This window comes from Adiantum capillus-veneris, chromosome 3, assembly GCF_014529385.1.
Source record: "Adiantum capillus-veneris isolate H3 chromosome 3, ASM1452938v2, whole genome shotgun sequence".
Taxonomy (NCBI): Eukaryota; Viridiplantae; Streptophyta; class Polypodiopsida; order Polypodiales; family Pteridaceae; genus Adiantum; species Adiantum capillus-veneris.
The window spans coordinates 112,641,365-112,713,453 of NC_140933.1; the positions used below are offsets into that span (position 1 = coordinate 112,641,365).

Consider the following 72,089-nt stretch of genomic DNA (forward strand, 5'->3'; position numbering starts at 1 on the left):
ACCCCAAAACAATATGTCCATAGACACTCTGTAGTGCTATAGAGAGAGCAGGAAATCCACACAAGTGAACTGCCTAGCTCGTGTGGACAGCCATGCTGCACCACTGATTGCTGCATCTATACTTCCTTATAGAGATCAACTGTTGTGAGTTGAAGATTATCAAAAACTCAGCTTGAGTGTCGCACTGAAAACATGTAGTGCAAAAATGACACCCTAAACATCCGTAATGACAAGACTCTTGCTTGTGCATTAACGTTGATGTATACTTCCCTGGGTAGATTTGTTCAATCTTGAAAACAATCACCCCAAAGAATGCCAATAGTTGGGTCTTACCATTGGCCTGACAATGGCTCTTAGCCGGTGTGGCTCATAGCCCTTATGCAAATTAGTGTTCAATGGACGAACCGATGAAGACTAATTTGAGTAGCATCGTAGCCACGTGGTAGCTGAGAGTTAGAGCACCTTGGCTCAGGCTGACTCACGAGAAAAACACATATCAAAAGCTTCTTAGAAGATTTTTCATTTTTCCCTTAAAGAGAGGGAGAGAGAGAAGAAGAACATGCTGGGACACAACCACATTTTGACCTACCTGCCTTGCAGGGTCGTGATTGTATGAAAATGACTTAGCATTGGCACTTTGCCTATGAAATAAGTTCTAGATTTAGGTTCCTTTTAGTGTTGTTGGGTGTTGATAGCAACCAACTAGCATGTTCAATAATCCATCACTTAGTCTGTCCTTGACAGAGTTGCGAGGGTGATAACGGAAGCATAATGCATAAAGTGGTGGAATCCATGCCACCTGCGTAGCATGCCTTGCATGCAAAAACTTAAGCCCTTGGCTACTATAACGGTCTCAAGCGTGAGAACCAAAACCATAAGTGCCTTGCACAATCTAAACTGGTCGGAATTCTGTGAGGTGATATTCCCTATTTTGCCAGTTTTTGCAAACTTGTGTGCCACGGCCCTTGATGACAAGTCATTGGGCAGTTCCTTGGCACAAGGGAGAATCCGTGCTTCATGTAAAATTGCCAAATCACTTTGCTTTGCACAATGACAGTAATTGCCAAGTAAAGTGTAAACATGGAAAAATAATAAGAATATAAAATTGGCTAACATGGTCGTTGCGGTCACCCGTTGACTCAAAAGTCCGTGGGACAAAACTCGCTTAAAATGGCTCATAGCCATATCTGCTGCACGGATAGGAGCTGTTGGATGTAAATATACATCTCTTGTATGATATACGCTCGTCTGTCACGTAATGAAATAAGCTGGAAGCATTTTGCCAAATCCTTCCCAAGTTTGTATGCTCATAGCATAAGCCGAACGTGAGAATTTTCCATGCAATATACCTGGCTTGAAGCCTTGCTTTGCATAAAGAATGTTGTGATACTAGACGATGAAGTGGGCTGTTGAGACACAGATATCATGACAAAAAGCATCGACCTTGTCGAGTGATTTCAACTGAAAATAACCAGTCTTGTGTGGCAAACATCCCCTGTCTGCTTCGAGAAACAGTGACACGAAGTCGGCCATGCCGAGCAACATGCCCCCCCCGCATCAAGTCTAGCAGTAGGATGTGCCAATCTCCTTGAGATTCTAAAGCATCGCGAATTTGCTATGCTTTTGCATCAAAGTCAACCGTTGAGAAGCCGTGCTTCTGAGCCAAGTGGTTGGGATTCAAGCCGTGCTTGATTCGAGTGTCCTAAGCAATACACAGCCTTGCTGTTAGAAACATCATAAGCATGTCATACTCAAGCCAATATGAGAAGGAAGCCTTGCTGCACATGAGTTCTTATGTAGTTCTGATGCGGGAAGCCACCAGTTACGCTTGCCAGTTGACAATGGCATTCACAGCTTACGCGACCATGTCGAATTGTATTATGTAGTGAAAAAACAAAAGAAAAAACTCATGCAAAGTATGTACCTTGTATCTGCTTGGTTGGACTATGGTAGTCCCGATAATTTGTAAATGGAGTTCTGCTCCCAGGATTGCTTAGAAAACTCGTCTAAGCACGTTGATTGAGAATGGGAAGATCCTGTTGTTGCCTAATTTCAACAATAAACAACAACTAGCTGAGGAGCCATGTCCTAGCAAACTTGGTTTACAACTTCGTGAAAGTGTAATCAGCGGTTGGCCTTGCCAAATATTTGCATCTTAAATGCCACAGGCCTTGCCTGTACCAATATGGCATAAGCCTTGCCTGACCCGGAGGAGCAAACATGGCCGAGGATCAAAAATTTCCAAACCAAAACTGGGAATTTGATATCTATAACTGTAGACCCGAACATGCTCAAATTGCTCCATGCTTTGCTTGTGGTGCGTATAATGCAGATAAATCTGCGAGATTCAAAGAAGTTATCATTGAATATATTAAAGTCAACTTGCTTACCAACTCGTAGAAATCCAGGTTGAACAGCGTAAATCCTTTGTTGTCAACATCTGACATGTATGTTGGCTCGTAACCCTTGTGCATGTCTCGATGACAACTTCCATGCCTTGCATAAATCTTGTGGGAGTTCGAAGAAAAGCTACTGCTTACCTTGTGATGTACTCACCGTGACCTTGATCCGATCTCAATGAGTGGCTTTATGTCTTGCGGGGTTCGTGTATGTGGTCCTGAGAAAATTTTGAAGTCTGTTTCTTGCTGCATGCAAGCTAGCCCACGCATGTCATCTTTGTTCAAAAACGCACCAGCCTGTCGAGAGGTCATATGCCCATGCGACGAGGGGGGGACCTTGGCCCGTGGGCAGCATCCCCTAATTCAATTTAATTGCCCAAGGCCTTTGGCCTTAGGGCATCTTAATGTGAAACCAGCGAACTCGCTGGGTGATGGAGTTCTCCACAGAGCCGCCGCCAGAGAGAAAGGGAGGTCGGGCTCCGCGCGTTGCTCGGATGCACCCTCAGCTGAGTCGGGTTTGCTCCGGCTCCGCCTCGCCCTCCCAACTAGGCTGACCGTAAGCAATTTGGAGCCTGTCGATGAGCCATCTCCTCCCGCCTCAAGAGGCCTTGCACACGCCGCTTGCGTCTCGGCCCAGCCTTCCCCGCCTGTGGAGCAGCCCTTCCCACGGCCATGCACTGTCGGCTTGTCCACGACCGGAGAGAGAGAGAGAGAGAGAGAGAGAGAGAGAGAGAGAGAGAGAGAGAGAGAGAGAGAGAGAGAGAGAGAGAGAGAGAGAGAGAGAGAGAGAGAGAGAGAGAGAGAGAGAGAGAGAGAGAGAGAGAGAGAGAGAGAGAGAGAGAGAGAGAGAGAACGCCATGCTTCCAGAGAGAACGCCATGCTTCCCCCCTCCATAGCTCCCTGCTGCCTCCTCCTCTCCCCTGAGCTCTGATACCAGTGTAAGACTGCGGGGGACTGGACCATGCAACTCTGCACCCAACCGTGCCATATATAGACTCCTAGCCCCTAAATATAGCGCCACTTGATCGCATGTCCGTCCTGGCCCTTGGCCCTGCCCTTGGCCTGACATTCCCATGGACATGCGTTTGCTTGGCGCAACAATTCAACGCTACAGGGCAGGCCTCTCTTCTGTTTCTTATAATTTTTTGGAGAGACCAGAGTGCCAGCTCTCCACCATAATTTTGTATGGCACCTCTATATGAAGTGCACTATATACTTTGCACTTTCAGTCTTTCGTTGCAAGACGATTTGTTGGATTGCTGTAGAGTTGTCAATGTGTGCCAATTTTACCACTTTGACGGACAGACGGAGATGGTCGTCGACCTCAAGACTCAACTACTCCAATGGTCAACGGAGTTGCTGCAGCTTCCAGCTCCTGATCAGTCTCTGGCTCTTCATCAGGCTATTTGCAGAAGCCAGAACGGTACGTTTTAAAAGATTATGCCTTTTAAGGCAGCAGGTCACACCGAACAAGCTGCAACCCGAGTCCTGTTATTACAGTCGTGACGCATACAAACTTCGAAGGTCTCTCTCTCTCTCTCTCTCTCTCTCTCTCTCTCTCTCTCTCTCTCTCTCTCTCTCTCTCTCTCTCTCTCTCTCCTTCCTTCAGAACCACAGTCGTGACCAACAGGCCCATAAAAACTACCTCCTTTAGAAATGTTTCCCGATTCGTTTAAAATATTAGTGCAGATTATTATTATATGATAAATGTGCAGGTCGGTCGATGCCTGCAGGGACTTCTTCGCACCTCCCCCTCCGCCTCCGCCTCCGCAAGAGTCCGCATGCATGCGCATTATTGTTGACACTTGTAGCCTGCGCAATGCACACCTTTTCAAAGAAGGTGAGCTAAGTTTGCCCCTTTAGGATGTCTTGCCCGTTTTTGGAATTTAATTTAATTCGTTAGTCCAGCGCTGCCAACAGGTGCGTGTGCCCATGGATAAAGCTTGCTGATGATGACAAACATCCTTTTTAACCTTTTTTGTAGGCCCTTATGAGAGGTTGTTAACATATGTGCACACAAAATGGAAAGTGCTATGGGGAGCCATTGCATCTGGGGTGAAGGTTCTTGCGAGGGGTACTGGCCAAGATAGATGCCCACAATGCAGAACGGTTCGCCTCACCTTTGCAAGGAAGATTTGCAAATGGGTTTAAAAGACCTGGAAAATAGGATTCTTCAAGAATGATCTCTTCTTGGGCGGGAAGGTGTTCAAGAGCCAAGCGCTGCTCATCGTAACACAAATTGTGAGATTTTGTTACTTCAAACATATTTGGAAGGTAAGGAATTGTTGGATCTTCGAGAACTCCATGGAAATAGTTAAGTTCACAGAGATAATCCAATAAATCAGGGAGATGATCATCGCCATTGGAAAATTAATGAACTCTAAGGAGTGGAACACGACCATGGGTGCCGTTTTCATGGACTTGCATGGGCAAAAGGGTGGGCTTATCCATTGTCGTGGGGTTGCTCCCCTGTTAGCCGATGTATCTATGATCCTTTGCAGATGTTTGCACAGTAGTGCATCTGCTCGCATGGATGACAGCAAGCAGCGATATATAGATTGGCCTCGCTGGTCACTAAGTGGACAAGCACTTGGGCAACGAAGACTTCCTGCCCATTTGTGCACACCGAATCTGATTCGTTAGCAGAAGCCACAATCAATAAACTTGGATGTTGGTAGCGACAGCGGTCCAACTTTAAGAGCTTGGTGTATATAGGCACCCATGCCCAAAAGCAGATAGGCAAGCACATTTTAGTGTGTAATCAGCCTTAGTAAAGGGTTGCATTTTGGGAGATAAATCTTGCATATTTTAGTACCAGGGAAGCGAATGATGGAAAGCTTCTTTTTAAGATACTTTTTGATAGACCCTTACAAGAGGATGTTAAACATTTGTTCACAAAGAATCTTTCCCACCATGTTTCAGTTTGTTTTCTCCTCAATTTCTTACGATGCTTTCGGGTATTTTTCCAATCATTATTTTCTTTGTTTTTTTCAATATATTATAATTTAAATATTTCATTGTTACAATTGCTTTCAAGAAACATAATACGTTATTGTGACAACAACTGTTTTAAATTGCTGGTGTCACTTTTTTATTTTTCCTTTCACAACTAGTATGGGAGAGTTAGCTATTGGAGGCTATAATTTTGTAAAATCAACACTTTCTGTTTATCATAAGTATTTTGATTGTGTATCTTTAGGGCATCTCTTAGAGTACCTGAGAGAGAGAGAGAGAGAGAGAGAGAGAGAGAGAGAGAGAGAGAGAGAGAGAGAGAGAGAGAGAGAGAGAGAACAATCCTTTAAATTAAATAAGATCTTTTAAAAAAAAAGATAATTTGTCAAAAGAAGGAGGATTTTAAAAAAAAAACATTGTATCCATTTGGAGTAATTGATTTGAATTTCTTAATATAAAGTATTTTCTTTTTCCTTTATTGTTGTTGAATCTATAATTTTGATTGTGCACTTTTCGCGGAACGTTTTTTATCTGTTAATATCAGTTATTATCAATTTATCGGGTTGTTTTTTATGTTGCAAGATCCTTCTTTTTATATTATTTGTTTTTTCAATATATATTTTTTAATTACTATACATTATAGTTTATAAATAAAAATCTTATTTTTATTTTCTAGAATTGTTGGATTTCAAGGAGACTTTGTTTCTGCAAAAAACTTAACAACTAGACTATTAAAATGATTCTGTAGGAACTTTTATGAGTTTTTCTATGTGTTTAAGCTCTTCTAGATGTATTATTGGATCATATTGATTCTCTCCTGGAGTTTCAATATTGGTATGTTTTTCTATAGATTCGTTTGATGTTAAATGTTCTTCTAAATTATGTATGGCCCGATGCATTTGAAGTATTTGATTTGTAGTTTGTTGTTCATCAACTAATAGAGGTAATTAAGAATAATTTTCAACTAAATTCTCTATGTCTTCTTCATTCTTTATTGTTATTTGTCGTAATTGACATTTTAAAAAGCAAGATTTTCTATGTTGTTAATTGAGATTAATTGAGACAAAAATATATATGTTCTAGTAGAATAGTAAAAAAAAAACCTTCCATTTGATGGACAATGTGAAAATCGATAAATCTTACTAATTGTTTATGCTCTTCTATTCTATTTCCAACTAAATCATGCATTTTACATATCTTTTTTGTTGTATGCTTGAGTATTTTGTTGATTTTATAGTGACAAAAGTATGTATAAAATGTTAAGCTCTCAAATTCTAGTGGTCTTGTTGTATATAGATCAACTGGATGTAGTATAGAGGTAAAAAAAAATTGCATATATTTTTGCCTTTTTTTAAGGAGGTGAACAATCTATATAAGTTACCTTTTGTGATTTTTTTATGATTGGTATCTCTAAACACATCATGGTTGCTTCGGTTGCTGATATTGGTTTTGATAATACATAAGAAGATATTAATTTGAGTTTCGTATCATCAATATTGTATGTCCTAATGTTCTTGTTGTGTCTAAGTTGATATCTATTTTTCTTGTAGGTTTTGATCTCATTGCGTATTTTAGTAAGTAATATGATAATCCTGTATTGGTTACTTTTTGAATATTTATATGGGCTTGCCATAACAATCATACTCCTGCATGATAAGGGATCACATTTCTGTGTTGTAATGTTGGTCTATAATAAAGCCATTGTTGAGTTTGTTCATGATTAATTGGCTTAGGATTACTTTGGATATCGTATGGAAATCCATATTTACATCTAAATTTTTACTCTATAATTCTATTTTACAAGATTCTCTATAATTATGTATTTGTTTTTTGAAAACTAAGCTATGTTATTTGTATTCAATTGATGTTGGATCAAATTTATTTATTGTGTGTAAATAAGGTATATGGCTATCTATTTCTAAATATATTCAATCGATATTGTTTGAATCTATCCATAGCATTTTATGTGCATGTGGTGAACCTATATTCTGTATCTCATATCGTATTAGATAGTGATTGATGCTACCTAATAATCCATTAGGAATAAATATATATTTATTCAAAAATATATGTCATCATTTGTGAAAAATCATCATACACTCGACTAGACAATCTGTCCAATTGAGTTTTAAGTTTATCTTGTGTATAATGTTTTCTAAATCTTCTATTTATACCCATCTACTGGAGAATAATTTATCACATGTTAGGGTTAAGAAGAAGTTAGGTAAACCAAGTGACTCTACCATGCATAATAAATCTGCTACATTTTTATGATACCATGATGGAGAGCCTGAAATTGAATAAGGGATATTGTGTTTTGTGATATAATGTATGGTATCTAGATCATATGCATGTCGATTTTTAAGTTTGAATAATCTATATCTAGTTGTAGAATTGTTAAATTTGTTGAATTTGCTATTATCAAAGCTTGTAATGGAATTGGCTTATTTAACTTGAGAGTAGCGGAAATTATTGAAAGTACTTTTGAGAAATTATGACTTTGTGAGCATAGCGGGTGAACATAGTTGAAGATAGCAACATAATCATAGCAATTAGTTAACTTGGCATGAACAATAATTTTGCAAGAGAGAGAATTTAGAGAACATGACAACAGTTGAGGACCGGATTTATGTGGAGCCGGTCCCCCCTCCAATAGGCATTTGTATTATGATTTCTCCCATTAAGAGAGACTTGTTACAATACAATCTTTGTGTTCCTTGTGACCTAGGTGATGCAATGAAGATGGAAAGCTTCATGCATCACAAACATAACATAAACTTGAAGAAAGCTTTAACTATCCCAAGCCTTAGTCCCAAGACCTCAAACACCTTCGAAGGTGGAGAGAGCTAGTAGGGAATGAGGGTAGGGAAGAGAAACAAGAAATATTTCGTAGGAGAAAGAATTAGTTCCTCACTTATCATAACTCTTGTTGATAGCATACATAATAGCATAGTAATGAAGAAGAAGGAGATGGCAAGCTTAAGCATTGAAGCATGGCTCTTGGTTGGATTTGCACTCCATATCCAAGAGTGTTGTTGTAGGCTCTCAACCTCTACTTGCTTGGAGAAGGAGAGGGAGCTCTTGCACTTTGCATAGCACACCATGAGAGTGTTTGTGAGTGTGCGTGGGTGAGTATACTTCCTAAGCAACCCCCTAGCTTGCTGGGGTCGACCCCCCCTTGTAGCTCATGCTTGAAGCTCATTGGACCCCTCCAGGCCTAGCCAATCACAAGCAGGAGGCATTACAAGCAGCAAGGGTATCCTTGAGACAAGTGTCCCCCTTTCCCCTTTGAGAGAGAGGGCTAGATAAATGCTAAATCAATTAATTAAATCTCCTAAATTATTATTCGACCCCTTGGGTGGCCAACCAATAGGCTTCAGGCCCATGAGGGCAACATGAGGAGGAACTTGACAAGTGTCCCTTTTGCTTTCTTTGTACCATGCATGCCTTGTATGAGTGTGTGGCTGTTCTCTCTTATCCTCCCTCATGTAGGGCTCGCCCCCTCCTTGTAGGGATTGAATCTTTGACTTTTTGACACCTCAAGCCCCTCATACATAGGCCCAGTTCCCACCACAAGCTTGGCTCATAAGCACTTTAAAGCTTGGGCTGGGTTCTCACCTCAAGTGCAACCCTAGCATCTCAAGCATGTCAAGCACCTCAAGCATCTCAATAATTAAGCACCTCAAGCATCTCAAGCACCTCAATCATCAAGCACCTCAAGCACCTTAGTCATCAAGCATGACAAGCACGACAAGCACCTCGAGCTGGGTCGGGTTCCCGCGCCTCAAGCTCAGCCCTAGCTTACCTAAGGTCAAAGGCCTTTTACACACATTATTGGAGGTCTTCAATGAAGCTAACCCTAAGGTCTTATGCTCCATTGTTAGCCTTGATCTTCGATAGACCATTTCTCATTTGGGCCTCTTTACCATTGGCCCCGTGTTGAGATAGATCTATAAGCACATGTCTATATCTTAACACTTGTTCCCATTTATTCTCCCACATTAAGTGATCAATTTAATATGAGAAAATCATTTGGGTTGGTTAGATATTAGATATTAGATTTTATGACAAATCTTGACGTAATTAGGACATCATCAATAAGTATGGCTTGCATAAAGTGAATATTGAGAAGAATGAGATTGTTCTTTTTTCTAGATATGTATGAAATATTAAAGCTCCATCATCAGCTCCATATCCTAATGGAAATAGCGATTTCTCTATTGTTATATCTTCTAAATTAGATACTCCATTTAAACTTTCATATTAGGTAATGATTTTTGTGTTATTTAATCTTTCATACATAACCCCACCATGAGATAACTTATGTGTTTTGTATTGTGAGTTTAGTTGTGTATTGTTTATTTGATCTAGGATACATAAATAATTTAATTTGTATTGTGTCCTACTATAATTAAGTCATTAGAAGGAGTTATAGGAATTGGTAAAGTTTTTTGTGGTTGTTCATATATAATATATAATTTTTTTACTAATCGAATATTTTTTTACTAAAAAGAGCAATAATGTGTTTATATCAAGCGAGTTTTTTATTTGAATATTTGATAAATCATTACTATCTTGATATGAAATTAGAGGATTATCTAATAATGATCTTTGTTGTATATTACCTATTGCTATAGATGTTATCTTTTTATTGATACTTAAAGAGATATCTAAAGTAGATAGCATTTGTATTTTATGTACATTCATTGTTAATATATATTTTATATAAGTCGGGTCATAAACTACCCAATATTTTTCTCTAATGTTGTTTTGAAAACATTTGAAGTAGTTATAAATTTCTATATTGTCTTGTTTGTTATTTTGAAATGACGTTATATAGGGATTAGATGATTCATATCCTCGTAAATAGGTATTTTATATATATATATATTATTTTCTTTTCATACTTAAAAAATAAGTTTCCACAATTCAAAGAATATGTAAATGATTTGAATGAATTAGAACAAATATTTATCCATGAATCAAAATCTAAATTAGAAATTTTAAACGTTAGAAGCAAGTTTGTTTTCCTAAGTAGATGTTTTATCATTTTAGTATGTTTTACTTTTTGTTTTAGTCTGGATACTTTGTTTGTAGATAATAATTTATTTTTTCATCTTCATTTACGGATTGTTTATTATTATTTTGTATATTTGGTGATTTCAAGGTTTCATTATACTTATATTGATATGTATATTATTTTTATTGAGCTTAGACTAATATTCTAATTTGAAAATAAATTCTCTTTGATCTAATTGTGGTTATCAAAACATTAATATTAAAATCTAATTTTTTATAGGTCTTTAAAATATTCTTAAATATGACATACCTTGTGTTATAGTCAAATCTTAAGTTGCTTTGCAGATGTTGAAGAGCTTCTTGTAAAGTAGAAAATGGTAAAACTTAAGAAGCTAGAATACAAAGTTATATATAATTTGATTCTAATTAACAACGAGTTTATAATGATATTTTTTAATGATTGTTTTGATTATAAGGACGTAACATGTCTCTACATAGAAGATAGCATCTTGGTAAGCAATCTCGTAGGATGTGTTTTTTTTGCCATATCAGGCTGTTGCATTATGTCACACCCTTCAAGTTCCAAGCATTTCTAATTACACATGGAGTGAGGCCCTCACATAACATTTGCTAAATTGTAGAACCTTATTGCCCTACCCTTGCTAGGCCACGTGGGCCAATCCCATCATTGTAGAAACCTACCTTGTCATGTCCTTGAAAAGATTCACTAATGAGCCATTGTCTCTTGCACCCTATTTGCAGCACGTTTTTATGCTCTATCTTGGGGCTTCTCGACTTTAGCCAGCAAGTACTATTAGATCAGTCCTCTAAGGATCTCCTCAACCCTATTCTGGGCTGTTTTTAAATCCATTTTCAACCTATTGCACATGGTATTTGGGCCACACATCACTCTCGAATACACTTATTGCTAAACTATAGAGCCTTATTTCCCTACCCTTGTTAGGGCACATGGGCTGATCCCATCATTGCAACAACCTATCTATCATGGCCCTGATAAGATTGAGTAATGAGACTCTGTCTCTTGCGCCCTAGTTGCAACAGGTTTTTATGCTCTATCTTAGGGCTTCTCGACTTTAGCCAGCAAGCCCTATTGGATCATCCCTCTAAGGCTCTAATCGGCCTTATTCTGGGTTGTTTTTACATCCACTTTCAGCCTATTGCGTAGGGTATTTGGCACCATGTATCAGCCCCTTTTTACCATCAGCAGTTGGGGCATTTGGATCAGTCCTTTTTGGCTCTTTGTGGCTTTGTTGGGGCTCAATTTTGATTTAGCACGCTTGGCTTTTTTGTGCAACTCTGAGTGAAGTAGGATTTTGAGGCGAGGCATTTGGGATTTATGCATTGTCATGACAAGGATAAGAGAAGAGTATCGAATCAATTGGACTAGTTTGAGGCACATGCAATGGATCAATAAAAGTACTATGAGAAGCATAAGTGTTGAAGTTGGGCTGATGTCGGCCACGATGGTCGATGGATACCACCACGACTAAGGATGTCATAAAAACTAATATCTAACCAACCCAAATGATTTTCTCATATAAAACTGATCACTTAATGTGGGAGAATAAACGGAAAGAAGGGTTAAGATATAGATATGTGCTTATAGATCTATCTCAACACGGGGCCAATGGTAAAGGAGCCCAAATGAGAGATGGTCTATCAAAGAGCAAGACTAACCAATGGAGCATAAGACCTCAGGGTTAGCTTCATTGAAGACCTCCAATAATGTGTGTAAAAGTTATTTGACCTTAGGTAAGCTAGGGCTGAGCTTGAGGCACGGGAACCCGACCCAGCTCGAGGTGCTTGTCCTGCTTGTCATGCTTGATGACTAAGGTGCTTGAGGAGCTTGATGATTGAGGTTCTTTCCTTGAGATGCTTGAGGTGCTTAATGATTGAGATGCTTGAGGTGCTTGACATGCTTGAGATGTTAGGGTTGCACTTGAGGTGAGAACCCAACCCAAGCTTAAAGTGCTTAAGGTCCAAGCTTGTGGTGGAAATTGGGCCTATGCATGAGGGGTTGAGGTGTCAAAAAGTCAAAGATTCAATCCCTACAAGGAGGGGGCGAGCCCTACATGAGGGGGGATGAGAGAGAACACCCACACACTCACACAAGGCATGCATGGTACAAAGAAATCAAAAGGGACACTTGTCAAGTTCCTCCTCATTTTTCCCTCATGGTGTGCCTAAAGCCTATTGGTTGGCCACCCAAGGGGTCCAATGATAATTTAGGGGATTTAATTAATTGATTTTGCACTTATCAAGTCCTCTCTCTCAAAGGGGAAAGGGGGACACTTGTCTCAAGGCTACCCTTGCTTCTTGTAATGCCTCCCGCTTATGATTGGCTAGGCCTAGAGGGGTCCAATGAGCTTCAAGCATGAGCTACAAGGGGGGGTCGACCCAAGAAAGCTAGGGGCTTTCTTAGGGGGTATACTCACCCACACACACTCACAAACACTCTCATTGTGTGCTAGGCAAGGTGCAAGAGCTCCATCTCCTTCTCCAAGCTCCTTGAGAAGTTGAGAGCCTACACCAACACTCTTGGCTATGGAATGCAAATCCAACTAAGAGCTATGCTTCAATGCTTAAGATTTCCATCTTCTCCATATTCATTACTATGCTATTATGTATGCTAAGCAAGAAGAGTGATGATAAGCAAGGAATTATTTCTTTCTCCTATGGAATACTTCTTCTTCCTCTTCCCTACCCTCATTCCCTGCTAGCTCTCTCCACCTTGGAAGGTGTTTGAGGTCTTGGGACTGAGGCTTGGGATAGTTAATGCTTTCCACAAAGTGCATGTTATGCTTATTGCAATAAGGCTAATGGTTTATTGCAAGTAGATTAGTTACTTAATGCAAGTAGATTAATTGTATTACAAGGTCGATTAATTGTTGCTTTAGGCACAAGTTGATGCATAAAAGTATACATCCTCATGCACTCAAATGATTTAGGGAACACAAAGACTAATGATGTTCAGGAGTTCTTGATTGTTTTCAAGCTAAGATTGATTGTTGATATTATGCAAAAGCTTGGTGTATGTAGCTTTCATCTCCATACTGCCAAATAGGTCTCAAGGAACACAAAGATCGTATTGTATCAAGTCTCTCTTAATGAGAGAATCTATAATACAAATTCCTTTCGGAGGGGGGACCGGCTCCACATAAAGCGGGTCCTCAACTGTTGTCATATGCTCTAAAATTTCTCTCTCTCTCTCTCTCTCTCTCTCTCTCTCTCTCTTGCAAAGGTATTGCTCATGCCTAGTTAATTAAGTGTATGATTAAGTTGCTACTACCAATTAAGTTCACCATCTATGCTCTCAAAGTTGCTCACTCTAATTCTCTTAATTCCGCTATTCTCTAAGTTCATAGACTTGCCTACGGATTTACCATTATTGAGCCATAAGAAGTCCGAAAGGAGCTATCCCTCGGCAACTCTTCTATGTTAGACCTACTCCTCTACTCTCTATAATTAACCACTTTGAGCCATGGGTGTAGATACTTAAGAGCCGATTTTCAAAGGCTAAGAGGAGTGGCAACTAAGGTTTTGAATTGCCAAATCATACACTAAGTACATACATAAATTTTGTTAACATGGCTGACAATAATCAAGAGAGTAGAACGAGTATTGATAACTTTGATTTTGCACATGAAGGTGCTAATGATGATGCTCCCATGTTTATCAAGTGTCTTGTTTCTAAGCTACAACAAGCTATGGGAAACCTAGCCCTACAAGGTGAAGTTTCCAACAACTTCATAGTTATGGGATTCTCCAAACTCCCCCAAAAGAGAGAGCACGTGAGAAGTCTCTTCAAGATATTTTCAAGAGAGGGCTCTCTATGGTGAGAGAAGAGGAGAACCCATATGAAGCGCTTAAACGATTACTAGCGGGCTTACCTCCATCCAAGAAGAAAGGTAAAGTCTCTACTATAGAGCCTTCCCCAAGAGAAGGAGAAAGAAGTGAGTCTCCCAATACTTCTGAAGATGTGGCTCCAAGAAGTCGGCAGCCTCAATGATCTCCAACTCCCCCCAAGAGAGAAAGACTGCCGGAAATTCCTCCTCCTCGTTATCACAAAAAGGAAGAGAGGTACCAAAAGAAGGAAAAGGAGAGAAAGAGGTCACCCTCTTCACCATCTTCATCACCTTCCTCATATTCCAATGAAGGTAGAAGATCTTCTCTCAAAGAGCCCAAAAGGAAAGGCCATCGCAAGTCCTATCCGGTATGGAGAAGGTCCAAGAAGCTGAAGAAGTTCAAGGAGGGAGGAAAGGACACCACTTTTCTTACCTATGATGGAACCTTTGGTGCTACGGACAAGATCTTGGCCTTCATCCAACAGTTTGATGTGGCCTTTGGTGATGATGACTTTATGGAGTCCTCTAAACTCCGTCAGGTATCTATGCATTTTCAGAGCTCCGCTCGTCAATGGTGGGCTAGCCTACGAGTCCAAAGGAAAGCTCCAAGGACATGGAAGGCTTTAAGAGCCTCCATCATGAAACAATTTCTGGCAAGCAACACTAAAGACAATGTCCTCACAGAATTGAAAAGCTTGAAACTCTCTCCCTACGAGTCCATCTAGAAGTATGTAGATAAGTTTTGGGATTTACTTCTCAAAGCCAATGTCTACAAAAAGATAGGCTTTGAGGAGCAAAAGCAACAATTTTGTGCGGGTCTTTTTGACGAGATGGCCAAGTATATTAACTCACAAAGGCCTAATGCCATATCGGCGGTCATACACCATACTTTGATCGCCTCTCAAATCAATTTCCAACAAGGGATTAAGAGAAACTCTAAGCCCATGGAAGTGAAGGATCAAAATGAGCCTAGAGGAAGGAATAATGCTCAAACTTCCTCCAAAGGCAACTCTAGCAACATCGATAACAACGCTAAGAAGAAAGGAGTCTACAAAGGTAAGAATAGACTCTCTCCAACAGAGCTAGAGTGTTATCGTAAGGATAAAAAATGCTACAAGTGTGGACAACAAGGGCATGTCTATCATGCTTGTCCCCAAAGAAATGCATGCAACAAGCTGCCTTGAGTTTCTATGCTGGAAACTCCAAAAGAGGATGCTCATAGCAAAAGGCTTTTGTTTTTCCTAAGCTAGGAGATATGTACATACATGTTTATGAGTTGGGTAGCATCCTATACCATGTAAATATGCATGCTTTTCGTAAGTTAATGAAAATCTAGATATTCATATACATGATTTTTGTTGAAAAGTCTGTAAATGAATTCAATGTTTCAACCAATAACAATAAAACAAAAAGACGGGAATCAAGAGGAATTAGAATTTTCTACATTCCTAAATGGATTCCAAAATGTTTTTATTGATGATACCCCCATGAGCTATCTCCACAATGAGGGGACAATGACCATGCAATGGAGCTTTACCATGAAGCTCACTGCCTAATAAGCCTCCTTATTGAGCTTTATAAGCTCCACAAGAGGACTTCAAAAGGCAATAGCATGAACTGGTAAGTTTTGAGAGAGATAAGTCTTTCCTCTAACCAAAAGAAAAGTGGATTTTTTTTTAAAGAGATTCAATAATTAGGTCACATTATCTCTAAAGGTGGTATTTGTATGGAACCACAAAAGGTAGAGGTAATAAAAAGATGGCCTAATCCAAGGAGTCTACATGAGTTGTTGCGAAGCTCTAAAGGTATGAGTGCATACTAAAGATGCTTCATAGGAAAAATTCATGCTTATAGCAGGTCCAATACATGACTTAACAAAAAAGAACGTTAAGTGTACATGGACTACAAAGAGAGAAAAATACTTTTGAAAAGTTCAAAGAGAAACTTAACTCTCTCAACTTATGCTTACACTACGGGATCTCTCAAAGCTATTTGAGGTCCAATGTAATGCCTGGATGCAGGCCTTCAAGCAAAAATTTTCTTCAAGAAGGGAATACCATAGAATACAAGATTCAAAGACTCAAATCCAATGAGCGAATGCTGGACATATACAAAAGGAACTACGAGCTGTTTTACATGCCGTTGACACATGGAAGTACTTCTTGCGGACTCCATCCATGATACAAACCAAGCTCTTCAACAATCAAATGAGGTGGGAAAATTTCTTTTTGCAATTTAAATTTTACATTGCTCACATTGCTGGCTAGCACAAACATGTAGCCGATGCACTTTCGCGATGGCCAAGGGTAGATAGGATATCAATAGCAACTTACAATGAACTATATTTTATGATAGTTAAATATGCTTCTAACCCAGGCTTTAGGGATATAATAATAGCCTTTACAAATGGACAAAAAAGAACCACTCACGTTAGAGGATGGTTATCTTCCATACCTCAATAGGCTATATCTTCCTCACTTCCCATGCTCCTCCCATATGCGGGGCAGAGGAATTCTATTTTATTCTTTTAGGAATAAAAGCATACTTGTATTGGCTTACCAAGAAACAAGAACATACAAGAGTATGTTTCAAAATGTATGGTATACCAAAAGATGAAGTATGATAGAAGGACCATGGCATGCCAACATCTAATTGTGTCGGATAGAAATTCTACCATGACCACTAATTTCTGATAGAGTCTCTATCAGAACTAGAGTAACCCTCTTATGTTGGCCTACTATTCCAACGGATGGCCAAAAGGAAAATTACAAAACTAATGATCCTTGATCTACTAAAAGCTTTTGATTTGAGGTAGATCAATGCTCAAAATGGGAGAAGTACTTACCCTAACAACAATATGTCTCTAATAACATGAACATACTTCTAAGGGGAAAGTACCTTTCGAGGCTAAAGACGGAAGATCCAAACGTCCCTTGTAGCTTAAGGTACCTGGGAAGATCTTCATTGAAAAGGAGTATAGCCGAGATCAAAACGAATCCTTTTAGAAGATTAAATAGGCTATATCCATCTTTTAGCTAGGCAAAAGAGGCTCCTTCCATTAGGCATAAAAGAGCCTTATCCTTTCAAGAAAAAGAAATATTTCTTTGGGTCTTACTAAACAATTAAAGTTGCCCAACTATTGGCTCATATATATCATTTTTCATGAGAGCCTATTCGAGCCTTATTAAGAAGAGCCTTTTTTATGAGAGCCTATTCGAGCCTTATTAAGGAGAGCCACCAATAGAGGCTATAAATGTAGACCCATTAGAGATCGAAGATGAAGAAAACGAGCTCCAACCCAAGTTCATCCTTCGATAGGAACACAAGGTATTAAGAAATGGTAAGATTACTGACAGTATCTTATTTAAGTTAAGAATAATCCTTTCAAAGATGATAAATGCATGCAAAGAACATAGCTTAAGGATAATATGAACCTTGTTAATGATGCTTACAATGACACAAAAGAGTAAGCAAATGTAAAAGAAATGCATTTTAAATGATCCATGTTTTTGTTTTATAAGACTCTCTTTTTATGTTTCGTGCACAAATTTTAAGAAGTATGCATACTTAGGATCATGTTTGTGGTGACTACGTCTCCCAAACACCAAGTAGAACTTGTCACTCTACTTCGGAAGTATGATATGGACTAAAAAGAGCAGACATGATTGCGGCAGATAATGTCTCTCAAGCACCAAGTGGATTAGTCATCCACTCTGGAATGATGTCATAGGGTAAAAATGGATCCTCTACCCGCTAAGACCAATGGACTAACGGGTCAGACATTACCATCTGTACCTCATAGTCGAGGACGACTATGATTTCAAGAGAGAGGTAATGTCATAAAAACTGATATCTAACCAACCCAAATGATTTTCTCATATTAAACTGATCACTTAATGTGGGAGAATAAACGGAAACAAGGGTTAAGATATAGACATATGCTTATAGATCTATCTCAACACGGGCCCAATGGTAAAGCAGCCCAAATGAGAGATGGTCTATCAAAGAGCAAGACTAACCAATGGAGCATAAGACCTTAGGGTTAGCTTCATTGAAGACCTCCAATAATGTGTGTAAAAGTTATTTGACCTTAGGTAAGCTAGGGTTGAGCATGAGGCGCGGGAACCCGACCCAGCTCGAGGTGCTTGTCCTGCTTGTCATGCTTGATGACTGAGGTGCTTGATGATTGAGGTTCTTGAGATGCTTGAGGTGCTTAATGTTTGAGATGCTTGAGGTGCTTGACATGCTTCAGATGTTAGGGTTGCACTTGAGGTGAGAACCCAACCCAAGCTTAAAGTGCTTAAGGGCCAAGCTTGTGGTGGGAACTGGGCCTATGCATGAGGGGTTGAGGTGTCAAAAAGTCAAAGATTCAATCCCTACAAGGAGGGGTCTAGCCCTACATGAGGGGGGATGAGAGAGAACACCCACACACTCACACAAGGCATGCATGGTACAAAGAAAGCAAAAGTGACACTTGTCAAGCTCCTCCTCATGTTGCCCTCATGGTGTGCCTAAAGCCTATTGGTTGGCCACCCAAGGGGTCCAATGATAATTTAGGGGATTTAATTAATTGATTTTTCACTTATCAAGTCCTCTCTCTCAAAGGAGAAAGGGGGACACTTGTCTCAAGGCTACCCTTGCTGCTTGTAATGCCTCCTGCTTATGATTGGCTACGCCTGGAGGGGTCCAATGAGCTTCAAGCATGAGCTACAAGGGGGGGTCAACCCAAGCAAGCTAGGGGTTTCTTAGGGGGTAAACTCACCCACACACACTCACAAACACTCTCATTGTGTGCTAGGCAAGGTGCAAGAGCTCCATCTCCTTCTCCAAGCTCCTTGAGAAGTTGGGATCCTACACCAACACTCTTGGCTATGGAATGCAAATCCAACCAAGAGCTATGCTTCAATGCTTAAGATTTCCATCTTCTCCATATTCATTACTATGCTATTATGTATGCTAAGCAAGAAGAGTGATGATAAGCGAGGAATTATTTCTTTCTCCTATGGAATACTTCTTCTTCCTCTTCCCTACCCTCATTCCCTACTAGCTCTCTCCACCTTCAAAGGTGTTTGAGGTCTTGGGACTGAGGCTTGGGTTAGTTAATGCTTTCCACAAAGTGCATGTTATGCTTATTGCAAGAAGGCTAATGGTTTATTGCAAGTAGATTAGTTACTTAATGCAAGAAGATTAATTGTATTTCAAGGTAGATTAATTGTTGCTTTAGGCACAAGTTGATGCATAAAAGTATACATCCTCATGCACTCAAATGATTTAGTGAACACAAAGACTGATGATGTTCACGAGTTCTTGATTGTTTTCAAGCTAAGATTGATTGTTGATATTATGCAAAAGCTTGGTGTATGAATCTTCCATCTCCATACTGCCAAAGAGGTCTCAAGGAACACAAAGATTGTATTGTATCAAGTCTCTCTTAATGAGAGAATCTATAATACAAATGCCTTTTGGAGGGGGGAGCGGCTCCACATAAATCCGGTCCTCAACTGTTGTCATATTCTCTAAAATCTCTCTCTCTCTCTCTCTCTCTCTATCTCGCAAAGGTATTGCTCATGCCTAGTTAATTAAGTGTATGATTAAGTTGCTACTACCAATTAAGTTCACCATCTATGCTCTCAATGTTGCTCACTCTAATTCTCTTAATTCCGCTATTCTCTAAGTTCATAGGCCATTTCCATTACAAAGGAAAGTTGGAGACACAAAGCTATGCAAGATATGCCTCCTAATGATCGTGTTTTTTGGGGAGTATTCTAACATGCAGAGGTTCTAGGATATGCGATTGAAGTGAATGCATTGCTTGCTCGGCATGAAACACACAGGTTTATGTGGTTGATTGTTTGCTCCTGAGGATAGCGAATTGACAAATGCCACCGCATGTGGTACTATTTATGTTTCCCACGATGAGGGACTCGAGCCTTGCCAGCCCCTTCTGTTGTTTGAGGATTAGTCAAGTGAGAGTTGGAGTGAAGAGTATCAAATGGGCATCGTTGCTTTTTTTTTCCCTTGTGATAAGGAAGTGCTAACCTCATGAATAAGTGACATGGAGCATTTAAGAGGGGAGGGGGGGTAAGGGGATCAATGGATGGGAACTCCACGCGCAGCCGCTAGGTGATCTGCACCATAGATCGCTTGTTAAAACTAAATCCGACCAAGAAATAAACCCGGATAGGGGGCATGTTCGGGTTTAGTTGTAGGTCAGTCCAGGTTTATCGTTTATAACACCATGTAAAATGGCATTCCTTTCACATGCACGTGGATGGGCGATGTGGTTAGGTCAAGCCTCAAAAGGCATTCGGGCATGAGGTCGTCGGTTCCAATCTGAGCTCCTCAACAATGCCCCCATTTTTTGGGTGGGCGTGTCCACCTCGAGATGCACATGGGTCCTCCCTCGTCGTCGATCTCCTTACCCGCCCCCACATGCATTCTCATGTCACTTAGTGTTGTGGAAATGCTAAGATATGAGGGAATGCCCAACTTGAGAGCTAATGATGTCCTTACACTAATGCGATGGTAACCTCTTCGGAGGAAGAAATGGCTTGGAAAATAGATGAAAAACCTGGTGGATTTCCACTCGACAAGGTGGGTTGCATGGTGATGTGATGCGTGCAATGAATGGTTGATATAGGGCTAGATGATTAAATTGTCTAATGCATCAGATGTTGGAGACAATGACTCAACCGGCTATACCCAACCAATACAAGGTTCAGCAGAGGATTAAAACTACCTTCAATAATCCAAAACATATCGCACCTGGTCGTAATTGATGTTGCAACATATTCTAGTCATCCATAAAAATGAGCACCTTTCGACTCGAAAAAACAAATATCGTTCGCTCATCAGGCTTTCAATAGGGTCGTCATCGACCATCGAGCACCTTTTCTCATACACAAGTGTCTGCTCTTTCTCGATGGGTCGGCACAAAGGATCTCCTTATCACACACATTAACTGGCAACTTAGATTCTTGCATAGAAAAGGTCCAGTGGTGAATAATTTTCTTGTCCTTTACTTATAAAATATGATAACAAGGGGGGTTCATCCCAAACTCTTTTGGATCATCCCACACAATCGGCGTATCGCCATGCACTTCCTCAATCTCTTAGAGGCTTCTAATATGGTCATGTAGGTCAACCCCGACATCCTTTTTCTTATTCATTTTTGGCCATACATTTGGTCTAGCCACTGCTCCCAAAAAACCAGGTCCTTCATCAAGATGAGACCGAGAGATCTTTGGGTCGCACAAAGGTATCTCCCTAACTTGCATACAAAAAGGTTTCTGTGACCCGCACAAAAGAGGACCTGTAAAACTGCTCAATGGAAAAACACGCTCTAGCTCTATGAAGACCAGACGGATTCACATACATAAACCCGTTGTGGGCGATGGCACCATGCCTTGCTAGCGCATAGACTGCTCAAAGCCTGATGGCGTAACCCTGCAATGATCAAACCTTCTAGGCAGCCAAGTGTGACCAAGAACAGCCTACACAACCTCCGACTAGAGGATCAAATTCACAACCCACTACGAGCAACAATGAGCAATACAAATAGGGATGAGAGAGCACTCCTCAATCCCCTCAAACTTGATCTCAAAGACCTAGAAATTCTCAGTGACCAATGCAAACGGGGTGAGAGAGCACTCCTCAATACCCTCAACCTTGCTCTTGAAGCCCCACAAATAACCAATCCAAAAGGCATAAAAACCTGAGGTGAAACAACCAGCTGCACATAAACTTCACCGCCCGCTAAAAACCTCAATCCCCAATGATAATGATCGGAATCACAATTGACTGTGGGCCTTGCAATTGAAAGCAAATGAAGAAAAGGGAATAGCACCTTACAAAGCAGTCCATAACACAACATTCCTAGCCGGAACTCTTTTGAACACATTAAAGGTATTTGGAAGCTTTTCAGAGTGAACATACATGTCCACAAGACTGCACATCACAAAAAATTCTACTTCAAGCCCACTCTCAATAATATGCTCATCAACAAATTTTCATGTTTGCATGAGAATGTCCCATTTGACATACATTTTGACCAAGGAACCACGTAGGAAAATAATCTTACCCATCAGCATTTTGCAAACATGGACACAAATGCAACAACCTTGGTGTTATTGATTTGAATTATTCAAACATATGAAAGCCATTGGCAGAAGGCAGAATGAGATAGCTCAAAGCTCTAAGGCTGCTTCATCAAGACCAAAATAAATCTTTGTACATAATATAAATGTGTACAACCTTCTCAGACCTGCGTCCATTGAAGGTAACATCTTGCGAGGTGCAAGGATCTACATGTCTATCAACAAGTGGCCACTCAGAGCACTCAAGCTCGCGGCCAAGCCAACCCAAAATAGATGATAAGCCCAAGCTCAAAAATGACTCAAGCTCTGAAAAGACTACATGGAGCCTGGCCCGCTCATTCAAAACAATAAGGTGATCCTCACCCAAGTCATAAAGCAATCTCAAATACTCTCCTCATCAACAAGCAGAAAGTTGTGATTCTCAACAACAGGAGTTACCTCATGCATAATGTCCAATATACTATCATGGACTACAGTTTGTGCATGCTCATCCATAAGCACATGTGGGCAACCACATGTGCCGCACACCATCTCCCACTCAAAGTCATGCATATGATCCTCACGCTGCCAAAGTCCAATCATACCCAGATCAAGGGTCTCCCTTAGTCTCTACCTAGCTCCCATTGAGCTCACCCAACTCGCACATAGACACAAGCTAATCATAGCCTACCGCATTTGGCATAACATTGAACCAAATCTCCTCATCTACATAATTGTCTAAGTCATGCTCACAAACTGCATAGGACTCCCCAAAATGTACATCAAGCTCTGCTAGATCATACAAAACTAGGGGAGACTCATGGCACTAATGCTCATGCATGTCCTTGCAGGTCATCTCTACTGCATAAGCCTCATAGGTGTTCAGAGGAGCATCATGTTGATCCTCCTCAATAAGAGGCAATAACTCATCCTTAGCCATGTCCACATCTCTGTGCATCATCTAACTAGTAATGCGCTCATCTGTCCACAAACTCCTAAGCATCCCCATCATCATGCGCATAGGACTCTATCAAGCCTTTATCAAGCTCTACCGACTCATCAATGTCCGTAGCTGTATCATACTGAGTATCAGCCACACAAGGCATAGTGTTCTCCATGAAAGGAGGGAAGTGTCTAAACTCATAATAGGCCATCTAGAAATGCTATAAAGTGTCTACAGATCTTGCTCATGATGGTCAATGTCATCGTGTCTTTGTTTGCTGCTAAGCACCCAATCTATGTCCTTTCAATTTCTTCCCTTTGTGTATTTCCTGCTCCTCCTCAGTAAATTGAGATGTCATCTCTAAGTGTATCCCTCAATGTATTAGCCACTTCTCACGTGAAGTACTCCATGCCTTCTCGAACAACTAATAGATCCTCTCTAAAGTTAGTTGGTCCGCACATCTATCCTCATATACTTGTTCTACTAATTCCACCATAACCAAGAGGAAATTACATGTTCTGCAAAGTTGTTTCTCAAAATGACTATCGGTTGATCCGTCATCCAACTACACACAACCATACCCACCCATCATAGAGACACCCACAACTCCCAAAGGTCTTGCTCATAGAAGAGGATAACTTGAAATCTCACTACATACCAAAAACCATTGAGGGGAAACCAACATAGACCACAAAAAAAAACATCAGCTGATCAAGATCAATATTTTCTGCACAACCCCACAATACTCAATGCATCAAGTACATAATAGGCTTGCAACAAGGCTCTCATACCAAATGTCATGTCCTAAAATCCTCAATAGGCATACATGTCCAAACTTGCATATCCAACAAGAAAACAACTTGCCAATAGAAAGCAAAAAACAAGAGTGCTCATGGACCCGCACACAACAACAATCTCGGATGTATGGTGCCTGGGTCACTTGTTCAAAAACCTGTACCCAAATCAGCCCCAAGGTGGTATGAAAACGGAAAGTGAGGAAAGCCTCTCAAGGGCCGTGGAACTTTGTCAGCAAAGAGCCCAAAACTAGATTTATCTAATATGCTCATCAATACATTTTCATGTTTGCATGAGAATGTACCATCAAGAAAAATAATCTTACCCGTTAGCATTTGGACACATGGACACAAATGCAACAACCTTGGTATTATTAATTTGAATTATACAAACATACGAAAGCCATTGATAGAAGGCAAAATGAGACAACTCAAAGCTGTAAGGATGCTTCATCAAGACCAAAATAAATCTTTGTACATACTATCAATCTGTACAACCTTCTCGGACCTACGTACACTCAAGGTAACATCTCGCAAGGCGCAAGCCTAGCGGGCTGATTTGCATGTCTATCAACAAGTGGCCACTCATAGCACTCAAGCTCGCGGCCAGGCCAGCCCAGAATAGATGATAATCCCAAGCTCAAAAATGACTCAACCTTTGCAAAGACTACATGGAGCTTGACCGGCTCATTCAAAACAATGAGGTGATCCTTGCCCAAGTCATAAGACAACTGCAAATAATCTCGTCATCAACAAGCAGCAAGTTGTGATGCGTGACAACACGAGTAACCTCATGCATAATGTCCAATATATTGTCATGGACTATGTGTCTATGCGCTCATCCATAAGCGCATATGGGCAACCACATGTGTCGCACACCATTTTCTTCATCTCCCACTCAAAGTCATGCACAACATCCTCATGCTGCCAAAGTCCAATCATACCCAGATCAAGGGTCTCCGTTAGTCTCTACGTGGCTCCCATTGAGCTCACCCAACTTGCAAATAGACACAGGCTGATCATAGCCTATAGCATATGGAATAACATTGCACCAAGTCTCCTCATCTACATCATCATCTGAGTCATGCTCACAAACCGCATAGGGCCCCCCACAACGTACATCGAGCTCTGCTAGCTCATACAAAACTGGGGGCAACTCATGGTGCTAATGCTTATGCATATCCTCATAGGTCATCTCTATCGCACAAGCCTGTGCTTATCCATAAGTGCATCTAGGGAACCACATGTGCCGCACACCATGTCGTCCATTTACCACTTGAAGTCATGCACATCATCCTCACACTACAAAAGCCCAATCCTACCCAGATCAAGGGTCTCCCTTAGTCTCTACATGGCTCCCATTGAGCTCACCCAACTCGCACATAGACACAGGCTGATCATAGCCTATCACATCTGGCATAACATTGCACCAAATTTCATCATGTACATCATCATCTAAGTCATTCTCACTAACCGCATAGGGCTCCCCACAATGAACATCAAGCTCTGCTAGCTCATACAAAACTGGGGGCACCTCATGGTGCTGATGCTTATGCATATCCTTGTAGGTCATCTCTATCTCACAACCTCATAGACGTTCATAAGAGAATCATGTTGATCCTCCTCAATAAGAATCAAGAACTCATCCTCACCCATGTCCACATCCTTGTGAATCATCTCACTACTAGTAATGCACTCATCTGCCACATACTCCCAAGCATCCCCATCATCATGCGCATAGGATTCTATCAAGCCGTCATCGAGCTCTACTGACTCATCAGTGTCCGTAGCTATATCATACTGAGTATTTACCACACAAGGCATAGTGTTCTCCATGCAAGGAGTGAAGCATCTAAACTTATCATATGCATACCTAGGAATGCTATAAAGTGTCTCCACATCCTGCTCATGATAGTCAATGTCATCACGTCTTTGCTGCCAAGCATCCAATCTATGTCCTTTCAATTTCTTCCCTTTGTGTATCTCCTCCCTTTCCTCAGTAAATCAAGTTGTCATCTTTAAGTGCATCCCTTGATGTACAAGCCACTTCTCACGTGAAGTACTCCATGCCTTCTCAAACAACTAATAGATCCTCTTTGAATTCGGCCGACAATCCGCACATCTATCCTCATATACTTGTTCTACTAATTCCACCATAACCAAAAGGCAATTACATGTCCTGCAAAGTTGTTTCTGAAAATGACTATCAGCTGATCTGTCATCCAACCATACACAACTGGACCTAGCCATCATAGAGACACCGACAACTCCTAAAAGTCCTGCTCCTAGAAGACGATAACGTGAAATCTCACTGCATACCAAAAACCCCTGAGGGGAAACTAGTATAGACCACAAAAAAGCATTAGCTGATCAAGATCAACATGATTTGCTTAGTGTACACAAACGCATAATACTCAATGTATCAAGTAAACAACAAGGATTGCAACGAGGGTCTAATACCAAATGTCATGTCCTACAATCCTCAATAGGCATACATGTCCAAACTTGCATATCCAACAACGAAACAACTTGCTAATAGAAAGGCCACAACAAGAGGGCTCGTAGGCCTACACACAATGACGATCGGTTTTTGAAACCCCGGCCGTAAGAACCAACCCAATTGGGGAGGGAGCATAATACAAGAAAAAACGATTTTACATGCACCACCACCCCTTCCATGCTTGCATGCAGTCGGCCGCCTCTTAGCTTGGCCACACTCCTCCATTATCACCAGAGGACGAGCTCCCCTCTCGTGCTTGGCTCTGCCAACCCACTATCACTCTCTCTCTCCCCCTCGTTCATGTGTCACCAAACCCAATGGGCGCATAAAATAAGTTTTCTCTCTCTAAAGGGCCACCATACAAAGGGACAAGAGTCTCCCTCTCTCTCTTTCATTATTCAAACACCCTCACACTCTCACATTCATCTTCTTCTCCCTCCCTCTCTCTCTCCCCTCTCATCCACACTCTCTTGTCCTCACCAAACTACTCTCTCTCTCCCTCTTGTTTGTCAACCAAGGCTGGCCTCTTTCCACCCTCTCTCCTCTCTTCCCCCATCCCTCACCCTATCCCTCTCTCTCTATCCCTCTCTCTCTCTCTCTCTCTCTCTCTCTCTCTCTCTCTCTCTCTCTCTCTCTCTCTCTCTCTCTCTCTCTCTCTCTCTCTCTCTCTCTCTCTCTCTCTCTCCGTTACCTACACACGGCCCACACACACACACACACACCCCTTCACCCCTCAGCCTCACGCCCCTGGCCCGCTACACTTCTCTCTCTCTCTCTCTCTCTCTCTCTCTCTCTCTCTCTCTCTCTCTCTCTCTCTCTCTCTCTCTCTCTCTCTCTCTCTCTCTCCTCCACCCCCGTTGACTCTCTCTTCCCCTCTCGTTTCTGTGTCGGTTCAGCCCGAAGGCACAACTAGAGGACAACAATTTCTCTCTCTCTTGCTACACACACAAACACACACCACACTACCCCCTCACCCCCTCACACTCCCTCTCCCCATCTCGTACTCCCGCCCTCTCTCTGTCTTCCCCTCGTCTAGCTGAGGCGCAGCACAATGGCTCTCTCTCTCTCTCTCTCTCTCTCTCTCTGCACACACACACACACACACACGCACACAATGGCTCTCTCTCTCTCTCTCTCTCTCTCTCTCTCTCTCTCTCTCTCTCTCTCTCTCTCTCTCTCTCTCTCTCTCTCTCTCTCTCCACACACACCTACACACGCACACCCACACACTCACCTCAAACCCCTCAGCCTCTCGCCATCCCCCCCCGCTAGCTCATGTCCTCTCTCTTCCTCATTTTGAGTAGCCGAACAAGCCAAGCACGTAAATTAAAAATATTTATATATGTATATATAATCTCCTATACCCTCGTTCACACACACACACACACACCGACCACAAACACACAACCCCCCATGAACATATGCTCTCATACACATGAGCACACACTCCTACATGCACACACATAAACACACAATACACGCACGCATATACGCACCCACAAAAGGTAAAAAGAAAACAAAGGAATTCGACATCAACGCCCAACACCAAAGAAGAAGGACGGCCAAGACTTTTCCTCTCTCTACTAGTTGTTAAAAATTTGGTCCTATTTGCCAGGCAAATTTTATTGTTTAGACACTGCAAATAATGATCCTATCCTTCACTTGGGATCCAGGAGGACATTGGCATAAAGTTCTGGAAGCCATGGGGTTCCCATTTAATCACCCCGCACTATTCGAAGGAATAGGCTATCATCCGGACCTGTTATCCCAGAAATCTCACCAATTGCTAAATGGAATGGCTAGTTCAGAAGGCAACTCGATACTGGCTCCTACTACAGATCAGCTGAAGAAGAATCAAAAGCAGAGCTAGAAGCATGAATGCCTCTAGCCAGAAGAGAGGGCTAATGACGACCGGTTTTCAAAACCGCGGTCATAACAACCAACCCCAATTGGGGAGGGAGCATAATACAAGAAAAAATGATTAAAAAAAGTCTTTACATGCACCACCACCCCTTCCATGCTTGCATGCAGTGGGCCACCTCTCAGCTTGGCCACACTCCTCCATTATCACCAGAGGACGAGCTCCCCTCTCCTGCTTGGCTCCGCCAACCCACTATCACTCTCTCTCTCCCTCGTTCCTGCGTCACCAAACCCAATGGGTGCATAAAACAAGTTTTGTCTCTCTAAAGGGCCACCATACAAAGGGACAGGAGTCTCCCTCTCTCTCTTTCATTATTCACACACCCTCACACTCTCACATTCTTCTTCTTCTCCCTCTCTCTCTCTCCCCTCTTGTCCACTCTCTCTCGTCCTCACGAAGCTACTCTCTCTCTCCCTCTTGTTTGTCAACGAAGGCGGGCCGCTCCCCACCCTCTCTCCTCTCTTCCCCCATCCCTCACCCATCCCTCTCTCTCTCTCTCTCTCTCTCTCTCTCTCTCTCTCTCTCTCTCTCTCTCTCTCTCGCGTTACCTACACATGGACCACACACACACACCCCTTCACCCCTCAGCCTCATGCCCCCCTGCCCCGCTACACTTCTCTCTCTCTCCCCCCACCCCCGTTGACTCCCTCTCCCCCTCTCGTTTCCATGAAAGTTCAGCCGGAAGGCACAACCAGACGATAAAAGTTTCTCTCTCTCTTGCTATGCACACACACACACACACACCACACTACCCCCTCACCCCCTCACACTCCCTCTCCCCATCTCTCACTCCGGCCCTCTCTCTTTCTTCCCCTCGTCTAGCCGCAGGTGCAACACAATGGCTCTCTCTCTCTCTCTCTCTCTCTCTCTCTCTCTCTCTCTCTCTCTCTCCCTCTCTCTCTCTCTCTCTTAGCACACACACACATACACACACAAACTCTCTCTCTCTCTCTCTCTCTCTCTCTCTCACACACACACACACACACACACACACACACACACACACACACTCACCTCAAGCCCCTCAGCGTCTCACCATCTCCCCCCTGCTAGCTCACGTCCTCTCTCTACCTCATTCTGAGAAGCTGAACAAACCAAGCACGTAAATAAAAAATATCTATATATGTATACATAATCTCCTATACCCTCGCGCGCGCACACACACACACACACACACACACACACACACCAACTACACACACACAACCCCCCACAAACATACGCACTCATATACACGAGCACACACTCCTACACGAATGCACATAAACACATAGTACATGCATGCATATATGCACCCAAAAAAGGTTTAAAAAAAACAAAGGAATTCGACATCGACGCCCAACACCAAATAAGAAGGAAGACCAAGTCACGTAGTGGAAACATCAAATCAAGAAGTGACGCTGAAGGCATGTCCCAGCCTGCCCCAAAATTGGCGAATGTGCTACACCGACGCACCAGCGAGGCCCGCCATTCGTTGGCATCTCGTCCACTACGCATCCCCATAGTAACATCCGTAGGGTATTATTATTTTCCGGTTTCAAGCCAAAAATCTTGTATAAAAACCCATTGTGAATTGCCACCTCTCTCTAGGTGATGGTCACAAAGGCCCATCTATGAGATATCATTTTAAAAATTCTCCTAAGACAAAGCAAGGGTCAACCATTTGAGACCCAACTCCTTGCTTTGTCTCTCTTGATTAGGACCCTAACCTAATTAAATTATCGTAACCTAATGTAACCTGCACCTACAAAAGGCACTGAGAGGCCACTATTGCGAGGGAGACACTTGCATCAAAGGGAGAGCGAATTAGGGCAACATTTTGGGAGATCACTCTGGGAGAGTGGTGTAGCATTTTGGGTGGTACTTGAGCATTGGGGTTTGGGAAGTTAGCACTATGAGAAGGAAGCCACAGTCACACCCTGAATCCAAGGGTTGACACACACACAAGAGTAGAATCTCCCTGCTTATGAAATCACCTCTAGAGAACGTACTATAGGCTTTCTATCTCTCTCTGTCTATCTCTCTCTATCACCATAGTCACCATCTTGCCAAAGCAAAGATTTCTGTAAATATTGCATTTAATCAAGTTTCCCTCACATCCCAAGGGGTTCTCTCTCTCTCTCTCTCTCTCTCTCTCTCTCTCTCTCTCTCTTGGTGTGTAGTGTTTGTGCTATTTTAAATCACCGTTGTCCGCGTCCTAGCCGCTCAAAGCTAGGTGGTGCCTCTTGTTCATTTCTCATGGCCAGCTCGGCGTGCACAATCCTAGCAGATTGAGTCCGTCATGGTCTGTTTTGTGCTTTGCGCTCGCGAACAACAACAACCCCAGGTGTCTGTGCCCGGGTCACTTGCTCAAAGATCTGTACCCAAATCAAGCCCCAAGCTGGGCTAAAATTGGAAAGTGAGGAAAGCCTCTCAAGGGATGATGCAAAAGGCCCCAAAGGGGGGACTGAATTGAGGATAAAACACCGAGGCGTAAGCCAGAAAACTTGGTCAGCAAAGAGGCCAAAAGTAGGGCTGATTTGATAAGACAAAGGGAGCCTGGAAGGGCTCGACAAAAAGGGCCCAAGAGGAGGGCTGAAGCTAATGGTGGGAAGGTTGAGCTGTATGCTGAACTTGCATATCCAAGCCTCAAGGAGGCAATGCAAACCAACCCGAGATGGGGAATATAACTAAACAACATGGACCACATCCCCTCACTCAGGCCGCGATCGCACAGCATGTATGTACGCACAACTATAAAATAGCTCACTCTACTAAGCTCGAACAACATGGCAAATGTACCTAGCTAGTAAGAAAGCCAATCCGTATGTATCCACTCTGACTGATCTATGAATCTGCGTAGTGTATGGTCACTCATTTGGTTCAGGACCATGATAGCAATCCCAGGCTCTTGTGTCAATCACCCTTGCCGCTTATCCAAAACCAATGATGATAGAACATCTCATTATCCCAAAACGATTGGTAAGGGTGATCCGCGGTCTCCCATGAAGGGGACAAACCTGCATCCCGCATACGAAAAGAAAAAGAATCACCTAGAGACATAACATCATGTTGGCGAAAAGAGGCAATTGACTCAAGAAAACAACATATCCAAAATAGTCAATCTAGCTGGTCCAACTCTCCCTTGGACATGCAAAACTCTGACAGATCTAGAACCTCAAAGAAGCATATAAAATGACCCCTCAACATAGTACGTAGCTGATTTCGAAGCCTACCATCAACAAAAAACCTAGACTGCTCAAGCTGTACAAGAACTACAACAACAATTGTATGCGTCATGTGGCCCCAAAGATCAATAGAAGTCCATAGCTCTCACCAAAGACAAATTTGCTCCGCTCCATCCCACGCATTAGTGTCCTCCACTCTCTGTGGCTCTTATTTGTATTTTCAAATTCATGCATTAAGTCTTGATCCAACTATGTGAACAAAGAAAAGACATCAATATATCCTGACGTAAATATGTGGAGTAGCCTAAAACAACAAAAAACTCAACGTCCCACCAAAGGTGATACAAGAGTCAATCGGGTAACAAACATATGTGGAAAAAGGTCTTGTGGAGAGGGTATGCATCCCCCATATCTCAAAACCTATATATTGCACGAGGTCTTAGACACATGGTACAAACCATCCAAGCATCCCCGACTCAACTCGTCCGGCCCCCAAACAAAGAGGACATCAAATCCCGGAGAGCCAACATAATTTTCTAATATGTATATCCATATAGGACTAACAACTTCCTACACTCATGCACCCTACACGACGAGTATAATGCTACTAACATATCCAACCTCAAAATGTTGAACACTTGGCTCTGCATGTCCCACCGGCATCAAACACCTGTGCACCATAGTGTCACTCATTGTGTGTCCAAGCGACCCTGGCCTCTCTTGTCTGAGTTGTATGATCTCCTTATACCATGCATCATCAAGACTATAACCATCAGCTTGGATGTCTATCTCTTATCTTGTAGGTGCATCTTGGCACTCACACTAAATCTCAACCTCGAGAGAACATACATGGATAATGCATCCTAGCGCTGACATTGAATCTCATCCTCGATAGCGCATACATGGATCACAAATTGGGCATCTTGGTACTTACACTGAATCTCATCCTCAATAGCACATACATGTCCCACTCAATCGAAATCCTTGGGCAGTCCGAATCCCATGTATCTACTCAACCATATGAGGGGCTGATCATAGTCCGATACCTCAGACATAACCCCGCACATAATACTGCTCTCCATCTCATCAAGCTCCTCTACAGAGGCATGCACATCAAACACTCGCTCAAGGAAACACTCCATCTCTGAACTATGCATATCGGGCTTAAACTTGGCCCACATTATACTTTTGCAAATCATCCACCTCATGTGGATGATCTTAACCCCGTATCTCGTGCATCGAGTTTCATACAATAACCTCACCTACATCTATATTTGAAGCAAAATCACAATTCTCATGAGTGTTGAGATCTACATTCTTTGCTCTGAATCTTCTATCAGACAAAGCTCACACATATAATGGGGCTTGTTTGAGCCCATTATGGTGCATTTGTCATCACATCTATCTTCCTTCTAATCATCCAACCCACCAGGCTCACGTTGATAACGGGGCATGTCTGAGCCCAGTATGGTGCATCTATCATCACATCTCTCTTCCTCCTGATCATCCAACCCAGCAACAACAATTGAATAGCACTTGCAAGCTCTCATATGAGATCCATAAGGGTAGACATGCATGTGGCTAATAGGAGTCTACTTGCTCAAGTTTGCATCCACCCAATCTTGTGGCAAGCGCTCCAAATACTTATATTAACAAGCTTGTAACCTCTCAAGTAACATTCCTACATCCGGCTCATGGTGTGCAACGCCATCACGCATGTCAAGCCATCCATCTTGCTTGCACTCTCTTTGTGCTTTCCTCTTCTCCATACTTTGTACATCCTTTGCAAACCTAGAGGCAATATCCAAATGTATATCTTGCATAACCTTCAAATCCTCTATAGCTGCACTCCATTGTGTTTTGAATAGTTGAAACACCTTGGGAGTGTAACCACCCCTAGTTTCATCCTCCCACATACAATCCAATACAACCTGCAACACTTGGAAGTTTTGCACCCATTTCACGAGCTGCAGATCAAACCTGTCCTCACAAGCTTACTCATCATTGAACCATACCTAGCTACCATGAGCCATAATGAAAACTAACACAAAGCAAGATCAAGATCAGCCACGAACCTAGGTGTAGAGCGAAAATCCACTAGCAAAACAACTCTCACTAAGCCCCACACAATGAAAAAAAAAAACCCACAAGGGAATGATCAAAAACCAAATTTAGAAGGGCAAAGGAAGCCAACACCACTTGATGAAACAAAACTGATCCAAATCAGCCGCAGAACAGAACTGGATAGAGCCTCAATTGGATGGTACCAAAGAAGCTTGACGGTTGAAGAAAATAAGCCTCAAGATCAGCCAAATGCTTTTGCCGATTGAGACAAAAGTAAGAACCTTTTATTTCTTCATAGCCCAAGATAATCAAGTGTTCCCGTATGTTGGTGAGTGTCTAGTGTTCTCACTGACTTGCACAATTTCAGAAACACCATTTGACAAAGTAACGGGCATGTCAAGTGTCACAAAATTAGCAACACTAGATTGTAAGGGTATCCACTTTCCACTCTTACACATCCAACCCTCTTGTATGGAAATGGATGTGCTAGAGATGGATATAATTGTGAGGTGTTCCTGGAGTGGCTCTCCATAGGATTGAAGAGCTACATATAGTGAAGCTTTTGAACCATTTCAGACCCCGAATGCATCATCGATGTATCTCTTGTAGTATAACATACTAGGGTTGGTGGTAAGAGGGGAAAGCTTCTTTAGAGTGCAAAGAAAAAGGCAGGAGTAGACTACTGCAAATTTAGAGCCCATTGCAGTGCCCTTAGTCTGCTTCCAAGTGGTGTTTTGGAAAGAAATATAGTGGTGAGAGAGGATGACGGAAGCTAGGGAGAGAATGAAACTTGCTTTTGGAGGTCCATATGGTCTATAATGGATATCCTACGCGCTTTCAAACCCTCATCTATAGGAATATTGGGGTAAAGTCAGTCTACATCAAAGGTGAACATGTAAACATTGGTTGGGAGTTTCAAGGTGTAGAGGTCCTTTACCAAGGTTTGGGAGTCCAAGGGATGCTGCTTATGTAAGAGAAGGATAGGGTAACGTTCCTTGTGAAGCCAAATGGATGCATTTTCAAATAATTAGCCCTTATATGAGAAAATTGTTCTAGCTACTAGGGTGGGTATGTGTAGCTTAGGTAGAAAAAAATTGGATAAAATTTACAAGGGCTCCTGAGAGGAGCTAGGATAAACTCTTTCCAAAGTGGAAAGGAGGGTAAAGCTCTTAGTTAGGGCCATGATCAAGGAGGCTAAAAACTCAAAATTAACACCTTCTATGCATTCATAGGTGGTGGAGTCATTTAGTTGCCTCAAGGCCTCTGAATGGTACCAAGATCTTGGGAAGATTGTAAGCCCTAGATTCTTATCTATAGGTTTGATAACAATAATGTCGTCGGAGGATAAATTTTTGAGGGCTAGGAAAACAAACCTTGGGACCTTACAATGGTGTGTTTTATAATTTTGAAGTTTCAAGCAAAGTTTAGAGTGATTTTGATTAAGAATAAGGCCTAAGGATGGATTAACCATGGGTGGCATCTAAGTGGGGTTGGATTTCTTAAAGGATGGGAGCCGAAGGGGGCCTTTACTCTTGATTTTTTTTTTAATATGTAGACTTCTAGCTAGGTTTCCATGTGCTTGGAGAATCTTTGAGGGGGAATGTACTTAAGGCCAAGTCCTAAGCATTTCCGCTCATGGGAAGAAAGAGGTATGGATGAATTATTATGAATAAAAGAGTTTGAAATTTTACTATAAAAAAGAAGGGTAGATTGCTTACCAAAAATATAGAGCTTGTATTCATTAGGGTGAGTTGATGGGGAGCTAGAATTTGTGCCGACTTCTTGGAGTTCTTTTCTTTTGGGTGAAGGGCTTCATTAATGGCATCTGGGAGATGGGAGAAAGTGATTTTGAAGAAACGGTATTCCAAAGGTTAGGGAGAAGGGGGGACTTGGTGAACAGATTATGAACCCAAGTGCTTGGGTGTAATAGACCTAGTCCCTCCTCCCGACACCTTTTCCTAAGCTTGGCAAGACTCCCTTAGGAACATCCTTGGGGATGGAAAGAATGGGATTATTTAGTAATGTAGCATCATGCGTTCTTGGTGTGAAGTGGCTTTCTATATGCTTGAGGGGCCATTTTTGGGTTTTCGGAGTGGGTGGAGGACGTGGTCCATCAAAGGATTGAGAAGTCCTTTGTTTCCAGGTTGATGGTTCCATAGAAAGGTTAGGTAGCTTTGAAGGGGGACTTGTCAAGAGAGGTCGCTATTTATGGTTTGGAGCATCGCTATGTGTGTGGCTATCCTAGTTGCTATTTATCGACTGTGATAGCATTGCACACATCAAGACTATTGTCGATTGAAATACTGATGCTTTTTGAAACACTTATACTGGTGTTGTGGGTATTAAAGTCATAGTTTAACAACATTGGTATTTTGTTTTTACCTTCTAGTGAAAATATATTTTCTTAGACAAAGGGTGAAGATCTAAAATTCAAGAGTTTGAATATGAGAACTATTTTTCATCAAGATTTACTCAAAAAAGAAGCGTAGTTAGTATTGGTGTGTTTAGAATAGGAGCTTGATGGGGTGCATCAAGTTGTGCTCTCATGCTCTAACGTTATCGTAAAGTTCAAGTGCTCTCATGCTCTCATGCTTTAACGTTATCGCAAAGGTCAAGTGGTTCTCCTACCCTCACAACCCCTAGTCATAGGACAAAAGGAAAACTAAATTTTTTACTCATAATTTTTGAAAACACAAATTTTTGTAAGAAAAAACTAAGTTTATGTTCAAGGAAAATTTTATAAGAAGTTTTTCTATGTTTGCCAAAGGCTACAACAAAGAAATACTCCCACTTCCATTTCCATTAGATAAAATCTTTCAAGATTCCATCTCATTTGCAAGAAATGTTGGCGACAAAAATTGCAACGCACCCAACCATGGGCATTAACCCCATCACCTTGCCTTGTGAATAGATTCTTTTGCCCTGAGCCATTGCATCGTATGTAGCCTACCTGTATTATGCACAAGCCCATCTGGATAAAAAGATGGAAACCTTCGTGTTCTAGCTTCACACACCACTTGGAAAAAATTCCCTTTTCCACTTGATTCAATTGAACGATATTTTATGATTCCCACTAATAAACCACCTCCATTATGATACCACCCAACCCGGGGAGTCCACTATATAAAAAATTCATATAGCGCGTGTGAACAAGAGGTATTTAAATAATACCTTACCTGTATATTTTCAAGTATTATATGTACCCCTTATGTATGCATTTTGGTAAAAAAAACTAGTCCTTATGTATGAAAATTTTCACTTTCTCAATTAAAAAACCCTTTATGTAAGTACATTTTTTTGTAAATGTACCTAGTTATAAATCCCTTATTTTGTTCGCACATGATATCTTACATATTTCCTATTGGACTCCCCGAGCCACCCATACACTCCCATTATAATTTTTTAGAGAAGTGTTCTCGAGGGCTTCTTTGATATAACTTTGTAGTACTCCCCTTATTGGTTGGCAACAATTGTTTTTTTGTTAGTTAACAAGACAAAGTAGAAAAAAAAAAAAAGAGTATGGGTGAAGATTTGGCTTACATAAAGCTATCCTTGAAAATTGATATTGCTATAGACCATGAATAATGAATGTGGTGACAAGCTTTGTTACTATTCTTGGTATCATGGCCCTTTGCATGCTTGTTATTTTCTACCATCAATAATAATTGCGTCCATAATCTTGGATGCATAGGTGGAACTCTTATTGTTGCTATTACTCTTTCCATAAGCTTGGATGCACAGATGCGACCCTTATCATTGTTATCGCTCTTTGCAGATGCCTCTATGTATTATCTCTAAGATGATGATGACCATTTGGATTGTCCCAAGTGGTTCATCCAAATGTTGATTCTTCTCTTTTAAGAAATCAATAAGAATTGTTTAGCATGTGATATTGTCTTTTTGCTTTAGGATTTGTTGTTTATTCCACCGCACGAGTGTCCATGCATATTTTCTTGTGAATATCTTCTTTAAAGCTTTCACCTATTTGATTAAGTCTATTCACTCCCGTTGAAGTATTGTTTTTCTCCATAAAAAGTCTACCATGGATGTGAAAAACCATGAAGAATTTGCAAGGAGCTTGCATATGCCTTTTGTATAGATGCGTTTGAAGTGGTGATTGAGGAGTTGGTATGGTATGTGATTGGCCCCATAGATATAAATAATTTTTTTATGTCTATTATGTTTCTTGCTTGCATGCCACCTTTCAGTCTCATTGGAATTGTGAACCATTACCATGAGTAGCATGCTTGAGCTAAAAAAACTAGCAATCATGATGGCACATTTGTCTTGTTGGTTTTTGTGGGGTTCAAAATACCATTACTTGCCCTCACAACTCTTTGATATCCTCCACTTACTTTTCCGTTATAGCAGAGTATTGTTTCACTTGTCATTTCCCTTTTTATGTTGTAGACATGTTTGCTGATGTGCTCATAGTGGTTGTTTCCCTTGGTATCGTGAAAAAAGGAACTGGAATGTTGGTGTTGGCATTGACATTGTTTGCTTCCACAAGACCTAAAATCATTGAACATGTGGTGAGTAGTTTGGATGCAAAAGGTGATAGTAGAAAAGTGTTCTATTGCCAATGTGTTTCTCTTGTTGAGTCTCTCATAGCTTAAGCTTTGACAAACCTTGCATTAAAACTTGATGATGGATATTGTTCTTTGTGATTGCTTGATCCACAATAATGAAGACTTTGACAACCTTAACATTGAAATTTCATCATGGATTTGCTAATTCTTTTTAATGGCTTCACTCAAAATTAGCTAGGCAGTGCATGCATACATGTGTTTATGTGTGTGTGTGTGTGTGTGCATTTTATGAATAGACACTTTTATGTAAACACTCTCAAGCAAGAAATAATTTGACTCTTGATAAGCGGCAATCAATGGGTACAAATATCTATAGGATAATCGATTTCCCCTAACAGTGGAGAATGAAAGGTCATTCCCAAGTTTTATAAGATATGCAACTCGAACAATGAAAGATCCAAGCAAGAATAAAGTAGATTGTCACATCCATCAGATCAAAGTAAATTGATTGCCTTATCAAAGTCTTGTGTTTGGATAGGATTTTTGATTGGTTAGGGTATATAGTAGATAATTCCTTTGCCACCATACATTCATGAGAAAAAGATTCCTACCTGTTGAATTATCTATTTTTACGTTTTCCATCTAATTTGGTTTTCAATAAGAAGGGAAATTGGGTAAGGGTGCTTGCAACTGTGTAAAATATATTGTCTTTGCTCACTTTCATTCATTGTATCTCACAATCGTAACATTTGTGAAAAAAACCAAATCTAGAACATATTGTGTGACTTATATGTTCTTCTAGATAGAGAATAATGAATGACACAATTGTGCCACATGTAGAGTAACCCTCTATTAGGATTATATATTACTCGTTGGCACTTGTCAAGATATCTAGACTTCCATGACTATGTCTATACCTATTTTTCTTTGTCTCTTTCTATCCATGTATATATGGCTCCATATATTCCTATATTTGTGTAACTCATTAATTTGTCTATCTCTATACCTCCTAAAAATTTTCTCCACCTGTGTATGTATTTTTGTATCTCTCTATATATGTCTTTCTACCTATCTACCCATATACCTTGCTCAATCTCTTCTTGCACAAAGTAAAGGATTACCAATTATGTCAAAAAATTCCTATAAGATTCTAGTATTGTGAAGAAGACTACTTTTTGCTCTACTCTTTTGGAGTTAAATGGGTAGGAAAGGCAACAATGCCGGCCTTTCCAATGGCACTCACCATTAAGTACGACCATCAAAGTTGTGATTGAATGTGCATATCCTAAGTGCAAGGCCCTATGAACGCTCTCCAATTTTCTTGAGACCCAAGGAGAATACAAAAACAAATTCTTTTTTCTAATGTACAATATCTCTATGACTCCCCTTAACATCATACAAAAGAGATAAAATGGGATATCCTAGGACTCCACTTTTTTCCCAAAGTGAAAATTTCTTGCTCTCTAGATGAGATGAAGATTACTCATCTCTCGTGCCAAGAAATTTGGAAAGTGTTGTCACCTTTCTTGCTGTACGAGTAGGAGTTAGATCCATCTAGACTCCACACATACTTTTATTGGTTCAGGGTTGTTAGGAATGTCAATTTGCCCTACGGATTATGACTTCTAGCTCAAAAGCGATGTAAGAGTGAAAGGGATCTTCTCACATGCACAGGATATGGCCTAAGTTGTGAACCCAGCCTAAGTTGAGAAGAATGCAAACTCGTAAATATTATTTGACGTACTTTTGTATCTCGGGTTTGAGCTTTGGAGTGAGAGGAGAAATCCTTCAGCTGCTCGTGTCATGTTAGGGAAAAGTGTTCCTCTGCTGATCTAATTCAAAAAAGCTTAGATAAATATAGAGTATAGCATTACTTTTTGTCAGCGGAGTTGTTGCAACTGCCAGCTCTTGATCGATCTCTGGCTCTTGATCAGACTGTTTGCAGGAGCTAGAACGATACGTTTTAAAAGAATATTTCTTTTAAGGTGCACGTCATTAGCAACAGATCATTACACAAATCACCTTGATCCTTTTGCATCCCGAGTCTTGTTATTACTACCCTAATTAATTACCCCTTGGAAATAACATACATCAAACAGGCTGACAAATTCGGCATCATGTTGCCTTGAACCACAAGTTGATGTGTTGAGAAGTATAACATGGGACGTTTTCATAGCTTGCCACAATGCCTAGTAGGTAGTTGAATGCAAGGTAGTATGGGCTTCATAGTTGACAACATCCCCGCCACTTTTTGACTATGTTTTGAAGATGAATGATATCGAGCGGAATGCCATATGTAATAATGCCCATGAGCGTCACATAATAGTAGTTCGCCAGATGCACGTTTTGATTATTGATGAGCGGACTAAATATGATGTCTTCTGCTATAGGGACGCCAACCTCAAGATGCCCATTATCATGTGCAGTTAGGAAGCACGATACATAACACGAGTAAGTCAGCAAGGAGGCAAGAAGACATAATTGATGACCTACGGAGCTTACACGAGAAGAAGAAGAAGAAGAAGAAGAAGAGGGTTTTAACGTCATAGGAAACTATCCCAAGAGACCTTAAAGATCTAGCCGATGAGGAGTTGAACTCAAGACCTGTTATTCAAGAGGGAAATGGCATAACCAATCTACCACACTTTGGTGATAGAAAGGTTATACCATTTTCCTCTTTTTATTAGCACACACACACACACACACACACACCCACACCCACACACACGCGAATAGTTTCCTACGATATTAAAACTCTCTTCTTCTCGAATAGTTTCCTACGACATTAAAACACTCTTCTTACGACATTAAAACTCTCTTCTTGTCGAATAGTTTCCTACGACATTAAAACTCTCTTCTTCTCGCATGTGTGTAGGTGTGTGTGTGTGTGTGTGTGTGCTAATAAAAAGAGGAAAATGGTATAACCTTTCTATCACCCAAGTGTGGTAGATTGGTTATGCCATTTCCCTCTTGAATAACAGGTCTTGAGTTCAACTCCTCGTCGGCTAGATCTTTAAGGTCTCTTGGGATAGTTTCCTACGACGTTAAAACTCTCTTCTTCTCGCGTGTGTGTGGGTGTGTGTGTGTGTGTGTGTGTGTGTGTGTGCACGCGCGCTAATAAAAAGAGGAAAATGGTATAACCTTTCTATCACCCAAGTGTGGTAGATTGGTTATGCCATTTTCCTCTTGAATAACAGGTCTTGAGTTCAACTCCTCGTCGGCTAGATCTTTAAGGTCTCTTGGGATAGTTTCCTACGACGTTAAACCTCTCTTCTTCTCGCGTGTGTGTGGGTGTGTGTGTGTGTGTGTGTGTGCGCGCGCTAATAAAAAGAGGAAAATGGTATACCTTTCTATCACCCAAGTGTGGTAGTTTGGTTATGCCATTTTCCTCTTGAATAATAGGTCTTGAGTTCAAATCCTCATCGGCTAGATCTTTAAGGTCTCTTGGGATAGTTTCCTACGACGTTAAAACTCTCTTCTTCTCGCGTGTGTGTGTGTGTGTGTGTGTGTGTGTGTGTGTGTGTGTGCTAATAAAAAGAGGAAAATGGTAAAACCTTTCTATCACCCAAGTGTGGTAGATTGGTTATGCCATTTCCCTCTTGAATAACAGGTCTTGAGTTCAACTCCTCATCGGCTAGATCTTTAAGGTCTCTTTGGATAGTTTCCTACGACGTTAAAACTCTCTTCTTCTCACGTGTGTGTGTGTGTGTGTGTGTGTGTGTGTGTGTGTGTGTGAGAGAGAGAGAGAGAGAGAGAGAGAGAGAGAGAGAGAGAGAGAGAGAGAGAGAGATAGGTAATACTGATTAGAGGACATAAAACATAAAGTTACATCTACGTGTTTTGTGTATGGAAGGGGAGGACATATATTCAAAACACTGCATGTTCCAGTTGCAGAAGCACGACTCAAGCTCGACAACACTGCAAGGTCCGTTATTTTCCCATGGGCATGCGTTTGCTTGGCGCAACACTTCAACGCTACGGGGCAGGCCTCTCTTCTGTTTCTTATAATTTTTTGGAGAGACCAGAGTGCCAGCTATCCACCATACTTTTGTATGGCACCTCTATATGAAGTGCACTATATACTTTGCACTTTTAGTCTTTCGTTGCAAGACGATTTGTTGGATTGCCGTAGAGTTGTCAATGTGTGCCAATTTTACCACTTTGACGGACAGACGGAGATGGTCATCGACCTCAAGACTCAACTACTCCAATGGTCAATAGAGTTGCTGCAGCTGCCAGCTCCTGATCAGTCTCTGGCTCTTCATCAGGCTGTTTGCAGGAGCTAGAACGGTACGTTTTAAAATATTATGCCTTTTAAGGCAGCAGGTCACACCGAACAAGCTGCAACCCGAGTCCTGTTATTACAGTCGTGACGCATACGAACCTCGAAGGTCTCTCTCTCTCTCTCTCTCTCTCTCTCTCTCTCTCTCTCTCTCTCTCTCTCTCTCTCTCTCTCTCTCTCTCTCTCTCTCCTTCCTTCAGAACCTCAGTCGTGACCAACAGGTCCATAAAAACTACCTCCTTTAGAAATGTCTCCCGATTCGTTTAAAATATTACTGCAGATTATTATTATATGATAAATGTCCAAGTCGGTCGATGCCTGCAGGGACTTCTTCGCACCTCCCCCTCCGCCTCCGCCTCTGCAAGAGTCCGCATGCATGCGCAACATTGTTGACACTTGTAGCCTGCGCAGTGCACACCTTTTCGAAGAAGGTGAGCTAATTTTTCCCCTTTAGGATGTCTTGCCCGTTTTTGGAATTTAATTTAATTCGTTAGTCCAGCATTGCCAACAGGTGCGTGTGCCCATGGATAAAGCTTGCTGATGATGACAAACATCCTTTTTAACCTTTTTTGTAGGCCCTTATGAGAGGTTGTTAACATATGTGCACACAAAATGGAAAGTGCTATGGGAAGCCATTCCAACTGGGGTGAAGGTTCTTGCGAGGGGTACTGGCCAAGATAGATGCCCACAATGCAGAACGGTTCGCCTCACCTTTGCAAGGAAGATTTGCAAATGGGTTTAAAAGACCTGGAAAATAGGATTCTTCAAGATTGATCTCTTCTTGGGCGGGAAGGTGTTCAAGAGCCAAGCGCTGCTCATCGTAACACAAATTGTGAGATTTTGTTACTTCAAACATATTTGGAAGGTAAGGAATTGTTGGATCTTCGAGAACTCCATGGAAATAGTTAAGTTCACAGAGATAATCCACTAAAGCAGGGAGATGATCATCGCCATTGGAAAATTAATGAACTCTGAGGAGTGGAACATGACCATGTGTGCCGCTTTCATGGACTTGCATGGGCAAAAGGGTGGGCTTATCCATTGTCGTGGGGTTGCTCCCCTGTTAGCCGATGTATCTATGATCCTTTGCAGATGTTTGCGCAGTAGTGCATCTGCTCGCATGGATGACAGCAAGCAGCGATATATAGATTGGCCTCGCTGGTCACTAAGTGGACAAGCACTTGGGCAACGAAGACTTCCTGCCCATTTGTGCACACCGAATCTGATTCGTTAGCAGAAGCCACAATCAATAAACTGGGATGTTGGTAGCGACAGCGGTCCAACTTTAAGAGCTTGGTGTATATAGGCACCCATGCCCAAAAGCAGATAGGCAAGCACATTTTAGTGTGTAATCAGCCTTAGTAAAGGGTTGCATTTTGGGAGATAAAGCTTGCATATTTTAGTACCAGGGAAGCGAATGATGGAAAGCTTCTTTTTAAGATACTTTTTGATAGACCCTTACGAGAGGATGTTAAACATTTGTTCACAAAGAATCTTTCCCACCATGTTTCAGTTTGTTTTCTCCTCAATTTCTTACGATGCTTTCGGGTATTTTTTCCAATCATTATTTTCTTTGTTTTTTTCAATATATTATAATTTAAATATTTCATTGTTACAATTGCTTTCAAGAAACATAATACGTTATTGTGACAACAACTGTTTTAAATTGCTGGTGTCACTTTTTTATTTTTCCTTTCACAACTAGTATGGGAGAGTTAGCTATTGGAGGCTATAATTTTGTAAAATTAACACTTTCTGTTAATCATAAGTATTTTGATTGTGTATCTTTAGGGCATCTCTTAGAGTACCTGAGAGAGAGAGAGAGAGAGAGAGAGAGAGAGAGAGAGAGAGAGAGAGAGAGAGAGAGAGATAACAATCCTTTAAATTAAATAAGATCTTTTAAAAAAAAAGATAATTTGTCAAAAGAAGGAGGAAATAGTTAAGTTCACAGAGATAATCCAATAAAGCAGGGAGATGATCATCGCCATTGGAAAATTAATGAACTCTGAGGAGTGGAACAGGACCATGTGTGCCGCTTTCATGGACTTGCATGGGCAAAAGGGTGGGCTTATCCATTGTCGTGGGGTAGCTCCCTTGTTAGCCGATGTATCTATGATCCTTTGAAGATGTTTGGGCAGTAGTGCATGTGCTCGCATGGATGACAGCAAGCAACGATAGATTGGCCTCGTTGGTCACTAATTGGACAAGAACTTGGGCAACGAAGACTTCTTGCCCATTTGTGCACAAAGAATCTGATTCGTTAGCAGAAGCCACAATCAATAAACTGGGATGTTGGTAGCGACAGCGGTCCAACTTTAAGAGCTTGGTGTATATAGGCACCCATGCCCAAAAGCAGATAGGCAAGCACATTTTAGTGTGTAATCAGCCTTAGTAAAGGGTTGCATTTTGGGAGATAAAGCTTGCTTATTTTAGTAACAGGGAAGCGAATGATGGAAAGATTATTTTTAAGATACTTTTTGATAGACCCTTACGAGAGGATGTTAAACATTTGTTCACAAAGAATCTTTCCCACCATGTTTCAGTTTGTTTTCTCCTCAATTTCTTACGATGCTTTTGGGTGTTTTTTCCAATCATTATTTTCTTTGTTTTTTTCAATATATTATAATTTAAATATTTCATTGTTATAGTTGCTTTAAAGAAACATAATACGTTATTGTGACAACAACTGTTTTAAATTGCTGGTGTCACTTTTTGACTTTTCCTTTCACAACTAGTATGGGACAGCTAGCTATTGGAGGCTATAATTTTGTAAAATCAACACTTTATGTTTATCATAAGTATTTTGATTGTGTATCTTTAGGGCATCTCTTAGAGTACCTGAGAGAGAGAGAGAGAGAGAGAGAGAGAGAGAGATAACAATCCTTTAAATTAAATAAGATCTTTTTTTTAAAAAGATAATTTGTCAAAAGAAGGAGGATTTAAAAAAAAAACATTGTATCCATTGGAGTAATTGATTTGAATTTCTTAATATAAAGTTTTTTCTTTTTCCTTTATTGTTGTTGAATCTATAATTTTGATTGTGCACTTTTCGCGGAACGTTTTTTATCTGTTAATGTCAGTTATTATCAATTTATCGGGTTGTTTTTTATGTTGCAAGATCCTTCTTTTTATATTATTTGTTTTTTCAATATATATTTTTTAATTACTATACATTATAGTTTATAAATAAAAATCTTATTTTTATTTTCTAGAATTGTTGGATTTCAAGGAGACTTTGTTTCTGCAAAAAAATTAACAACTAGACTATTAAAATGATTCTGTAGGAACTTTTATGAGTTTTTATATGTGTTTAAGCTCTTCTAGATGTATTATTGGATCATATTGATTCTCTCCTGGAGTTTCAATATTGGTATGTTTTTCTATAGATTCGTTTGATGTTAAATGTTCTTCTAAATTATGTATGGCCCGATGCATTTGAAGTATTTGATTTGTAGTTTGTTGTTCATCAACTAATAGAGGTAATTAAGAATAATTTTCAACTAGATTCTCTATGTCTTCTTCATTCTTTATTGTTATTTGTCGTAATTGACATTTTAAAAAGCAAGATTTTCTATGACGTTGTTAATTGAGATTAATTCTTTTTCATTACAAAAATATATATGTTCTAGTAGAATAGTAAAAAAAAAACCTTCCATTTGATGGACAATGTGAATATCGATAAATCTTACTAATTGTTTATGCTCTTCTATTCTATTTCCAACTAAATCATGCATTTTACATATCTTTTTTGTTGTATGCTTGAGTATTTTGTTGATTTTATAGTGACAAAAGTATGTATAAAATGTTAAGCTCTCGAGTTCTAGTGGTCTTGTTGTATATAGATCAACTGGATGTAGTATAGAGGTAAAAAAAATTGCATATATTTTTGCCTTTTTTTAAGGAGGTGAACAATCTATATAAGTTACCTTTTGTGAATTTTTTATGATTGGTATCTCTAAACACATCATGGTTGCTTCGGTTGCTGATATTGGTTTTGATAATACATAAGAAGATATTAATTTGAGTTTCGTATCATCAATATTATATGTCCTAATGTTCTTGTTGTGTCTAAGTTGATATCTATTTTTCTTGTAGGTTTTGATCTCATTGCGTATTTTAGTAAGTAATATGATAATCCTGTATTGGTTACTTTTTGAATATTCATATGGGCTTGCCATAACAATCATACTCCTCCATGATAAGGGATCACATTTCTGTGTTCTAATGTTGGTCTATAATAAATCCATCGTTGAGTTTGTTCATGATTAATTGGCTTAGGATTACTTTGGATATCGTATGGAAATCCATATTTACATCTAATTTTTTACTCTATAATTCTATTTTACAAGATTCTCTATAATTATGTATTTGTTTTTTGAAAACTAAGCTATGTTATTTGTATTCAATTGATGTTGGATCAAATTTATTTATTGTGTGTAAATAAGGTATATGGCTATCTATTTCTAAATATATTCAATCGATATTGTTTGAATCTATCCATAGCATTTTATGTGCATGTGGTGAACCTATATTTTGTATCTCATATCGTATTAGATAGTTATTGATGCTACCTAATAATCCATTAGGAATAAATATATATGTATTTAAAAATATATGTAATCATTTGTGAAAAATCATCATACACTCGACTAGACAATCTGTCCAATTGAATTTTAAGTTTATCTTGTGTATAATGTTTTCTAAATCTTCTATTTCTACCCATCTATTGGAGAATAGTTTATCACATGTTATGGTTAAGAAGAAGTTAGGTAAACCAAGTGACTCTACCATGAATAATAAGTCTGTTACATTTTTATGATACGATGATGGAGAGCCTGAAATTGAATAAGGGATATTGTGTTTTGTGATATAATGTATGGTATCTAGATCATATGCATGTGGATTTTTAAGTTTGAATTATCTATATCTAGTTGTAGCATTGTTAAATTTGTTGAATTTGCTATTATCAAAGCTTGTAATGGAATTGGCCTATTTAACTTGAGAGTAGCGGAAATTAATGAAAGTACTTTTGAGAAATGACTTTGTGAGCATAGTGGGTGAACATAGTTGAAGATAGAAACATAATCATAGCAATTAGTTAACTTGGCATGAACAATAATTTTGCAAGAGAGAGAATTTAGAGAACATGACAACAGTTGAGGACCGGATTTATGTGGAGCCGGTCCCCCCTCCAATAGGCATTTGTATTATGATTTCTCCCATTAAGAGAGACTTGTTACAATACAATCTTTGTGTTCCTTGTGACCTAGGTGATGCAGTGAAGATGGAAATCTTCATGTATCACAAACATAACATAAACTTGAAGAAATCTTTAACTATCCCAAGCCTTAGTCCCAAGACCTCAAACACATTTGAAGGTGGAGAGAGCTAGCAGGGAATGAGGGTAGGGAAGAGAAAGAAGAAACATTTCATAGGAGAAAGAATTAGTTCCTCACTTATCATAACTCTTGCTGCTAGCATACATAATAGCATAGTAATGAAGAAGTATGAGCTGGAAAGCTTAAGCATTGAAGCATAGCTCTCGGTTGGATTTGCACTCCATATCCAAGAGTGTTGGTGTAGGCTCTCAACCTCTACTTGCTTGGAGAAGGAGAGGGAGCTCTTGCACTTTGCATAGCACACCATGAGAGTGTTTGTGAGTGTGTGTGGGTGAGTATACCTCCTAAGCAACCCCCTAGCTTGCTTGGGTTGACCCCCCCTTGTAGCTCATGCTGGAAGCTCATTAGACCCCTCCAAGCCTAGCCAATCACAAGCAGGAGGCATTACAAGCAGCAAGGGTAGCCTTGAGACAAGTGTCCCCCTTTCCCCTTTGAGAGAGAGGGCTAGATAAATTCTAAATCAATTAATTAAATCTCCTAAATTATTATTGGACCCCTTGGGTGGCCAACCAATAGGCTTCAGGCCCATGAGGGCAACATGAGGAGGAACTTGACAAGTGTCCCTTTTGCTTTCTTTGTACCATGCATGCCTTGTGTGAGTGTGTGGGTGTTCTCTCTCATCCCCCCTCATGTAGGGCTCGCCCCCTCCTTGTAGGGATTGAATCTTTGACTTTTTGAGACCCAAGGCCCCTCATACATAGGCCCAACTCCCACCACAAGCATGGCTCATAAGCACTTTAAAGCTTGGGCTGGGTTCTCACCTCAAGTGCAACCCTAGCATCTCAAGCATGTCAAGCACCTCAAGCATCTCAAGCACCTCAATCATCAAGAACCTCAAGCACCTTAGTCATCAAGCACGACAAGCACCTTGAGATGGGTCGGGTTCTCGTGCCTCAACCTCAGCCCTAGCTTACCTAAGGTCAAAGGCCTTTTACACACATTATTGGAGGTCTTCAATGAAGCTAACGCTAAGGTCTTATGCTCCATTTGTTAGCCTTGCTCTTTGGGTCGGGTTCTCGTGCCTCAACCTCAGCCCTAGCTTACCTAAGGTCAAAGGCCTTTTACACACATTATTGGAGGTCTTCAATGAAGCTAACGCTAAGGTCTTATGCTCCATTTGTTAGCCTTGCTCTTTGATAGACCATCTCTCATTTGGGCCCCTTTACCATTGGCCCCGTGTTGAGATAGATCTATAAGCACATGTCTATATCTTAACACTTGTTCCCGTTTATTCTCCCACATTAAGTGATCAATTTAATACGAGAAAATCATTTGGGTTGGTTAGATATTATATATTAGATTTTATGACAAAGTTTGACGTAATTAGTACATCGTCAATAAGTATGGCTTGCATAAAGTGAATATTGAGAAGAATGAGATTGTTCTTTTTTTAAGATATATATGAAATATTAAAGCTCCATCATGAGCTCCATATCCTAATGGAAATAGAGATTTCTCTATTGTTATACCTTCTAAATTAGATACTCCATTTAAACTTGCATATTAGGTAATGATTATTGTGTTATTTAATCTTTCATACATAACCCCACCATGAGATAACTTATGTGTTTTGTATTGTGAGTTTAGTTGTGTATTGTTTATTTGATCTAGGATACATAAATAATTTAATTTGTATTGTGTCCTACTATAATTAAGTCATTAGAAGGAGTTATAGGAATTGGTAAAGTTTTTTGTGGTTGTTCATATATAATATATAATTTTTTTACTAATCGAATATTTTTTTACTAAAAAGAGCAATAATGTGTTTATATCAAGCGAGTTTTTTATTTGAATATTTGATAAATCATTACTATCTTGATATGAAATTAGAGGATTATCTAATAATGATCTTTGTTGTATATTACCTATCGCTATAGATGTTATCTTTTTATTGATACTTAAAGAGATATCTAAAGTAGATAGCATTTGTATTTTATGTACATTCATTGTTAATATATATTTTATATAAGTCGGGTCATAAACTACCCAATATTTTTCTCTAATGTTGTTTTGAAAACATTTGAAGTAGTTATAAATTTCTATATTGTCATGTTTGTTATTTTGAAATGACGTTATATAGGGATTAGATGATTCATATCCTCGTAAATAGGTATTTATTTTTTATATATATATTTTTTCATACTTAAAATATAAGTTTCCACAATTCAAACAATATTTCAATGATTTGAATGACTTAGAACAAATATTTATCCATGAGTCAAAATCTAAATTAGAAATTTTAAACGTTAGAAGCAAGTTTGTTTTCCTAAGTAGATGTTTTATCATTTTAGTATGTTTTACTTTTTGTTTTAGTCTGGATACTTTGTTTGTAGATAATAGTTTATTTTTTCATCTTCATTTACGGATTGTTTATTATTATTTTGTATATTTGGTGATTTCAAGGTTTCATTATACTTATATTGATATGTATATTATTTTTATTGAGCTTAGACTAATATTCTAATTTGAAAAGAAATTCTCTTTGATCTAATTGTGGTTATCAAAACATTAATATTAAAATCTAATTTTTTATAGGTCTTTAAAATATTCTTAAATATGACATACCTTGTGTTATAGTCAAATCTTAAGTTGCTTTGCAGATGTTGAAGAGCTTCTTGTAAACTAGAAAATGGTAAAACTTAAGAAGCTAGAATACAAAGTTATATATAATTTGATTCTAATTAACAACGAGTTTATAATGATATTTTTTAATGATTGTTTTGGTTATAAGGACGTAACATGTCTCTACATAGAAGATAGAATCTTGGTAAGCAATCTCGTAGGATGTGTTTTTTTTGCCATATCAGGCTGTTGCATTATGTCACACCCTTCAAGTTCCAAGCATTTCTAATTACACATGGAGTGAGGCCCTCACATAACATTTGCTAAATTGTAGAACCTTATTGCCCTACCCTTGCTAGGCCACATGGGCCAATCCCATCATTGTAGAAACCTACCTTGTCATGTCCTTGAAAAGATTCACTAATGAGCCATTGTCTCTTGCACCCTATTTGCAGCAGGTTTTTATGCTCTATCTTGGGGCTTCTCGACTTTAGCCAGCAAGTACTATTAGATCAGTCCTCTAAGGATCTCCTCAGCCCTATTCTGGGCTGTTTTTAAATCCATTTTCAACCTATTGCACATGGTATTTGGGCCACACATCACTCTCGAATACACTTATTGCTAAACTATAGAGCCTTATTTCCCTACCCTTGTTAGGGCACATGGGCTGATCCCATCATTGCAACAACCTATCTATCATGGCCCTGATAAGATTGAGTAATGAGACTCTGTCTCTTGCGCCCTAGTTGCAACAGGTTTTTATGCTCTATCTTGGGGCTTCTCGACTTTAGCCAGCAAGCCCTATTGGATCATCCCTCTAAGGCTCTAATCGGCCTTATTCTGGGTTGTTTTTAAATCCACTTTCAGCCTATTGCGTAGGGTATTTGGCACCATGTATCAGCCCCTTTTTACCATCAGCAGTTGGGGCATTTGGATCAGTCCTTTTTGGCTCTTTGTGGCTTTGTTGGGGCTCAATTTTGATTTAGCACGCTTGGCTTTTTTGTGCAACTCTGAGTGAAGTAGGATTTTGAGGCGAGGCATTTGGTATTTATGCATTGTCATGACAAGGATAAGAGAAGAGTATCGAATCAATTGGACTAGTTTGAGGCACATGCAATGGATCAATAAAAGTACTATGAGAAGCATAAGTGTTGAAGTTGGGGCTGATGTCGGCCACAATGGTCGATGGATATCACCACGACTAAGGATGTCATAAAAACTAATATCTAACCAACCCAAATGATTTTGGAAAAGAAAGTGAAAAACATGAAGAAAAAATCTACAAAATGCTAGTGATCCATGAAAATGTGATTCATCATACGTCGAAAACTGGGAAGTGCACTACTTGACAAGATAACTCAAAGTTACAAATAAAACTTACACAACATTGTATCAGTGGAAGTGTGGTTTGAAGGGCTCTGTATCCTTGGTAGGTGGCCATCTCAATATTTGCTACTGTTAGAGATCGATTGTAATTTTTAGCCTATATACAAACAAAGTCAAAGTTTAGGGTTGTTCTCAGTTACATCATCCTAGAAACTATGTTATGAAAATTTGTAAGCATATTTTTATAAAAGTCTGTATGAAGCTATATCTTCCTAAGTGACCCAAGTGGAATGTGTCACCGCTCCTCACCCTTGCCTCCAATGTCTCCTAAATTACATTCATGGAAACAAAAAGGTATTAACGTCACATTAGATATGAATACATATAAGTAGTTTAATACAAGATTCCAATTGTAAAGTTACATATTTTTTGTTGCAAAATGGTATGAGTAACTACATATTGCATTAGAAGTGGGTCCACACTCCTCATAGAATCTCGCAAGTCTCCTATGTTTAGAGACCATAGCATACTTCTTGTTTGTATTCATAGCAAGGGGAAACAATCTACGATATGTTAATTAACATTTTTTATATTAATAAGAACAAAAAAAATGATATGCTAAGTTTAAACATTAGGGAAAGTTTGTACTCTCAAAGGGGCCCTATAAGGAGGTTTGACTAAATTGCCTCTCTTGTCCAAAGTGGGCAACCTGGTGAAGTACATAAATGATTTTCAAAACAACCAGCATATCATTGGAAAGATATTCAAAAGTAGGTTCTAATCCCCAAACTTTGAACAAATTTGGAGTTGATTTGTAGAACTTGTGGCCTCCCACTGAAGCCGAAATGTGGGGAAAGATTCCATTCATAAGACGGAGTTGTCACATAATTAAAAAATGGAATATTCTAGAATAAAATGAATATGATGGCATGCTATATATCAGTGGATAGATCTTGATGAGTCCATTCTAAATCTAGAAAGTCCGACAAGTTTTGATTTCATTTGTAAAATTTCTACCGTGCACCCGTTTTAGACGAGAGAGAAAGTCAAAGTCCTTATTGGGCCTCTTTAAGAGTGCAAATTTTCCCTAATGTTAATTAACACTTTACGCTACTTTAATCAATTCAAGTTATAACCTCTTTTTTTGTTCTACAAATTTAGATTCCTCTTGTACACCATTGCCTCCATATTTCAACCATGGAGGTCACGCTCCTACAATGGAATATGGAGAAGAGTCCTAATTTGCATCTACATAGAGTTATAACACATGTGAATATGAGACTTCATTTTATTATGAAGAGGAGCATACTCTACGCTGGTGCGGTATATATTGAGGCTTACATCAAGGAAGTGACACCAATGTCTTTCACATGAGTCAGATTGGGATGTTCATACTCATGCACCAATATCCACACACTAAGATCAACCTATGGCTAGTGCTTTTTATTCAAGCGTTTATTTCTTTGGATTATTATGATTGGGTATGTCACTAATATATATAGTGTTTTACACATAGAAATATGCATATCTAGATGATTATGAGGTGTTGTGATAGGCATGTCCTTCTTCCTCAACGACTATGGGAAACACCTTTACATGTGCATACTATTTGCTATTGTCATTTGTCCTATGAGTTGTAAGCTTCGAAGAAGGGCTACATGAAGAGTTATCAGTCGGATAGCCACTCCAGCTTTATGCATAAATAAAGCCCAAGCCTATGTTGTACATACACTATGCAAAAGTATTTCTATCCGCTTTTTTGTATTGAGTCCACCTTTTTTGAAAGTGTGTGACGTATTCTTGTCTCTCTAACTGTCTGAGCTATGGATGCCTTCACCTTGAGCTTATTGCAATCAGCCCCAACAATTGGTATCAGAGCTAGTGAGCACCACCACAAACTTAGCAAGACCGTGCACATCTTAGGAAGCCCCAATATTTTTTATAAAGTAATTAATAGCTAATTGCGAGCTAATTAATGGCTCAAATCGGCTTCTTCAATTGCCTCAAATCGACAAGCTTGCATCAAATTAATCAAATCCGAGCTCGTGGATGTTCTTCCCACATCGAGGAAGCCCCTCTCTTATGTTTTGAGAGCTTCATAGTTGAAGATCAAATCTCTTATGCAAATTGGACGGCTTTGATTTTCTTTCGGAATTTCTTCCCAATTGCAACATCACACACTGATCGGCTTGTGCAGATGCAATTGAGAAAGCCAAGCATCGCCTCTTGCAAGATCTAATCAAGAAGAAGGCATAAATTTCAACTTGCCACTCATTTGACAGCACCTGCTCTCTCTCTGTTTTCAATTATTACCAAAAAACGCTATTGGGTTCGATTTCTTTTAAGCTTTGTATCATTATTATTATTATTATATATATATATATACAAATCAGCCCCGCCAGTAACCTGTGCAGCTTTTCTTGCCTATAGCTCATGTGTGGCGCCATCAAGCAAATCAATGAGAATCGGTATTGAATCTCCTCTTGAAGAAAATCGGTTAGAATCTGTAGTACACTACTATAGTGTTGTTTTGATACACACACACACACACACACACACATACACACAAGCCAGTTGATCGATAACTGTAGCATCCGATCGCACTCGGTGAATGCATTTGTAGCAGGTGGGTGCCCCTTCTTGCACTCTCCGATAACAGGATAGCTTCTACATTGTCTAAGCTTCTCTTGAATGGCATCTTCTACGTTTGTATCTCTCGCCATTTCTTAGTTTGAGTATAAAGGTTTTTTTTAAAGGTGTTCCTTTACTTTATGATGAACTAGTGGAGTTTCACACTTCCACAAGTTCAGACCCATGCTCAACCTACAAATTTGACAGCAAGTTTCCCTCAGATCCGTATACACATTGCACAATATTGTATCGGGCATTCAAGAACTTCAAATTTTACGAGGATTTCAATTATCAAAGCTTGAAAAGCGGCTATTCAGACAAAGCATCAAAGTCTAATTCTCAACTTCAAAGTACTCAAGGCTAAAGGCTTTGGCTCAAGGCACACAATCAAGCTTCAATGTTTTTCAAAACCTTTCAAATTCGCGCATTCTCTCAAGTCTCAATTATTTCAAAAGTATTCCACAAGCTTATTTTGCATGTGTACAAAAGCATTGCATGCTTCTCATTAGACATTTTATTTTCTATTGCACTCAAGGCATGATAACAAAGCCTTGCCTTTCATCATGTCTACCAAAACTATCTACAAGAGATGTGAGAGGACTAGACATTGCCCCATTTATATCTGGAGGTAAGCCCTTCCTCGAAATAATCCTTCGTGCTGACATCATTCGCACGCTATTATGTATGCTAAATATCTTTGTCAAGAAGAGAACCAAAGGTGAAGCCATCATCGACAAAATATGCACAGGCTGTAGCGGTGGCAGCAGCAAACCACATCAGATGATGAAGACGACTAGGAGCAAGGGGAGGTGCTACTAAGAGTAGACACTAACAATTATAGATATGGTTATCCTTCACCTTTCATGTTTAAGGGGAGGAATCCTTATGTCTGTGTGACACCATGTATGTTTGAGACCATGATTTAGTTTGTGTGACTACCATAGTCTGTGTGACTGCTTGCCTTTGTGGCATTGAGTCTCGACCCAACTTGATTCAGTATAGTCCATGCCTAAGGGGAGTATTTTTGAGATAGGCATGTCCTTCTTCTTCAACGACTATGGGAAACACATCTACATGTGCATACTATTTTCTACTGGCATTTGTCCTATGAGATGTAAGCTTCTAAGAAGGGCTACATGGAGAGTTATCTGCCAGATAGCCACTCCATCTTTATGCATAAATAAAGCCCAAGCCTATGATTTACAGACACTATGAAAAAGTATTGATATCCCCTTTTTTGTATTGAGTCCACCTTTTTTAAAAGTGTGTGTATTCTTCTCTCTGTAATTGTCTGAGCTATGGATGCCTTCATCTTCAAGCCACCTTGAGCTTATTTCCATCAGCCCCAACATGAGGATGCCATCTATGGTCAATCTGATCGTCATTCTTACACATGGCATGGTCATGCAATCTGTGAGGTCCCTACCCCGTTACCATATCCATTTGACAAAAGGAGGGTACCTGACACGTCGCTAGGCCCTAATCGATTGAGAAAAGCATAGTCATATAGATAAGATTTCTAATGAACAGACTCTTGTCACCAAGTAACTTGAGTCCGAGCCAGGTATTTCAAAATGACGTGATCACACTATAATTTTAGGTTAATAACAATAGAAATGCAAAATAACAAATATTTTGTTAATTGACATTCATCTTTTTTGACCTCCAGGGAGACCTGGAGACCGGCTCGTAGCCTGCGGCTAGTAGCCCGCTGGGCTAATTAGTTGGCCTGCCGGGCCCGCCGTAGCTCAGTATGCTATCTCTTCTTTCAAGTATTATTCAAACCAAACTTTAGTGTTATAATCAATATCACACACAAGCGTAGTAGTGAAGCCTGAAGGGAATAAACCTCAATCTACTCAAACATGAGCAAGCAAATACAACGGTGAATCAAATATGTGATCAGTCCATCCCAAAAGTAGATATATCGACCCAAAGATTCACCTTCCTACCTCCTTTCATGAATCACTCCAGTCCAAAAAAGAACTAATGACCCATGATTGGAGCTCTGATCGAAATAGCAAGCAAATACAACGGTGAATCAAACATGTGATCAGTCCATCCCAAAAGTAGAGATATCGACCCAAAGATTCACCTTCCTACCTCCTTTCATGAATCAGTCCAGTCCAAAAAAGAACTAATGACCCATGATTGGAGCTCTAATCGGAATAGCAAGCAAATACAGTGGTGATACAAACATGTAATCAGTCCATCCCAAAAGTAGAGATATCGACCCAAAGATTCACCTTTCTATCTCTTTTCAAGAATCAGTTCAGTCCAAAAAAGAACTAATGACCAATGATAGAAGTTCTAATCAATATAGCAATCAATTTAGCAAATATAACGGTGAACCAAACATGAGATGAGTCCATCCCAAATGTAGAGATACCGACCCAAAGATTCACCTTTCTACCTCCTTTCAAGAATCAGTGCAGTCCAAAAAAGAACTAATGATCCATGATCAGAGTTACATTAAGTTTTAATTTTTTTAAAAGACTATTCATTTTTTTACCTTTAGTTTTTCTTCTAAATTTAAAGGATGACCAAATTTAGAGTAAGAGGTGATGTGATGTGATGTGATGTGAAGGGTTATATAGAGCCGCCAAATATGGAGGGGGTACACGACGGGCCCGGCGGGATTCTTGCTTGTCCCGTCGGGCCTGTCGGGATTGTTGGTTGTCCCGCCGGTTCTACGTTTTCTACCGGTTTTCGTAGGTCATGACATTAGATATGTTAATAACATGAAAAAAATAGTGATAATAACAATAATTAACATTTAACAAAATGCGTCATCACGTAATTAAAATCCCTGGTCCGAGCCATTGAAAAGGGGTCCCAGTCCTGTCTCACAGGGAAAGCATGAACTAACACAATATTCTGATGTTCCTAATTCTCACCGTACAAAAGAGAGAAACCCCAAATGCCTTTTTCCCCATTATTTTTAGAGGCACGTACAATTGGGACTTCTCGACTCTTGACACAATGAGTCTCTAGTTTCGCTTCTTCTATCAATGAGGAGTGGAGAGTTTCTCGACTAATCGAGACCACCCATCCTTGATTGGCAACCTGAGCCATTCCCCACTTTCCACCCTCACACTCACACTTTGTTTTTGCTTGTTTTCTAATTACTACAACATGATTGTTCATACACAAAGTTCCTTTTTATGATTTCCATTACGCGTTTGTTAAGATAGCCCTTCAACTATTATCAAAACGGCACCAAGAAAATTTTTCCTAGAAGAAAAACAACATATGAATCTTCTTTACGTAAATATCCAAACCCCAAGAGTTCACTCCTCTTGGTGAGAGTTTATTGCTCCCGGTGTCTTTAGTTGCCCATACAACTAAATTGTCCTGCAACCTGGGTACCAACCTGTAGTGACTAACTTGCAACTTGGGCACCAACCCGCAAGCATTATCTTGTATTCTGGGCACCAACCCGCAAGATGTATGCAACCATATGCACTGCTTTAGCGTTAACTCTGCTAAGCTTTCCTCCCTGGATATCAATGGGAGTTTTGACTATATTAGTATAGGATTTTTGAATGAAGAAGATTCTAGAGTTCTTCTACTAGGCAAACATTTCTTTCCTTTGAGAAAACAGACTACTTTCCAAACAATCTTTCCCTATTAATACAACTTAAGAAAATTAACAAGTTCGATTGATGCGGTTTTGAATTGGGAATGACCCCATGTTTAGGTAGTTTTCCCCTTCCTATTTACTCATGATGCAAGGAACAAAAAGAAATTTTCTACTTGTTCAAGAGCAATAGCGTCACTTTCTGGAACATCTCATTCATGAGGGCCTTTCCTTTGCCTTTACCATCATTGTTTCCGGCTTCGTGATTGTGAGATCCACCATAGCAAGTTCTCTTGGGTGCCATTCCCACTAGTAGATATTTAAATTAACTTGAGAAGTTGTAAGTTGAAGTATAAGAATACAATGGAAGTAGGGTAAATGATCATCAATATTCCAAGACATATATGGTTAGTCTACACATCAACTCAAAACATATTCTTGCTTGATTCTGCCATAATCTTATGATAGCATGCGTCATAACCCATATACTAATCACATGATTAATCACTTATATATATACTTGCAAGAACAATCCATCATTTTAGCTGGACCATTTCTTGAACATGACTAGCTAATACATGCAAATATCTAGGTTATAATGGAGAAGAATTGGACATGCAATCAACACAATTGATTATGTAATCAAACAGCAAGACCTTCACTAGTTTGTAATGTAGAGAGATTACCATAAAATAGGTATAATGATTGTTGATTTTCAATCGAGGATAGGTAAATAAGAGTATAACATTTGATAATAGAGTGGCAATTGGAAAGGATTCCAATTGAGTAATAATATGGTAGTAACTGGAAAGGATTCCAATTAAGAGGAGAGATTGATAATAACTTGATTAATTAAGATATTTACACTACTCAAATGTGCTTTGGGGTTATTGATGTCTCAAAACCTTGTTGAAGCTTCACCAACGAGTAACCAAAGCAAAAACAGAGTCTCCCTATCTCCAATGTGTGTTCAAGTGTGTCTAAAATTGAGTGTGAATGCCCTTTATATAGGGTTTGGAGGTTCCTTGCTACTAACTTCAGCCCCATACCTCCCTAGCTTGCCCCTTCTTGCTAAAATAATGAGTAGAGGTGTCACAAGCTAAGCTCCTACTTAGCCATTAGAGGTGTCCCTCTTTACCCTTTTGGGTGATACACCTCATGTAGTGGCCCCATGCTCATAGTCAATTATTCTATAAGAGATAAGTCCATGGATATGGGTCATTTATGGACATACATGTACATACATACACATGCACATACATGCCCATGCCCATGCATATATCTGCATATCTTAGACTCAAAAAATAATTTATTAACACTAGGATGAAAATTAATTTTCTAGAGTAATCTTGGCTTATCATAATTTAGATATGATAAGCATTTTTTGGAGCAGGCAGCTATCTTTATGGAAATTCAGGACGGGGTAGATTTTGATGAGATGGTCGCGTTTAGGTGGATATAAGCACCTCAAAACTTTCTATTTTAGGACATAAATTTAAAAATTTTACTTTTGAAAATCTTACAACAATATATTTATCATTAGCTCATCAGAGGTGGAGAAACTACCAAAAATATTTTTTTATATGGCTATAATGGCCTGATATGTATTCCTTTACATGGGAATCCCCTCTCCAAGGGTGGGAGAGACCTTACACAATCCAAGAGCTTCAAATACATTCTTGCAAGAAATGAAAACCTTTGTCTCCCAATTTTGAGAGTGAGACTTGTGGTGATTATTCATTTCCCATTTGTCTATAGTATTCAGTATAGACCTCTTCTTACAGATACTATGCGATATAGGATGAAAGATCTCTTGCTAAATATGGCGAGGCTTTTGGCTTTTGGGTTCTCATTATATAGCTTCTCCTTCTAAACTTTTGGATGGAGGAGTTGGCCTATTCACTCCACATAATCTACAATTCCACCAAATTTAGAGGTGAATTTTTTGTGCTTTTTTTGACCCATATATACATGGGGTCCCTAGCATCAGCTTGCATGCTACATCCATAGTATGATTACTTATGGTCTATGTGTCACTGCAGCCTCTCTTTAAATAGGGGCATCACCCGTGTAGAAAGCCAAAGACTTTATGTGGATGGTAGGCCATGTTTACATGGAAAAATATCAGGCCTAATTAATAATAGTCAAAAAAGAAGTGTAATAACCAATTGCACATTTGTGGAATGCAAAAATTGGCATGAATAAGAACACATACGTAGAGATACTCAAAGATAATTCTTGTAAATGCCATTAGATCATTATGTGTTGATGATGAACAATTAGTAAGCTATGGATTTTATTGGCTAGAAAGAGCACCTCCACCCTTGGACTGAAATTTCTTATGTTCTTTTCTCTTAGGATGGTCTTATTTTCCAATGTTTTAAATATATAAACATGGAATGTACACTTTTGGATTATCCATTGAATTTGAAAAGTTCCATAACTATATTTAATAATAATTACTTCTTTGTTTCCTTCTTTATTTGATAAGTTTTTGTTACAAAATTTTAATTTTGTTTCTTTTATGTTAAATGCTCATAATCTTGCCAATTTGATAGGTTCCAAATTACGATGTTGAAAATGATGTGCGTCTACCTTCTCATGGCATCTTACATATGTCAATTGAGTACATGAAACGCCTTTGGAGGAGTGATCCAAGCAATTATGATAGATTTAATAAGTTATGTGATTTGCATTTTCACAAAAATCATGATGTTGTTTATTACAATGATGGCCTGGAAGATCTTATTAATGATTGGTACAAAGAAAGTGACGCATTAGATAAAAGATTTTTTCCTAGAGATAAATAATTTAATGGATGGTCTGAGCCATGAGTAAAAATAGCACTTGTCAAACATTTGATAACCCCCCGCAAAAGGGTTTGGGCCACCAGCATGTGTAAGCATTCTCAAACATCAATTTCATCAGTACTCCTCCCTAGAGTAAATCACCAATCATTGAAACTAGTATTAAGCATAAGCCATGATGCTAGCAAACATTGGGCATCACTTATGGGACGTCCACTATTTTTAAGGGTGTCACAAATATAAAAGGCTTCTTGTAGTGAAAGAACACTATATCATGTTCAAAGAACTCAATATAGAATTCCCTTAAAGGGTGATATAAAAAATGATCTAGAAATAAATGACTCACATCAAGGGGCCAGAGAGGACGTGCTTTGGCAGTATCATTGACAAGTCCTAGCGTAGACTATTGTTACCTCTAAGAAGGAAAAACATGACACATTTCTTTGTTCTAATTTAGAAAATGTTGGGATACATGTAAGCGTCATTGAATTATCTTCTTGAGAACTTCTCCATTGATGTGATATGGCATAATCTTTACTATTGCTATCAATATTGCAAAGTTTTTATCATGTAGGCTTGTATTGGCTCTATTGAGTATGGTAAGAGTGTGTAGTTTTCCCATTCAAGATGACCCTTCTAATTTTGCAATTGTCAGTTTTTCCAAAAAAAAAAAGATGACCCTTCTAATTTTGCAATAGAAATGATCCAATGTCAGTGTTAAGTCCATATGGGAGACCAAATTTCCTAATTACATGAAGTGTTTTATTTGGAAGGTGCAGTGGGAAGCCATGCCTACAAGGGTTAAGGTTTGTGCTAGAGGGATTGGCACTTACACTTTCTAAGGGTGTAGATCATCTTCTGAGGACCCCTTGCATCTGTCAGCAAGTGTCCAACCGCACAAAAACTAGCCGCCAAAGTTTGCAAATGGGTAAGGAAGACTTGGAAGATTATCTTCTTTACAGATGACGTGATTGTGGGAGTGTGTAGCTCTCAAAACTAGGCCGTTCAAGTGTGCACCCAAATCAGTAGATTTTGCTACCTCAATCAAGTCTAGAAGTCTAGGAACCTTTGGGTTTTTGAGGCCAGACTGGCTATGGCTCACTTTGATGATGGGGAACATCTCAGCATCAAGCTCATGCATGTAGGAGGAGCTAAGACAAGGATTGTAGGTAGAGATAAAGAGTGGCACCATGCACTGAGTTGCATAGGCCTCTTGTACTACCCTTGTTCTAATTAAAGGTGTGGATGGGCTCGTGGCTTGTATGACACCTCAAGGCACAGGATGTGCTTTAGGGCGATTGTATTCTTTTCGATTTAATATCATTTCTCCCCACTCACAATTGTGAGTATGGAAAAAAAAATGATCACATGTCCTTCTTACTATTGATAGTAGATACAAGTAGCTAGAGGGGAGCACGGTTACTTGTTTATACATATATTTTTTGTTTGTTTTACTGCTCCTCTTCAAATTTCATGAAAAAAATAAGCACAGGCCTATGAAGTCCCACATAATCAATAATTGGGGTTGTTTTACAATTCCAAAGTAGCCTTAAGTTTGATACTTCTCTCACAGAGCATCCTTTTCTCCGTTGACCATAGCTTTTAAAACTTGTGCCAGCAACATAAATGAGGGATCTCAATTTGTGAGGAAATCAAAAACGTTCCATCGATTGAGATTTCCAAAAGAATTCAAGATACATAGTTTCAACAACTTGCTCAAGGAGCATTATCAACAAGAAATTGCAACATGTGTGCAGAGCACCCTCTTCTTGATGATCATGGGTTCGATTTTGAAAATCCTCCACAACCAAGGCAAGGTGCGGCTATGCCAAATGTGCAAGCATATGATAAGAGTGTTTTATAATGAGGGAAAAATTCCCCCGGCGGTCCTAAGTGTGTTCACACATGTCACTACCACATATTTAATAACAAATCCTTGTAGGAGTGATGCAGTGAACAAGAGCTGGCACATAGTGTTAAGGGAAGTGTCATGTCCTAAGGACATGATCAATTCACAAATAGAAACAAGCCCAAATATTTGCAAAAAGATTTGAACTTCTCACAAGAAAATGCCTTTGTGAACAAATCTACAAGGTTGTCTTGTCTTGGCACATAAGGCAAGCTAGTCTCTCCAGCTAACATTCTTTCCCTAACATAGTGAAAATGCACCTCAATGTGCTTTGTGTGAACATTAAAAGCAAGGTTCCTCGCAATTGACAATGTGCTTTGACTATCAGTGTAGATGATGTTTGTAGTTTCTTATCCAACATCCAAATCAGCCACATAAGATGTTTGAGCCATATAAACCCGACAACCACAGTTATAAAGATTGTTCTAAACTTAGCCTCACAACTGGAAGTGGCCATAGTCGATTGCTTATTTCTCAACAACAATATAGGGTGTATGCATGATATGGTGTACCCAACTTTCAACAGTTGCCCCCACCAAGACTTAGACTCATAACTAGAAGTGGCCATAGTAGGTTTCGTCTTTCTCAACAACAATAAATGGTGTATGCATGATAAGGTGTACCCACTTTCAGCAGTTGCCCCCACCAAGACAGCCTAGCTAGAAACAACCTCTTTTTTTCCATTCCTACGTACATTTCACTTTCTTGCACTTACTTTGAAGAGGCAAGATTTGGTAGTCACACAAAGCGCATAGTTGCAAACACAATTGAAAGCTATGATCTTCATTTTTTCACCTCTAAATGGTAATTTTATTGTGCAAGGACTAATTTGGTGTAGCCTATTACACCTTGTTATAGCATTGTGACCCTGATGAAGAAACACTTATAACTTTCAATGGGATTTTCTTCTTTACTTACCCTCTTGCACATGAAATGTTCACTTAGCAAGCAATTTAACTTGATTTATTGATAAAATTTTTTATCTTTGCATAATTAATATTCATTTTTCTTTGTTAGAATTTATATTTGCAAAAACCTAATTTTTTTAAACTAAATATCTAATTATGTAGAACTTATCTTGCAAGATCCAACAGTCATTTGATAGATTATGACCCAAGAAATTTGAGCATTGCAAAAAAATTTAAACTTCAACGGTTCATTTTTTAAAGATCTACTTAGAAAATAACAAAGACTGCTTAGATAACCTTGATATAGTTTTTTTTTAAATCTAATAAATATGTACCTTGCTACTCATTTTGATTTTCATATATGACATAACTCTTAGTGTAAGGTCCTCACAAAAAAAAATTGAGTCAATTTGAGTAAGAGAAAGATATTTTCTCATTGTTTTAATTTTTTCACTTGCACCATTCACTTGAGGTGTGGCTTAGGTTTGGTAAATACCAAACCTATAAATTTTGACACTTGTCAACCAACCATGGCTTGGTTCTACTCTCCCAATCCTAGTTGGCTAGTCCACCTCATACAAGGAGGCCGCCATGTCACCAAAGGTCCATGTCATCACCCCATCTCACCTTCCACATCACCACAGTCAACACTTTGACAATAACGCTTGGCTTGCCATGTCACTCTAATGTCAACTCATCCACCACCGTCCACTGCCACCTTGCATGCCACTTCACCTTAAGTGCCATGTCATACACCACCTTACATGCCACATGTAAGTATTGCTTGCATGGCTTGCCACATCACTCACCACCTCATGAGCCACCAAGCATGCCACATCGCCACCTTGCCAATTCATCACCTCCTTTTTTGCCACCTAATCATTACATGTCACCATTTTGACACGTAATCATATGACATGGCAAATGAGGGGATCCCATCCGCCACCTCATCTTTCCACGTATGCATTCCATGTCATCAATCATTCACATGAGCTTGCCACATGGATGACCATGTCGTTCATGCATGGTCACCTCAATAGCCATGTCATTTTTCAATTATTTAAAAAACTATAATAAATAAATTAAAAATCAAGATATCTCAACTTAATTATTTACGTGGTAATTTAAGAAAAAAAAATATTTTTATGCAATTTTTTATTTTTTAAAAGTGTAAATTAATATAAAATTCCATTAATTTGAAATATGATTGGATCACAAAAAAAGATTTCTCTTAAATCGCTTTTGGTTTACTTATGCACACGGGTTTGGGACCTTCCGTATCGATATAACCCGCACGTACTCGCGGGGTGGGAAAAATGCCTACCGTATTTATTCATCACACCGCAGCCCGGGCGGGAGCTCACTGTAGTTGATGTCTCGGCCGTGGACACGGTCCTTCATCACTCATTGCCTATCGAGCCCCATCGGCCACCCCGAGCACGTTCAGCCCGTGAGACCCGAAAACGGCTCAAAAGTAGCCAAGCCCATCGGTGGAAGGTAGCCTTGGCACTCACCCGGGAGGGGTTGCATCCCAATGTCACAAGAGGGTTGTGGTTAACTCGTCACCTCACCTCATCCGTCCTTCTCTCCGCGGTCCACCCCTTTCCTGTCTCCACCGAGCACAACTATCTTATAATTGTACACAATCCGGTGCAGGCCGACAAACCCCCCAAGAACCATGACCCACGGGCCGGAAAATGGCGGAGACCCCCTTGTTGGGGGAAGGCCGCAAGAGAAGGTTTCTATGAGAGGGTACGATGGCCAAGGGTGCAAATGATGCGTCCATCGACGACACCCAATGCACTGACGTGATGGCTCATGGTGCAACGAGGAGCCAAGCGCACGTATGAGGGCTGACACATGCTTCACAGAGCCATTGGCGACTCCATCATGATGTGGCCGATTATGTTGACGGAGGATAACTGAGGGTATGGACACGTTCATGGGACAATGTGGGCCGACGGTTGGGCTGACGCTCTGAGTATGGTGCTCACCTCCACCCCTAAAAAATTGCATAGCCATCCAAACTAGTATTGGTGGTCAAGGCCCATACTATGCACGCTAAAATGGGCCGTATGACCATTTGAGCACATAGTATGGTTGGACAATCGTGTGTCATTATAACCAACCCAATTTGAGTCCAAAAAAACATGAAAATGTGGTAGGAATGATCCCTTCTTGGGATAAAACAACCCAAGATAAATCTCCTAGCCTGTGAGACTTCAAACTAAATATCCAGTCTGGTATTGCATATATAAATAAGGCATCCAATAGTATTTTGATAAAGAGTGACATCCACAAGATTGCCAACATCATGAACACTAAAATTCATACCTATTTCCATAGGAGTAGCAATAGGTTTGTATTCCTCAAGTCCTAACTTACATAGTAATGTCTCTATGTATCTTGCTTATCACAAAGAAATACCTCCATCACACTACTTAAACAGTACGCTCAAGTAATGATGAAAAAGCTCCAAGTGCTACGCGACATGGGAGAGAAAGTAGATTGACAAACAAGAAATTGATAGAGTACACATAATAGATAGGATGAAATAGAGAATCTACAAAAGAAGCTTAGCTCGTATTATAACCTCTCAACCACCCGCAAGCTATCTCACTCTCAATCACATCTCACTCTCACTCTCAATATTGATCTAACACACTCTTTCAATCACAATCATGATCATACTCTCAATCAAAATCATGTAGCCTCTTATGATGATATAGTGGGTATTTTTGTATTCAACTCCAGTCTTTAGTAACAAGCAAAAATAAAGCCAAAAAATGCATCCTGCACACGACCAGAAAAAAACAAAAAATATTCCACATGTGCGAAGCTGGAAAATTAGCAAACCTTTGTTTTTTTAGTCCTAAATATTTTTGGCAATTTTCAATGGCTCGTAGCTCCCAAACGCCTACAAATATGTCTGGGATTGTCTTAAATGAACTTGTTTGTCTTGTTGCACACTCCACTAATTGTGGTATATGATGCCGGTGATGATGAAGATAGAAGCTGGAGGTGTTGGGAGACAAGTGAGGAGGATAGAGTGGATGAGTCCACATCCTATGGCAAGGAGACGGAGCCTGAGCAACCTGAGATGGTAAAGGTAAAGTTGTCTTATTATGTGTTTGATGATATGGTACTAGCCCATGTTCAAGAAGAGCAGGGAACGGAGCAAGCCATTGTACTTGATGAAGACCAAGTGGACCGGTCTAGGCCTACATGTGATGGTATGTAGGTAAAGCTGGTGTGTGTTGCCATGCTAATGGACATGCTGATGAAAGTGGCAGTGGAAAGTGCCATGGTGGTGCAACAGGTGTAGAGTTTTTCGAGGAGGGGTAGAGCAGTCATGCCTATGGAGGAAGAAGACAAGGATGATGCAATAGAGAACGATTTTCTCTCTTCCTTGGCAGGTATGATGCAACGGGAGAGAAAATGATTGAAGAGGAGGTGGTTGAAGCTCATAAGCAGGTGGTGTTGATCAACATTGAAGGGCTAGTATAAGAGGAAGGGTTTGATGATTTTGGAATTGAGTGTGTGGCGAAAGAGGAGGCTGTGTTGCCAAAGATGGTGGAGTTTCCGATGCAACAGACACGTCCAGTGGTGGATAAAGGAGAATCCTAGGCAATGGCTTTGTTTCCATTGAAGATATGTGAGATATGGTTGATGCGTATGATGGTAGATACAACTATGTGGTGGATGGTTCAGCAAGTGGAGGGGTCTATGGTTGAGGCCTCCACTTTATTTGGTTCGAAGGGAGGGTCAAACATGTGTTGGAGCTTGGTGTGAAGTACATGTTTGTTGGATGCTGATATGCTTGATGCTGCTTGGTATGGAGTGGATTCTTGTTTTCCAAGGGATGTATGAAGAATTGAAGCCAGAATATGGGCAGCTTATATACTTGATGGGCTATGTGCTGGGGTACGGCACTATGGTAATTAGTTACAGATGGGTGAAGGAGACCAATGGCAGGTGTTTGATCTAGGCGGAAGCTATGTGATGCAGGGGATGGGGCAACCCACTTGAAGGTTTGGCAGTAGGCAGAATAAGACTATGTAAATATGGTTTTGGTTTTCTCATAGTGTGTGCCAGGTTTTGCAGTTAGAAGTGGAATAAAGCTGACCGCATGGGGAGTCATGCCATCTGAAACTTTATGGGCCACGACAAGGTTTGAGAAGGTGTTATGCAGTGTATGGAGCCAACAAGAATTGACTGCTTGTCAAACGGAGCCCGGAGCGAGAAATTATAGAAGTCGGAAGGTTGGGTGTGGTTGCTCGGAGTTGGTGACAGATGATTTTCTCACTTTTTGCGGCCTCGGTTTGAGGTCTTCCCAGATTTTAGATGAGGTGGGAGTTATGTAACTTGAATCTAGAGATAAGGGGTTTCACTCGGTCTTGACGGCTTGGAAATCAGACCACCAGGTGGCAGTTGGCAAGCAGGGCTATGGAGATTTTGGGGACGTTCCAAAAGGGTTCAAGGAGTGATCACCAGGGGCTGCCACATGGCAGGCATATAACCCCACATGCACATGAACTTTCTTGGAATTGATGCTATATAACTCAAACCGTCGGCTAAGTGGGGATATCAAGTGAGGAGTGTGCTATGGAGTTGAGAGACACTGGCTCTGCGTAGTGGCACTAGCGGCTGAGCCAGGTGGTTTTTGGCTACGCCTGGTGGCGTTCGATGGCTCTAGGTGAGTGGCAGGTAGAGGTGATGTGGCAGGTCATCAAACAGCGAGCAGTCCCGCTCTCACCATTTTGAACACAACCCCCCCCCCCCCCCCCCTAGCGATATCGCTAGTGCTCGGGTAGGGGGTGTATCCCGCGATAGACAAGTAAGGCAGAGGTTGGGAGGGGAGTTTTCTCGTGGAGAGAGAGAGAGAGAGAGAGAGAGAGAGAGAGAGAGAGAGAGAGAGAGAGAGAGAGAGAGAGGGAGAGTTAGAGAGAGAGAGAGAGAGAGAGAGAGAGAGAGAGAGAGAGAGAGAGAGAGAGTGGGTCAAAGGCCATCCAAGGGGCAGTCTCATGGTGGAATGAGGGGAAGAGAGAGATTCTCATGGAGGGGTGCTCCACAACAATCAAATGGAAAGTGAGAGAGAGGGTGAGTTCAAAGAGCAAGTGGGCGACCGATCCGGGCGTGGACAAAGGACAAAGGGAGGTGCACCATGCAATTGTTTCCAAAAAAGAAGTGAACCAAGTGTGTGCAATGCAAGGATAATTCTAATGTGAGCTCAAGTGGAAGTGTACAAGCTAGAGAAGCTCTCATTTTTCCTTTTTTGGGTCTCTTGGCTGCCCCTATAAAAGGATGTGAACATGATATTCAAAGGGCTTTTGTCCATTTGAGTTTTTTTTGCTCTTGGAGCTTCTGCTATTAGGTTTTTTGTGCCGGCCCAGAGAATTGATTGTACATGGTTGTGTATATGCAAGAAATCCATCATTGTCATCTCTTGGCGTCATCCCCCTTCCCACTTCTCTTCTCTGCTTATGTGCGTGTGTTTTCGGGTGTGTGTTGGCGTGTGTGCCCCCCAAGGTTTGTCATGCAAAGGGAGATACAGAGATGTTGTGTGTGTGTGGAAGACTATGAATTGGGAAAAGCGGAATGGTTGAGTCTGCTGGTGTGTTGCAGAGTGTGTGTACGTATGCTCGTGTGCAGCGGTGGTTTGCTTACAGATAGTGTCGAGTTTTGAAGGTGAACTCTAATGGATTGGGGTGTTGTGTATACCCTGGGCTATAGTGAGGCATTGTGTTGTGTGTTGGGTGTGTTCCCCTTTCTCCCTCTCCAATGTATCTAAAAAAGGAGATATCAGGGTTGACAATAAGCAGCATTTTCAGCATAGCTTGATATTGAGGGCCAACTAGAAGGAGAGAAAAAGGAGGGTTCTATTGAAGGCGGGGAGGTGGGATGAGTAGGAAGCTTCAAGTTGATGCATCGTTTTTTTTTTTTCCGTCACACAAGAACTCCACATAAGTGAAAGAATTCAAGAATTTCATATTCCAAATACAAGGCTGAGGCATCAAAGGACTCTGAAGCTCAATTGGAATACCATGCGGGGGCAATGGTAACAAAAGATGTGGTGTATGTATAGGATACTGGACAACATCAGTTCTTTGATGAAGATGTGGTAGAGAAGATGATTGTTGGCTGGGAGATGAGTAATCTTCCTATTATGGCTTTGGATGTCCATGAGGGAATTTGCATAATCAATCATTTGGTGTTCGTTGGAGTAAGGTTGCGCAATTTGGGAAAATTTCTTCGAGGAACTTATGGCAAAGGCGAGTTGTTTGGTTTTGACCCGTCAAGCCAAAAGTTGCTCATTTTGAGAGATGCTTGGAATGCTTATCGAGGTCAATTAGGACTAGATGGAGTATGTGTGTGGTTAGCATATATGGCACAGGAAACATTGATGCGAATGAACATGAGTGAGCAAAAGGCAAAAAAATGCGGCTAGGAATATGGCTTGATAAGCACAAGGTTTGAGGTTGATGGAGTGCACCAGAATCCAGGTCTCTTGAGAATAATTTTTGCGGGGATAGTTTAGATACATATACATGAGTAGTTTGGGATTAACCTATCTGAGATGTTTTGCTGGTCAGTAGCAGGCAGCTGAATTTGTTTTCAAAAATGTGTGGTTATATGGGGTTTGGGCAATAAAACTCAGAGCCCCGGGAAGGCTTTCTCTATCGGGTTGGATTCGGTTGTGTTGTGGAAGTATTATCAATGAGAAGTTGAGATTTTTGGTGCAAAGGAATGGGGGTTGCAAACCCACTAGGATGGTCATGTAGAGGGGCCTAGAACCCTCATTCAAGCTGCAAGTAGAGGGATTGTGGTACGTATCCAGATTTAGTGCTCTTGGGAATGAAAATGACAGCTAGGGATTGTATCCTTTGGCAAATAAGCCCATCAAATGGTCAAGTATTGGGGGCTGAGAAATCCCTATTGATGATAAATCTATGCAAGGTTTTCTGATGCTTGATAAGGAGAGTCTCAAAATTGGGACGGTGACCCCTCGAGGATAGTTATGTGGTAAAGACAATAGGCCTGGTAGCCTTGTATGGGACCCGAGAAAGGGGGCCCAGGTTCAGATTGTGGATGCAATTATGATGCAATATATAGCAACCATGATGTATGACAAGGAGGCAACGAAAAGGAAACTAAGCATGGTCAATCGAATCGGGGGTTGAGATAATTCACGGGTTGAGATAATTCATACTAAACAACACAGTGGCCCTATGAGAGTAATGCAGGCCATAGACGGTTGATGGGTCCTTCGTTGATGGAGGAGGTTGGACATTGATGCTATGCACATAATGGGTGGAATATACTAGACCAAGCACATAGGCCATCAAATGTTCAGGTGAAACAACAAGTATCAGCTGATAGAAATCATTAGGAAAAATATGGACCCCTTTAGCTTAAGGGTTGATTAAGCATGGACCAATAGGAAGAGGGTAGTGGCCACAACTATACCCTCTGAAAAGGTAGGGTAGTAGGGGACATGTGGGCCTATTTTTTCCCCTCATTATAGCATTGTCCCCTAGAAAGAGAGAGAAGGGGGAAAAGGGGGGGGGGGGGGGGGGGGGGGGGGGGGGGGGGGGGGGGGGGGGGGGGGGGGGGGGGGGTTGGGGGTTCCCTCCATTTTCATGGGCGCCCATAAAGTAACCCTGAAATTTTAAAAAATTGAAAATCTCTAAATCTCACTTTCCACTCTCCAAAAGATCTCGTAACCAAATACATGGTCAAAAAAACTATTTTCTTTGACCAAAATCTGCATTTCTCAGAATTCTTCTCTATTCTACCTCTTCTCTCTTCTCTTTCTCCTTCTGCCTCCAAGATTTCCATAGCTAAAGCACATGAGGAAGCTTTCCATAGCTGCACCACTTGTCTCCCCCTTTCATCCACACCATCCCTTTGAACTACTTCTTCTCCCCTTGCTCCCCACTAGCCACTTCTCCCCCTCATCACAAATGGAAGCTTTCCATAGTTTCACTACCTGTCTCCCTCATTCATCCACACCATCCATTTGAACTACTTCTTCTCCCCTTTGTTTTCCATTCAACCATTCCTTCTCATTTCATTCATGAAGCAACGGACCTGTCTCTCTAACACCACAACTCTTCTTCTTCTGGTGCTACAATGTCAACCCCCTCCACTTCAAGGAAGGCAAAGGATCTTGGATCTTCATGCAACCTACAGCTATCCGGCCTCATCGAGTTTGAAATCATGGCAACCTTGACAAACATTGGAAGGGAGATTTCTTGGTTTCAAAAACCATAGAGTCAATGGAACAATGGCCATTGTTCAACACATGTACTCTTGGTGTTCCATGCATTTGAGAAATGGAAGCTCAAGAGATTTTCCAGTACATTGTAAGTCGTAAAACATTGTTGGTTGTTGCTGATCGTAAACGCTTATTATTTTGTTTTTTATTTAATAGTTTTTGGTGTTGTTGTAGATAT

General features: G+C 40.2%; 1 protein-coding gene across 1 annotated transcript; it reads right to left on the bottom strand.

Annotated features, from left to right (window-relative positions):
• Positions 1 to 25,375: 25,375 nt before the first annotated feature.
• Positions 25,376 to 25,872, bottom strand: LOC147461503 (uncharacterized). The gene is made up of 2 exons (XM_086501119.1): positions 25,701 to 25,872; positions 25,376 to 25,503 (listed from the first exon to the last, which is right to left on the bottom strand). The coding sequence occupies exons 1-2, from the start codon at positions 25,870 to 25,872 to the stop codon at positions 25,376 to 25,378; spliced, it is 300 nt and encodes a 99-aa protein (XP_086357245.1).
• Between the last annotated feature and the right edge of the window lie 46,217 nt (positions 25,873 to 72,089).

What these genes read in the sequence shown, in the direction of transcription:
- LOC147461503 (XM_086501119.1), bottom strand. Translation starts at nt 25,872, where the DNA reads ATGCCTTGTGTGGTAAATACTCAGTATGATATAGCTACGGACACTGAT. An exon ending in TCACAAGGATGTGGACATGG is followed by an intron (nt 25,504 to 25,700) that starts GTGAGGATGAGT and finishes AGAATGACTTAG; the next exon opens with ATGATGATGTACATGATGAA.